Source organism: Homarus americanus, unplaced genomic scaffold, assembly GCF_018991925.1.
Source record: "Homarus americanus isolate GMGI-L3 unplaced genomic scaffold, GMGI_Hamer_2.0 scaffold9293, whole genome shotgun sequence".
Classification (NCBI taxonomy): Eukaryota; Metazoa; Arthropoda; class Malacostraca; order Decapoda; family Nephropidae; genus Homarus; species Homarus americanus.
This window is the reverse complement of record NW_024753552.1, coordinates 52,511-124,599: the sequence shown is the minus strand read 5'-3', so window position 1 is coordinate 124,599 and position 72,089 is coordinate 52,511. Positions and strand designations below refer to the sequence as shown.

The 72,089-nt window shown below is 44.0% G+C and overlaps 1 protein-coding gene across 1 annotated transcript; it reads left to right on the top strand.

Moving 5' to 3' along the window:
• The first annotated feature begins 14,132 nt into the window (after positions 1 to 14,132).
• Positions 14,133 to 67,567, top strand: LOC121855370 (lactosylceramide 4-alpha-galactosyltransferase-like). The gene is made up of 7 exons (XM_042350262.1): positions 14,133 to 14,162; positions 29,865 to 29,961; positions 40,470 to 40,565; positions 46,674 to 46,870; positions 47,693 to 47,916; positions 61,871 to 62,077; positions 66,135 to 67,567. Exons 4-7 carry the CDS (start codon positions 46,714 to 46,716, stop codon positions 66,285 to 66,287), a joined length of 741 nt encoding a protein of 246 aa, XP_042206196.1. The 5' UTR covers positions 14,133 to 14,162; positions 29,865 to 29,961; positions 40,470 to 40,565; positions 46,674 to 46,713; the 3' UTR covers positions 66,288 to 67,567.
• The last annotated feature ends 4,522 nt before the right edge of the window (positions 67,568 to 72,089 follow it).

Sequence of the window (72,089 nt, the reverse complement as noted above, 5' to 3'; positions counted from 1 at the left end):
CACATTGCATGTATATTGTGACGGTTCAGTTACGTCAAGTGGCAGGGCAGGGTGCGGGATCCTTATAAGACAGTACACAGAACAAGGAAATGATGACATCAAAATTGGACTTCGGTTGAGCATTTTATTTCATCAACACAAGCTGAGTTATATGCAATGTTAGTAGGATTGGAAAATGTTGTAAAGAGGTATAAAGATGCATATTTTTTTGTTGATAGTAGGGCAGCTTTGGATTCTTTGAACAGTGGGAGTCCAGTCTTTGGACACATTATTGGTTCATGTAGAAAATTAGTCAATACAATAAGGAAAAATGGCCATAATGTTCAATTTGTATTGGTCCCTTCACATGTGGGGATTGGTCTTAATGAAGCAGAAGATATAATAGCAAAAAGAGCCACGGAAAAGGCCGAGAACGACATAATATGTACTAAAACCTTGAAACAATTAAGGAGCAAATTACGGAAAATACAATCAATAGAAGATAATTTCAAAAGGAATGAAATATACGAGAAAAGTGAAACAATGAAACATTACCATCATGTTCTCATGAACACAAAATTTACATATGGGAAAGATAGGAGTAGGTGGAAAGATTCAGTGTATATGAGGTTAAGATTAGGATATAAATATTATTGGGAACTTGGAGCTGAGAGAAGTGAACAGGATAAAGAATGTAGAGTTTGTAGAACACCCAGATCCCATACCCTGCCACATTATATACTGGAATGCCCATTGCTTAATGTATATAGAAATGCCCATATAAATAATGTCCCCAAGCAAATAGAGTGGATGTTTGGAAATGGGAAAATAGATGAAATATTAAAGAAATATAGAAATTTTGCATCTAGAATATAACTATGTACTATAACTGATTATATGAAATATTAGGGATTTATGTGAGTCCTGAGAGGGACATTCCTGGACTGGGGTGGGGATGACTTATGTCACTTCATCCCTTTGAGATGTATTAATGTTTTTTGTATCTCAATAAACGTATCAATCAATCAATGCAATCACCCGATGACAACAATAACACTACTACAACTAATTTGCTGTCATTCCAAGCGTTACGATGTGGAGTAATCGACTCCCAGGTAAGGGGGTCGATTTGGCACTTTTTCAGGTTTGTCTCAAGATTATAATTATTCCTTTTCAGTTGCCCGCCGGCGTTATGTTTACCATTCGTTAGGTGACTGTAAAGTAGTTGCTTTGGCAGTCTCCTGTCGTCCATGCGGGTAACATGGCCAGTCCACGATGCTCCTACAGTTGGTGTCAGTCAGCAAGAATACTGGCATTTGTTCTCTTGTCTTCCCAGCGAACTCGGATGATGGAACGTAGACTACGTTGGTGAAAGTGTTCAAGTGCTTGAGGTGCCTCCTGTATGTGACCCATGTCTCGATGCTATATAGCAGGGTGGGGCGGACCACTGCTTGATATACGTGTAACTTTGTAGATAATTTCAGCTCCCTACAGCCGAAGACAAGGTTTCTGAGTCTGCCAAAGGCTTGAGATGCACATCTGATCCGATGCTGAATCTCTTCATCGATGTCCGCAGTAGTGGACAGGTGGGAGCCGAGATACCGAAAGTAGTACTGTTAAGCTGGCTGGATGGTGCAGGTGTGTCTGAACCAGTTGCAGGTTGAAAGTGAATATGAGACTTGCGTAAATTAACCTCAAAGCCGTAGTATGCATACACATCTGTGTAGGTGTACAGGATCTCCTGTAGGTCGCGCTCAGTGTGAGCAACAAGGGTGAGATCGTCTGCATACCGAAGTTCAGTAATGGAAGCTGCCGACACCTTTGTTCTTGCCTGGAGTCATCTTATGTTGAAAAGACTCTTCATCCGGTGCTCGATGTCCACCCCGCCAGCTAAATTAGCACTGGCACGAGTAAGGAAGGCAGCCAAGAAAATGGAAAAAGAGAGTTGGTGCCAGTACACATTCTTATTTAACCCCTGTTTGGATGGGGAAGAACTCAGACTGGGTGCCATTGTGCAGGACACTGCCTTTTGTACCATCGTGGAGTTGCCTCACAATGGCGATGAATTTTTGGGGCAGCCAAAGCGGATTGAGGGTCCACCAGAGGGCTTCCCTGTTGACCGAGTCAAAGTCCTTGGTTAGGTCGATGAAACCCATGTACAGGTCACGACTCGGTTCTTTGCACTTTTCTTGTATTTGGCGGGCAGCAAAGATCATATCAGTGGTGCCACGTGATAGTCTAAAGCCACATTGAGATTCTGGGAGGAAGTTTTCAGCCTCAGGAAGAAGTCTGTTTAGGAGGACTTAGGCAATAATCTCTCTCGCTACGGACAGCAGCGAGATCCTGCGGTAGTTGCCACACCCTGACCGGTCTCCCTTGTTCTTATAAATATTGACGATGGAGGCGTCTTTAAGAATTTGGGGATTTCCTCCATTTTTCCCATATATTCTCCAGGAGAGAGTGGAGACGGTTGGTAAGCAGAGATCCTCCTGCTGGGATTCCATCAGGCCCTGACGCTTTGTTATTTTTTATCTGTTTGATGGCAGTATAGCTACCTCATCCAGGGATGAAGGATAGGTGACATGGGTCAGCTCTGGATGCTGCAGAGTCCTTGAGTCCAGATGCTAAGTGTTACAACCCCTTTTAGAGACTTGCTGCCTTCGCCTTTTTGGATCGACGTGAAGTGAGAGCTTGGCTGACAAGCCAAGGGTCGGTGTCGCAGTGGTCTGAGCCACGCATGGTACGGGTGATGAGGACATCTGGGCGATCTCTTTCTCTGACAATGATGTAGTCAAAGAGATGCCAGTGTTTGGATCGTGGGTGTTGTCACGAACCCTTGAACTTGTCGGCCTGCCTAAACAAGGTATTGGTAATAGTGAGTTTGTGTGCAGCACACTTGATGAGGAGGAGTAGGCCGTTGGGATTACACTTGCCTAGTCCATTTCTCCCTATGGTTCCCTGCCATGACGTGAGTTATTCAGTGGGACTCGGAGCGTCATGAAGTGCTTGCTGATCCCAATAGGCATTTCAGTTAGCCTGTGTATGATGCTTTGGGGGATGGCAAAGCCAACTCCATAAATGCTGTTTCTCTCCTCAGCACGATTACCCTTCCAGAAGAAGGTTGACCCTCGCTTGTGGAGCAGGGACTCTCTAATGGCTGCTTTGTCGATGTTATACGTAGCCAGCTCTTTGGCCACAAGGGCGGTTCTTCTTTCAGGACGCACATTTGTGCCAGCATCCAGAAGGGTGCTGACATTCCATGCAATGACCATAAGAGGTTGTATAGTTGTTTTTGTTTGGTTCTGTGATTTTGATTGTGTTTTCGACCGCATAAGGATGACTTTACACACACAGGCATATAGATACACACAAGTTGTCAAATCCTCCAGTTTCCGTCTCCACCTCCTCCGCCGACTCAAGTCCCTCGGAGTTCCTGCACCCGAGCTCCTCAGTGTTTACACAACATTCATACTTCCCAAGCTCACCTATGCCTCCCCCACCTGGTCTTCCTCCCTAAATGCCACACAACGTAAACACCTAGAAAAAGTGCAAAAGAGGGCATGCAAGATTATTCTCTCCTTCCTACTCCACATATCAAGAAGCGCTCAACACACTGACCCTTTCGACTCTCACTGACCATCACCACGACCTCATCTGCAAATTTAGTAAGAAGCTTCTACACCATCCTCGACATCGGCTCCTACTACCACCTGAGATCCCTAGTCCGAGAATTGCTGTTCGACACCACAACCGCATCCAGCCCATACGTGCACGAACTGATCGCTATAAGAACAGCCCAGTCCCAACCATTGTAAAAATTATCAATAACTTGTAATAAACCAGTGTATTCACTCCCAGTAAACACTACTCCTTGCACTGTCACTATGTTGAAATGAACTGTAGTTTGAGCTTTTCCCCATCTAGTTATTACATGTCTTATTTGTGTCACTTATGTTACTTGTATATTATTTGTAATTCGAAACCCATTCCCCAAATATGTAACTGTATATTTTCAGCCTTCTGGCTGCCAAGCTCTTTCAATAAACCGTTAATTATTATTAAGCACACATATGTAAACACAGACAGATATACACACACACACACACACTGAATAACCCAGATGTGCGCTACACATCTGCTAAGAGCCAACACACCTGTATCTCATTAACCTTACCTAACCTTACGCAGCCAGTAACCTGTACAGATGTTCCTCACCTCTAATGAGCGAAATAGTTATTATTTTTAAGTTATCAATCACACAAGTGTTTTAGGTGCCAGTAATTTCAGGTAACTTTGATTAAAGGAATTTCATCTCAGTTGATTTTAAGTAATGTTAGTTTTTCCCGTTTTCGGTAAGTGACTATAAATTTGAAACAGGTGTCAGGTTTTAGGAGTTTTTTAAAGTATTTGACTTAAGGTTTGGAATAGCTGTATGGGGATTAACTTTTTTGTCACACCAGTTAAACCAGTATGTCATTTTTAAGTGTTAAAACAGGTTTATCGAGCCAGAGTGTAAATTGTTTGAAAAAGTTTATAAATATATATTCGAGTCACTAGGTCCACACACACTCAATGACCACAACCGCTACAGGTCCCTTCGCAACCGAGTCATCCATGAAATACGCACTGCAAAGAAGTCTCACTACCCAACCAAATTGCAACACCTGAAGCAGACCAACATCAGTCAGTGGTATGGTAAGCTTAAAGAACTCTGTGGACTAAACAATAAGACACACCCCCTCCCCTTCCTTAGCCATCTCACTAATGTTGACGCAGCTGAGCAAACAAATAACCATTTCGCTACTATATGCCAGACGCTGCCCCGGCTTGACACAACCACTCTCCCTGCTTACCTACCAGCCCCCCTTCCCACTGACTTAGTAGAAGAATTTGAAGTAGCAAAACGTCTGGACAAACTGAAGTTAAAACGCTCCACCGCCCCCATTGAGGAGGGGCTCGCAACACGTGTTTCGGTATGAGCAGCGTACCTCGATTCTTGAAGGCTCAGGACGTCAACATATTCAGCACTCCCCAGAATATCCTCTCCTAGTCATCATTATACATATAATTTGTGCTCCCTCAGTTCTTATTATACGTATAATATACACTCCCTTTGAATTAATTACTCTTCCCAACCTACTATTATACACCTAACCTAACCTAACCTAACCTAACCTAACTTAACCGAACCTAACCTAACCTAACCCCTTATGCTCTCCTCCTCCCATACCTCCAGGAATTATGATAGTGTGAAGGGGTGGAACAACGTATTTTCAAACATTCCAGAAAAGACCACACTACATTCCTATATGTCATCTCATAAAACAAAACATTTACTGTCTAAATACTGAAATGTTGATCAATCACCCTTACCCTATTGAGAAGCTCAATATGGCATATATCGATAAGTTTGTCACAGTCATCCCTGGTAACGCTTAACTATTTTACCTTTATGATATAATCTTGGATCATATCTTTTTGTAACTCACCTTTGGCTCACTGGTACCTGCTTATACATATAACTACTCCGGGATTTGAGGAGTATCACGCATCGGCAGGTGATGGTGGTGCTGTAGACCAACATCACCCTGGCGTTCAGTCCTCTACGGAAGTCATAGCAGCTACGTGAGCCAATAACTGCTGAAGTAAGTGTTGAACTTTTTCCACCTGTTTTAACGTCTTGATGTGACGTTTCTCATAATTTACGCTAGGGATTTGTATTAGGTTTCGTTCACAATTTCTGTTCTGGTCCACTTGTTGCCAATGTTTTTCCATACAGAAAGTTGTGTCTCTCATAATGTTTAATTGTGATGGACTTAGTTGTTAAGAACTTAAGTTGTTGAAGGCTGACGATACAGTATACACGGGGCTCACATCCTAGGACCTGTCAACGGCCAAGAAATATCTTAATTCATCATCTAAGTCTTCTTCATCGTCATTGTTGGGTCTTACACCGTGCGTCCACCTCACCTCAGTGGTAGTCTTGAAAGTCTCTGTGAGCCTGGGACCCAACACCCATGTGATTATTAGTTCGGGTTAATATTCTCACTCTCATGTTTAAGTATGTTCCTTGAAACCCAATTTTTTTTATTTCATCCAACATTTTTTTTCTTCTAGTTCTTGATGTTTTGCTGCATGTGAAAGATTATTGTTGTTATACCGCACTTACTGCAGGCCATTATCGGTCAACAGGCCATTATCGGTCAACAGGCCATTATCGGTCAACCCGTGAAACATGGTCACCTGTCTGTTATCATGGTCAGGGGTGTGAGTTTGTCTGGGAAATGCAGACCATGATGTTACTTTTGTGGGTGGAAAGTTGAGCCGTAGATGTCACACTGTCCCATAGTAATGTGGTTAGTATCCTTCACACTTTAGTCGGGTTTAATGCTAAGGTAATCTACTTTATGTGTCACTTTCATAAATCCTTTCCCACTGGGGTACTGCAGGCGAGTCAGAGCAACAGTGGCTCTCCCTCAACCTACTTGTGTTCTGCTTCTGCTATGGTTCTTCCTTTCCATAACGAAGCCAAATATATACGTTAAAGCTATCAGTGCATACAACACAGCGTCACACATCAGCTGCACGTTCGTCGTCGTAAACTACTGGACACAATGCCTTTCACTTGTAAACTTGTTGGTGTCCCTCCTTCTTCTTTAGCTTGATTTTTCCACTTCCTTCTCAGCTTTCCACTCTCCCTCTTATTATCCATCTTTGTTTTATATATTTACTTTACCAATCTATTACATTCCACTCAGTCTTTCCATACTGAACAAACTGGTCGTTTGTGTATCCAACACTTCCTTCACTTCCACAACACCTTTTTATATTCATATTTTGTTTTTTTGTTTTTGTATCAAGTTCAATCCACATATTGATGTCATGAACATAATTTTCGCCTTTTTGAACTTATTCTCTCCCTTCTATCTGGAGTGCTTATGTAAACGCTTTGGATTAAGGACGTTCAGGTGCCGGGCAAGTTGAAGGGAATGATTGAAACCCGCCTTTTGACGCATTCAATATTTATTGATGTGATCAAAACCTACAGAGGAGAAGGCGTTCATAATATTACATGGTGAACCATCTGATACATAATTAGTTAGTCTCACACAATTTTATTTTAATTACAATTTATTAAACATACTGACATAACACAAAGTTCATAACTCTATTAATCTTAGCTCCGCTTCACTCAGCATTTTCTTATTACTCCAGATAAGGCAGAAACGAGTAGGCGTAATTAGTCAACAAGATTTCAGTACTGAGGGGTATGTCATCACTTAGGCTGTACTTACAAGTGCTGGTCAAAGCAGATAGGTATGGTGTTCCAAGAGACAATAGTACTGCATAAATTGTCCCAGCACAAATTCTCGGACAGAATTGTGAGTCGGTGTTCACCAGTGAGAGCAGAGGGCTGGTCTTCACAGCATCACTAGAGAAGGCGATCTGTCTCATGGTATGGCTGGGCGGGCAGCACCGCCATCAGTCGAAGACAGTCCACTCAACAGCACTCAGCAGAACCAGGACTTTTCTGTAAACACTTCTACCTCTGGTGAGGTCACAGGTCGAAAGACTTTATGGTAGCACACGTCAGCACTGTAGCTGAAGCTAGAGGCGATAACACATGTACAGATAATAAAAAAAGTAATTAGACCTCACGGTCCAGTGGAAACTAAAATGAGCATAGCATTGGACGACTTGGTGTATCGGATAGGTTGGTATCTAATATACTATAGGACTAGCCGTGTGTCTGTCTGTCTGTTTGTCTCTCTGTTCTGGGCAGCCGAAACGGCACAATCGTTTTTCATCAAACTTACTGGAAAAATCGCAAAAAAATCGTAGAGTGGAACAAACCTGGCCCCATGTCGATAGTTTCTTTAGGAAGGCATTAATTAACCATTTTATTTACGATGGAAAACGATGCAAGTCTACGGACTTGGCTCACCCTAATTAACCATGCAAGTTTATGGACTTCACGCACCCTCATTCGATGAACGCTAGCCAATCACGAGCGTTCAAACTTTCACTGAGCACGAAGGTGCCCGCAATCACTTGTCTTTTACTAAAGGACATCCTTCCTCATACACTCTACTGTTCTGTTGTGATAAAACTTTAGATATCCCCCATCATGGAATAGCTGTACTCTTGTGTCAAAACCGAGGCGGTATAACCTGATATTTTTCGTCCTATGCCACGGACTATAAAACCCGTATGAGGATGACTCTCAGCGCACTGTTGAACAGAATGAGAGGACACATGTTCCCTTAACTAAATATTTTCCCTTAGGCAAATTTGTATATAATTGCATCATTAATTCCGAGGTTTACTGAATATGGAGACGGGAGGCAGAATACTCTGCATTTCTTAACTCATAAGATACATTGCCGTTGCTAGCAGAAAGCTAGTGTTGTAGGAACTACCTGAAATGGATATTGTCCTTGGGTTACACTGGATTCATGCTTTTTTTTCAATAACACAAAACTTGTTGCATTATTATCAGAGTGAATTAGTAAAAATATGCAACATGGCATTTCCTGAGGTGGGTTGCTACATCACTGTTGTTAAGAAACGCTCCTCATATCAACTCCAGGAAGTCAAGATATGACAATTAGCGATGCAGGCTCTATTTTGGGTAATATTTCACTTATTGCCACAATTCTAGGACACTTTTCTTCAATGGCATTCCTGGCGCAAATTACGTTTAAGTGAGATATCTAAAATTTTATTATGTACTAGCAGAATCACCGCCCTCCGGGTGGTTCATCCTCTAGGCAACGGTAGGACGCCAGCCTCCGGGAACCTCCACAATGTCTCACTGTTCAGACCCCAAAACTTCTTCTTCCATCAATAGTTCATTAACGGTGTATGTAAGTTCCACCATGTTTTTCACTACAACGATACAGCAAAGTATATTTTTTTAGCACTAAACTGTTATTATTTTATTGTCTAATCATCACTTCATATAACACCACCCATCATCACTACACATAACACCATCCATCATCACTATATAAAACACCACCCATCATCACTACATATAACAATATCCATCATCACTACATATAACATCATCCATCATCACTACATATAACACCACCCATCATCACTACATATAAAAATATCCATCATCACTACATATAACATCATCCATCATCACTACATATAACACCATCCATCATCACTACAGATCGGTAAAGTAGTTTCCGAGATTCTCTTGCAGACACACACGGTAGGACGCCACCCTCCGGGAGGCTCCACATTGTCTCACTGAAGTGCATTAAGGTAGACCACATTTTTGGTTTTGCCATTAGCAGCAAGTATGTACAGATTTTTGCCAGTTCCCACTCTGGAGCATAGAACTGTCCATGAGAGAAGCAAGGAAACGCTTGCTCTCACTACATATAACAACATCCATCATCACTACATATAACATCATCCATCATCACTACATATAACACCATCCATCATCACTACATATAACACCATCCATCATCACTACATATAACAACATCCATCATCACTACATATAACATCATCCATCATCACTACATATAACACCATCCATCATCACTACATATAACACCAATCATCACAACATATAACATCATCCATCTTCACTACATATAACACCATCCATCATCACTACATATAACACCATCCATCATCACTACATATAACACCATCCATCATCACTACATATAACATCATCCATCATCACTACATATAACACCATCCATCATCACTACATATAACATCACCCATCATCACTACATATAACAACATCCATCATCACTACATATAACAACATCCATCATCACTACATATAACATCATCCATCATCACTACATATAACACCATCCATCATCACTACATATAACACCAATCATCACAACATATAACATCATCCATCTTCACTACATATAACACCATCCATCATCACTACATATAACACCATCCATCATCACTACATATAACACCATCCATCATCACTACATATAACATCACCCATCATCACTACATATAACAACATCCATCATCACTACATATAACATCATCATCCATCATCACTACATATAACACCATCCATCATCACTACATATAACACCATCCATCATCACTACAGATCGGTAAAGTAATGTCCGAGATTCTCGTACGGACACACAGACACACTTCTTTGTATATATATATATATATATATATATATATATATATATATATATATATATATATATATATATATATATATATATATATATATATATATATATATATATATATATATATAATCAACGACCTCACCAGCCAGGACTCGAACCCTGGACCTAATGCATGGGACCAGGGAACGCTACCGACCATACCACAAGAGCACTAAAAGCAGTTCTAGACTATGTGATATTTCACACAAAGCCTGTTCATCGAGCTGATGGCACCATGAACCTCTCATTGGGAACTGCCCGTGCTGCTTATGTGGCTGTCAGTAGCATTTTACCGAATCTAGATGTATGATAGTTATTTTGTGGGTCCCTTATTTTTGACCTGACCTGACCTGTCACGTCACCCCCCTTCTCTTAAGCTCCTCTACATGTGTGTTGGTGTGGGGATTAGTGGATGACATCATTATGACCTGACCTCATGTTTTTAAGGTCACCCTGTATATTTAAGCCTCTCTCTGTCCATGTAATCCAGTTGCCTCTGAAGATGTCTTGAATAAAGACGAAAACTAAGGTGCTCAGGTTGTTTCCCCTTTCCTGTGTGATTTTATCAAGATATACAGTGTGATTTTATCAAGATTTATCTTATCCACGTTTTCATTGTGGATTTACATGAAATATATATATATATATATATATATATATATATATATATATATATATATATATATATATATATATATATATATATATATATATATATATATATATATATAAATAAATCACCAACCTCACCAGCCAAGACTCGAACCCTCGACCTACTGTGTGGGACCACATAAGCGGCACGGGCAGTTCCCAGTGGGAGGTTCACGGCGCCGATGAACAGGCTTTGTGTGAAATATAACATAGTTTAGAACTGCTTTTAGTGTCCTTGTGGCATGGTCGGTAACATTCCCTGGTCCCACACAGTAGGTCGAGGGTTCGAGTCCTGGCAGGTGAGGTTGTTGATTATATGGTGTATTTATGATTATATATATATATATATATATATATATATATATATATATATATATATATATATATATATATATATATATATATATATATATATATATATATATATATATATATATATATATATATATATCCCTCAGAAATATCCTAGGCTGTCCCATGAGCACTAAAGTACTTAATATGAGGAAAGAACTAGGTATACCCAGTGTCAAATATAGAATAATTGAAGTCAACCTGATGATAACCCTGAGATTCATACGTGGTAATCCTGATAACATTGTTTCCTTAAAATTGCTAGAATGTATGAACCATGGGACTGATGAATCTAAATGGATCCAAACTACAGTTACACATATGGAGATGTTTGAACTAGACAACCTGTACAAAGTTGAGACACAACATTTCTTCCTTCCCCCCTGGCGGACAGTTCCCTTCGATATCGCAATACCGACATCTCCACCTAAAGATTAATATACAAAGCATTAATCTCCAACACACTGCCAAACTGAGAGCTCTTGAACACATACACACTCTACAGACTGATGATAATATCACACAGACCATCTAGACTGATGGATCTCTTAACACCGCCTGTGGGAGGGCTGGAAGTGCTATTGTTGTGACTCAACCTGACGGTAATATAATTGAGAAAGGAGTTAGAATTAACAACTGGGCATCCAGTCTACAAACTGAATTAGTTGTCATACTCACAGCTATTAAATTTATTGAAACCACTGTCACTGACAGTCTCATCATCACTGACTCTCTATCCTCACTACTTGCCCTTGACACCCTCAACTCAAGTTGTCACGCGCTTGTCTGTGAAGCCAGACACAAATATGCGTACCTTGTTGACCGGAGTGTCAGGGTTATACTGTTGTGGATCCCCTCTCACATAGGCTTTAAAGAACATGACAGACTTGATGCCCTCGCCAAACTCGAGTCTAACAAAGACACCGTTGAATACAATCTGGGTCTGTCCAAAAGAACCCTTCAAACTGTTATTAGGAAAGAACTTGTTGCTGAATTTGACGTAATCGGACAAGTGCAAACACCATGATGAGATGTATCAAGTGAAACATGTATATGGAGCAAGTAACAAGATCACTAGATTACAAGATGTTTTAACCGCTGGACTAAGGTTAGGGTATAAGTACCTTTGGCAGTGTGTTCCTCAAGAAGATGTAAACAAGACTTACTGTAAAGTGTATGACCAGACATATGACCGCACACTCTAACACTACGGCCATGACTGTAGGAAGATACTATTGAACCTTTAAGGGACAGGTCCAAGCACACTGTGGGTGAAATGGCACAACACTTCATCTCTAATGGCAAGATAGCCGACATATTAAGATTGTATCCACTTTTGTGCACTTAGTAGCTATATCAGTTCCCATGTATAGACCCAAACACACAATGTGCTTGAATACCTCTCACGCAGATGTGAATAACAAAGTGTGAGGCAAGACATACTGCCTCACACTCCTGTACTCAAGCAGTTGCGTATAAGCTACCCTTTATGTATAGAGCTAAACAAAGATGAAATACGTTGTAACATTTAATGCTATATGAGCCTGACCATTGGCGTTAGTTATACAAACCCTTTGTGACCTGTACTCTGTAATCCTTTTGCGCTATCGCGGATAAGATGAGTATGGGGTGCATGATAAACTAGCCGCAGTAAGTGGGAAAATAATAAAGAATAAAATTTCTTGTGGATGACGTCAATTTTCATTCCTAACAATGATTGGCCGAATTTTCCTGCCTGAAATATCAGGCGATATGCGGAGGGGGGGGTGAAGTTCAACTGTCACCACGCCGCAATCCGGTGTCCCCTTACCACATTGGTTAGTGGAATTTCTCGAGTGATATGGTGAGGCTTATCTGAATACGTCAGGAAGGACAACAGTTAGCTACGTTTTCGCAGGCGTGTGATTCACTCACGCGGCCTGTAGGGAGAGTAGGCTAACGCTGTCAGTCCTGTGCGATCGTGAGGTGTAAAAATGTCCAGTAATTGGAAGGTAACATGTGTCACGTTGGTATAATGGCTGTATTACAGCGTTTCGAGGAGTGGGTCAGTTACCACTCAGTCGGGCCGTCATCCCCGTTACCGGTCTGCGGTTATCATTGATTACATTATCAGTTTTCTGAATATTTGTCTCCCAATTTCAATTTGTACCAAATTATTTCACCACTTCCATTCACTCTCTTGGTGTTGTCTATCTATCCACTTCTTTACAAAATAATTGATAGTATTCTTTTGAGTCTTTCTCATATGTTCATCTGCTCGTCTTTCACACTGTTTCACAAAATTCAATACTTACATAAATTATATTCCCCGTTTTCTGATGGGAAGGATTAGGGTAAGTTAGGTTAGGTTACCGTTAATCATCAGTTCATATAAGGATGGGCATCAAATTTTGAGATCATCTATTCCTTCCAACGTTATTGCCCTTCTTAAACACAAAAGTTCATATTTCCGTCTGATTTCTAACGTACTGTGTACAGGTATAGTGCGTTTTTTCTCAGCTGAGAAAAAACGCACTATAGTAGTCACAGCTTTAGCCTATATAATAAACTTTGCATTTTACTTTTCATCTTAATAAGAACAGAAAGTTACCGGGGGCGGATCCAAGAATATCAAAAGGGGATCCAAGAGGTTTTGGGTAGGGGAACACGGAGAGCAAAACGAGCCCATCTAGAGGAGGGGGGGAATCTAGCCAATATCAAAGGCATATTGAGGCCATACTGAAGCCATGTGCAATTGATATTATGAAATATTCTGAGGTCAATAGTAATTATTTTTTACTCTACAAAAGCGCCTAAGTACAATACTGTATTAAAGAAAAAATATTGGAATATCCTGATGAAAAGGGGGGGGGGGCGAACCCCCAAGGACCACCCTCCTGGATCCGCCCGTGAGTTACAACACAACTGAATGAAGCTGAGTGATAATCAGCGGTTACACAGTCAGTCTGGCGCAGGGCAGTGTACCGTCAACAACCACTCGCTCAGGTAAAGACAGAGTGTGAGGGAGTTTCTGTACTGTAGAGTGGAGGGTTGTTGTTGTAGGGGGTTGTTGTAGTACGGGGTTGTTGTAGTACGGGGTTGTTGTAGTGTGAGGGAGTTATAGTAGGGGGTTGTTGTAGTAAAGGGTTGTTGTAGTAGAAGGTTGTTGTTGTAGGGGGTTGTTGTAGTACGGGGTTGTTGTAGTGTGAGGGAGTTATAGTTGGGGATTGTTGTAGTAAAGGGTTGTTGAAGTAGAGGGTTGTTGTAGTAGGGAAGCAAAACACCGATGACGTGGCAAGAAAATTTGGAAACAAAATGCGTGTGGGAAAAGTGTCTCTCGCGGTAAGATCTCTCACTCAGGAATCTTCCGGTGGGGTGATGCCAATAAACAGAGAGACATTAAAACTATTGAAAGAGAAACATCCCCCTGCAAGCGAAGATGAAGGCATCAGGTTCGAGGGTGCCTATATCCCACCAAATGTTGTCCTGTTCGAGAAAATAACAGGAGAGATGGTGTGGAAAAAAGCACTGAAGACTCGAGGAGGAGCCGGCCCTTCAGGTCTGGATGCAAACGGTTGGAGAGTCATCCTCAGCACAAACAAGTTTGGCCCTGTAGCAAGCGATCTCTGCACTGCCATTGCCGCCCTTGCAAGAAAGCTTGCATCCTCCTGCTGCCATCACCTCCAGGCCCTGACGGCCTGCCGCCTTATTCCTCTGGAAAAGAAACCAGGATGTAGACCTATAGGGGTGGGGAAAGTGCTGAGGCGGATCATCGGAAAGTGCATAATGGAGGTGGTAAAGGACGATGTCAGGGCAGCAGCAGGGAACCTAGAAGTGTGTGCTGGCCACCAGGCTGGTGGGGAGGCGGCCATTCACGCCATGAGATTGATATTTGAGCAGCGTGATTGTGAGGCAGTTCTCCTGGTGGATGCTTCAAACGCATTCAACATACTTAACCGCAAGGCTGCACTGCACAACATCAAGATCAAGTGTCCTAGCTTTGCGATGTATGTTGAAAATTCGTATAGGAATCCATCAGACCTCTACATAGTAAACAACAAGGCTCTACGAGGTGATACCATCCTACAGTCGACCGAGGGAACAACACAGGGGGACCCCGTTGCAATGGCAATGTATGCAATTGGCCTATCAGTGCTCCAACAAGAAATAAAATTTGAAACAACTGGGGTCAAACAAGTGGCATATGCTGATGACCTTACAGGAGCAGGAAAAGTGGAGGACATCAAAAAGTGGTGGGACCTGGTAACATCGCGAGGTCCACAAATAGGGTACCCCCCAAACGCCAGCAAATCCTTCCTCATCGTGAAGCCAGAACATTATGAACGGGCATTGGAGGTTTTTGGCGGAAGTGAGGTCAAAATAACTAAGGACGGCCAAAGACATCTAGGCGCAGTAATTGGCACTACGGACTTCAAGACCGAGTACGTAGCGGGAAAGGTGAATGAGTGGGTTAGCGAAATCCAAGCTCTATCGGAGATTGCTAACACAGAGCCACATGCGGCCTTTGCAGCATTCACCCATGGAGTCAAGCATCGTTGGAACTACCTGATGCGTACCATCCCTGAGATCGGACCCCTCCTGCACCCTTTGGAAGAAGCAATCAGTGTCAAGTTCATTCCCATACTAGTGAAACACCCTGACTTAACCCTAGCAGAAAGAACACTTCTTGCACTTGCACCAAGACTGGGAGGGATGGGACTAACTAATCCAGAGGAGATTGCTGACTCTGAACATCAAAATTCACTTAAGCTCACGGCAGCCCTCACTGACCACATAATAGCCCAGAATGCAACAGGGGAAGTGGACACCAGCGAAGTAAATAAGATCCGTAGGTCCATTACAACAGATCGGCAGCACTGCCAAAATGACATGTTGCAGCAACTATTGCTGCAGGTTCCAGAAAATTTGACAAAAAAAGTAGCTATAGCGCAGGAGGTGGGCGCCTCGAACTGGTTAACTACGTTACCGATAAGGGCAAATGGTTTCAGCCTTAACAAACAAGAATTTACAGATGCCATTGCTCTAAGGTACGGTTGGCCAGTAGATGGTTTGCCCTCCCAATGCGTGTGTGGCTCTTCCTATGATGGCGATCACGCCATGGTCTGCAAGAAGGGGGGCTTCATATGCATGAGGCATGACGAGGTAAGGGATCTCACAGCAAATATGTTGAAGGAAATCTGCCGGGACGTCATGGTAGAACCGACCCTCCTTCCACTGGATGGCGAGATCTTTCAACACAGGACTTCAAACACATCTAACGAAGCCCGTGTGGACGTCAGTGCTCGAGGATTCTGGACGCGGGGACAGCGAGCTTTCTTCGACATCAGGATTTTTGATCCCATGGCCGCTTGTCACCGTAACCTAGCTCTCGATGCTGCACATAGGAGGAACGAGAACGACAAGAGAAGGGCATATGGGAAGAGAATTCAAAATGTTGATCAAGGCAGCTTCACTCCTCTAGTGTTCACAACCTCTGGTGGGATGGGCCCAAGTGCAAGATGTTTCTACACCAGACTCGCGGAGTTGATCTCCGAACAGAAGCAGCAGCCCAGAAGTTATGTTACAGCCTGGATGAGATGTCGACTGTCCTTCTCTCTCCTTTGGTCGGCTTTGCTCTGCCTCAGGGGAACGAGAGCTTCTGCCCCTACTCCGACAACTGCTGCAGATATTGACTATGAGGCTACAGTCACTGAATGCCGCATAGATCTGCGGCTCAACTAATTTAACACAGATAGGATAGCTTCTTATGTATTAGGATATTTAATATTAAGGTAAATAAATGGTGGCGAAGGTGTGGTTATTGGGGGAGGCTGGAGGCCACGTTAGAAAAGTTATAGTAGGGGTTGTTGTAGTAGGGAGTTGTTGTTGGAAGGGGGTTGTTGTAGTAGAGGGTTGTTGTAGTGTGAGGGAGTTATAGTAGGGTTGTTGTAGTAGGGTTGTTGTAGTAGAGGGTTGTTGTGGTAGAGTGTTGTTGTAGTGTGAGGGAGTTATAGTAGGGGGTTGTAGTAAAGGGTTGTTGTTGTAGAGGGTTGTTGTAGTAGAGAGTTGTTGTAGTAGAGGGTTGTTGTAGTGTGAAGGAGTTATAGTGGAGGGTTGTTGTTGTAGGGGGTTGTTGTAGTAGAGGGTTGTTGTAGTGTGAATTAGTTATAGTAGAGGGTTGTTGTTGTAGGGGTTTTTTATAGTAGAGGGTTGTTGTAGTAGAGGGTTGTTGTAGTAGGAGGTTGTTGTAGTAGAGGGCTGTTGTAGTAGAGGGTTGTTGTAGTAAGGGGTTGTTGTAGTAGAGGGTTGTTGTAGTTGTAATGGGCTCCTGTCTCATGAACAGAGCATATTATATAAATGGGTCAATACATATGATATTATATTCAGATTCACCACCCTGTAACCTTCCACTGGCTATGAGGTGACAAGTTCCATGCACGTGATAAAGTGTGCCCACGGGAAGCTGCGTCATACTATGCTGAGTAAAGGCATAAGTAGCCGGCTCTCTGGCCACCTGAAGAGAGCAGTAGTTTGATATCCTTGACTAGAGGAAGACGTTATTTGAGAGCCGCAGTGGATGGCTCCGTCATACCGTTCTCCCTCGATGGGTCACTACTCATGTGTCGCTCACAGAAAGTTATATCGTAAGGACGTGACCAAACGTTTTTAATACATAAACGCCGTCCCTTTCTCATTCACTCCTATACAGTGGAACTTACAGTCGATCTACACTCAGGAATTATAGATACAATCCTTTTATAATAAAACAAGGAACTACCATTTGGGTTTTGTTACTTAAACCCAAATAATAAATATATGTGAACGGCCTGGTTAATTGCACAAGTAGACGATTCATATAGTAGAGGGTTGTTGTAGTAGGGGGTTGTTGTAGTAGGAGGTTGTTGTAGTAGAGGGCTGTTGTATTAGAGGGTTGTTGTAGTAAGGGGTTGTTGTAGTAGAGGGTTGTTGTAGTGTGAGGGAGTTAAAGTGGAGGGTTGTTGTTGTAGGGGGTTGTTGTAGTAGAGGGTTGTTGTTGTAGGGGGATGTTGTAGTAGAGGGTTGTTGTAGTGTGAGGGTGTTATAGTGGAGGGTTGTTGTTGTAGGGTTGTTGTAGTAGAGGGTTGTTGTAGTAGAGGGTTGTTGTTGTAGGGGGATGTTGTAGTAGAGGGTTGTTGTAGTGTGAGGGTGTTATAGTGGAGGGTTGTTGTTGTAGGGTTGTTGTAGTAGAGGGTTGTTGTAGTAGAGGGTTGTTGTTAGTGTGAGGGAGTTACAGTGGAGGGTTGTTGTTGTAGAGGGTTGTTGTAGTAGAGGGTTGTTGTAGTGTGAGGGAGTTATAGTGGAGGGTTGTTGGTGTGAGGGAAATAGTGGAGGTTGTTGTTGTAGGGGTTGTTGTAGTGTGAGGGAGCAGCAGTGGAGGGTTGTTGTAGTAGAGGTTGTTGTAGTGTGAGGGAGCTATAGTGGAGGGTTGTTGTAGGGGGTTGTTGTTGTGGGAGGGTTGTTGTTGTGGGAGGGTTGTTGGTGTGAGGGAGCAGTGGAGGGTTGTTGTTGTAGTTGTGTAGTGTGAGGGATTATAGTGGAGGGTTGTTGCTGTAGGGGCTGTAGTAGAGGGTTACAGTGGAGGGAGTTATGGAGGGGTTGTTGCTGTAGAGGGTTGTGTGTAGAGGGTTGTTGTAGTTGTGAGGGAGTTAGGAGTGGAGGGTTGTTGTTGGAGGGGGTTACAGTAGAGGGTTGTTTAGTGTGAGGGCAGGGTTGTTGTGCAGAGGGGTTGTAGTGTGAGGCATATAGTGAGGGCTGTTGTAGGGGCTGTGTAGTAGAGGGTTAGTGTAGTGTGAGGGAGTTATAGTGGACGGTTGTTGTTGTAGGGTTGTTGTAGTAGAGGGTTGTTGTAGAGGGTTGTTGTGATAGAGGGTTTTGTAGTGTGAGGGAGTATAGGAGGTTGTTGTTGTAGGTGGTTGTTGTAGTAGAGGGTTGTTGTAGTGTGAGGGCTATAGGAGGGTTGTTGCGTAGGGGTTGTCGTAGTAGAGGGTTGTTGTGGGTAGAGGGTTGTTGTGGTAGAGGGTTGTTGTAGTGTGAGGGAGTTATAGGAGGTTGTTGCTAGGGGGGTAGAGGTTGTTGTAGAGGAGTTAAGTGAGGGCTGTTGTAGTAGAGGGTTGTTGTAGTGTGAGGGACTTATAATGGAGGGTTGTTGTGGTAGAGGGTTGTTGTAGTAGAGGGTTCTTGTTGTAAGGGGTTGTTTTAGTGTGAGGAGTTATAGTGGGAGGTTGTTGTGGTAGTGGGTTGTTGTAGTGAGGGAGTTATAGTGGACAGGTAGAGGGTTTTTGTAGTGTGAGGAGCATAGTGGAGGGCTGTTGTGGTTGGAGTTGTGCAGAGTTAGAGTTGTTGTTGTAGTGTGAGGGAATAGTGGAGGGTTGTTGTTGTAGAGGGTTGTTGTAGTTTTGAGGGAGCTATAGTGGAGGGTTGTTGTGGTAGAGGGTTGTTTTAGTGTGATGGAGTTAGTAGAGGGTTGTTGTGGTAGAGGGTTGTTTTAGTGTGAGGGAGCAGGGAGGGTTGTTGTAGTAGAGCGTTGTAGTGTGAGGGTTATAGTGAGGGTTGTTGTGGTAGAGGGTTGTTTTAGTGTGAGGGAGTTATAGTGGAGGGTTGTTGTGGTAGAGGGTTGTTTTAGTGTGAGAGAGTTATAGTTGACTAAGTGGAGGGTTGTTGTGGTAGTGGGTTGTTGTAGTGTGAGGAGTTATAGAGAGGGTTGCTGCAGAGAGTTGTTGTAGTGTGAGGAAGAAGTAGGGTTGTTGTAGTAGAGGGTTGTTGTAGTGTGAGGGAGTTATAGTGGAGGTTTTTGTTGTAGGGGTTGTTGTGGTAGAGGGTTGTTGTAGTGTGAGGGAGTTATAGTGGAGGGTTTTGTTGTAGGGGTTGTTGTGGTAGAGGGTTGTTGTAGTGTGAGGGGACTTATAGTGGAGGGTTGTTCTTGTAGGGGGTTGTTGTGGTAGAGGGTTGTTGTAGTGTGAGGGAGTTATAGTATAGGGTTCTTGTAGTAGAGGGTTGTTTTAGTGTGAGGGAGTTATAGTGGAGGATTGTTGTTGTAGAGGGTTGTTGTAGTGTGAGGGAGTTATAGTGGAGATTTGTTGTTGTAGGGGGTTGTTGTAGTGTGAGGGAGTTATAGTGGTGGGGGTTGTAGTAGAGGGTTGTTGTAGTGTGAGGGAGTTTATAGTGGAGGTTGTTGTTGTTGTTGTGAGAGGATTGTTGTAGTGTGAGGGAGTTATAGTGGAGGGTTGTTGTTGCAGGGGCTTGTTGTAGTGGGGGAGTTATGTGAAGGGTTGTTGTAGTAGGGGTTGTTGTAGAAGGGTTGTTGATAGTGAGGAGTTATAGGAGGGTTGTTGTTGTAGGGGTTTGTTGTATTAGGGGGTTGTTGTGGTAGGGGTTGTTGTAGTAGAGGGTTGTTGTGTGCAGGAGTTATAGTGAGAGTTGTTGTTGTATGGGTTGTTGTAGTAGAGGGTTGATGTAGTAGAAGGTTGTTGTAGTAGAGGTTGTTTTAGTAGGGGTTGTTGTAGTAGAGGGTTGTTGTGAGAGGTAGAGGGTTGTCGTAGTGTGAGGAGCAATAGTGGAAGGCTTTGTGAGTTGAGCAATAGGTGGAAGGTTGGGTTAGCTGTAGAGGGGTTGTTGTGGTAGAGTGGTTGTTTCTTAGTGTGGTGGAGCAGAAAGAGTGGTTGTTGTAGAGGTTTTGTAGTAGAGAGTTGTCTTAGTGAGAGGGAGTTATAGTGGAGGGTTGCTGTGCAGAGGGTCAGCTTTTTTGTAGTAGGAGGTTGTTGTAGTAGAGGGTTGTTGTAGCAGAGAGTTGTTGTAGTAAGGGGTTGTTGTAGTAGAGGGTTGTTGTAGGATTGTAGTAGTAGTGGTTTTTGGTAGTAGAGGATTGTTGTAGTAGGGTTGTTGTAGTAGAGGGTTGTTGTAGTGGAGGGTTGTTGTAGTAGAGGGGTTGTAGTGTGAGGGAGTTATAGGAGGGTTGTTGTAGTAGAGGTTGTTGTAGTGAAAGAAAGTTATAATGGAGGGTTATTGTTACAGAGGGTTGTTGTGGTAGAGGGTTGCTGTAGTGTGAGGGAGTTATCGTGGAGGGTTGTGGTAGTAGAGGGTTGTTGTAGTGTGAAAGAGTTATAATGGAGGGTTATTGTTGTAGGGGCTAAGGGGGGTTGCTTGCAGTAGAGGGTTGTTGTAGTAGCAGGTGAGAGCTTTGTTGTAGTAGGGGGTTGTTGTAGTAGAGGTTGCAAGTCGTGGTAGGGGGTTGTTGTAGCAGGGGGTTGTTGTAGCAGAGCTGTTGCAGTAGGGGGTTGCTGTGGTAGGTTGTTGTTGGGTGAGGGTTACAGAAAGGGGCTAAGCTATAGTAGGGGTTGTTGCAGCAGAGGCTGTTGGTGGTAGCTTGCTTGTGAAAGCTGGAGGCTAAGCTTGTAGTAGGGAGGTCAAGGTAGTATGGGGCTAAGCTGTAGTGGGGGGGCTAAGCAGTAGGAAAGTCGCTAGAAAAGGCTAAGGAATGGAGGGTTGTTGTGCAGAGGGTCAAGGTAGTAGAAGATTGTTGTAGTAGAGGGTTGTTGTAATAGGGGGTTGTTGTAGTGATGGGTTGTTGTAGAGGAGTGTTGTTTTTGTGGAGGGTTGTTGTAGTGGAGGGTTGTTTTAGTGGAGGGTTGATGTTGTGGAGGGTTGTTGTAGTGGATCGTTGTTGTAGTGGAGGGTTGTTTTAGTGGAGGGTTGTTGTAGTGGAGGGTTGACGTGCTGGGGTTTGGTGTAGTGCAGGGTTGTTGTAGTGGAGGGTTTTTGTAGTGGAGGGTTGTTGTAGTAGGGGGTTGTTGTAGTGGAGGGTTGTTGTGGTGGAGGGATGTTGTAGTGGAGGGTTGCTGTGCTGGGGGTTGTTGTAGTGGAGGGTTGTAATGATAATAATAATAATAATAATAATAATTAACGGTTTATTGAAAGAGCTTGGCAGCCAGAAGGCTGAAAATATACAGTTACATATTTGGGGAATGGGTTTCGAATTACAAATAATATACAAGTAACATAAGTGATACAAATAAGATATATAATAACTAGATGGGGAAAAGCTCAAACTACAGTGCATTTCAACATAGTGACAGTGCAAGAAGTAGTATTTACTGGGAGTGAATACACTGGTTTATTACAAGTTATTGATAATTTTTACAATGTTTGGGACTAGCGATCACTTCGTGCACGTATGGGCTGGATGCGGTTGTGGTGTCGAATAGCAATTCTCGGGCTAGGTATCTCAGGTGGTAGTAGGAGCCGGTGTCGAGGATGGTGTAGAAGCTTCTTACTAAATTTGCAGATGAGGTGGTGATGGTCAGTGAGAGACGAAAGGGTCAGTGTGTTGAGCGCTTCTTGATATGTGGAGTAGGAAGGGGAGAGAATAATCTTGCATGCCCTCTTTTGCACTTTTTTCTATGTGTTTACGTTGTGTGGCATTTAGGGAGGAAGACCAGGTAGGGGAGGCATAGGTGAGCTTGGGAAGTATGAATGTTGTGTAAACACTGAGGAGCTCGGGTGCAGGAACTCCGAGGGACTTGAGTCGGCGGAGGAGGTGGAGACGGAAACTGGAGGATTTGACAACTTCACTGACGTGTGGTTTCCAATTTAGTTTGTTGTCTATGGTGACGCCGAGGAGCTTCGTGGAATCTACAACCTGGAGTGTGTTCGGACCTAAAGTAATGGAAGGAGGTGGGACAATGTCGGAGGAGAGGTTGATGTGCATAACCATGTTCTTGGTATGGTTGATGGTGACATGGTTGTTGGTGGCCCAGTTTTGGAGACTGTTCAATAAATCCTGAAGGGCGGTATAGTCGGGAGCAGAATTGTTGACGCTGATCCCAATGGTGGAGTCGTCGACATATTTCCAGCGAGCAGGGGTTTCTCTTAGGGCATCATTGATGAGCATAAGGAAGCAGAGTGGTCCCATCTTGGTGCCTTGGGGGACGCCACAGGTGAGTGACTGAAAGGTGGAGACAGCCCCTCGGAAGCGTACAGCTTGGCGTCGGTCACTGAGGAAGTCTGTAAGCCATGGTATAAGACTTCTCCGAAGCCCGAGGTCAATAGCTTTGTTGATGATTATATTGTGGTCGACTAGGTCGAATGCTTTAGTGAAATCAATGAAGGCGACAGCTACAGACGTTTTTCGTTTCTCGAGATGGCGGTATATGTAATCGAGAAAGCTGACAAGACAGTGAGTGGTGGAGGAAGTTTTCATATTGCCAAATTGGTGAGGGTCTACGACTCCTGCAATATTAGCATAAGCCCAGTCGAACACAAAACTTTCACAGATTAGGCTGGGTATTGGGGTGATTGCAATAGGTCGTAGCTGATTTAAGTATTGTGGGCTGGTTGACATGGGCACTGGTGATACATAAGAGGTCTTCCAGTCAGCTGGGCATCTGGCTTGACTGAGAGAACCATTGATGATGGAGCATAGGGGTTTAGCAAGCTCCGGGGAGAACTCCTTGAAGAGTTTCATTGGTAAGTCAATGGGGGTGGTAGAGCGTTTTAATTTTAGTTTGTCCAGGCGTTTTGCTACTTTAAATTCTTCTACTAAGTTAGTGGGAAGGGGGGCTGGTAGGTAAGCAGGGAGAGTGGTTGTGTCAAGCCGGGGGAGCGTCTGAAATATAGTAGCGAAATGGTTATTTGATTGCTCAGCTGCGTCAACATTAGTGAGATGGCTAAGGAAGGGGAGGGGGTGTGTCTTATTGTTTAGTCCACAGAGTTTTTTAAGCTTACCATACCATTGACTGATGTTGGTCTGCTTCAGGTGTTGTAATTTGGTTGGGTAGTGGGACTTCTTTGCAGTGCGTATTTCGCGGATGACTCGGTTGCGAAGAGACCTGTAGCGGATGTGGTCATTGAGATGAAAGGCTCTGTCTCTCTGTTGCATAAGTCTTTTGATCCGAGGTGTGATCCAGGGCAAGTCAGCTGGGTGAAATCTGACGGACTTCTCGGGGAAGAAGTGGTGGTGAGCTTCCGTGGTGGTGTTGGTATAATTTATCCATTTGGTTTCCACGTCATCCACGCTAAGTACTTCAGTCCAGGGATGGTGAACTATCCACTGCCCGAAGAGGCGCACTGCAGAGTCAGTAATCGGCCTGTAGGTCTTGAGGTAGGGTCTCTGTACTTGAGTGGGAGTGGCAGCTGGGGACCAGAGCACTGATAAGTGTGTGCTACACCCGATAGGAGGCATTGGTTGAGGTGGTTGGTACTGTTCCGCTAAGTCAGTTAAGGGTATTTTGACCGTGTGTGGGGAAGTTCACAACTTGTGATAGTGATAGCTGGTCCTGGATATCAGTGGTGTCAATTTCATTATAATCCCCACATAATACTAACTTGGTACATGGGTACCTAACTCTGAGGTGGTCTGAGGTGGTAATGAGATGATTGATAAGAGTGTCTCTGGTGGGTGAGCGAGGCGGATGGTATGCCACACAGATTATGATGGAAGCAGTGTGGTGCGGGTGGGCCTGTGGCACAACACATACCCATGATGCTTCCACATCTGCTGGGACTTGAACATCCAGGCGTGATGGGCGTAGGTCATCTTGACAGAAGAGGGCAACGCCCCCTCCGCTTCTATGTGAACGAAGGTGATGAAAGAGTTGATATCCCTCAATATGACAAGTTTCAGGCACAATTTGCCAAGCCTCACATATGGCAACGACGCTCGCGGCGGCTGACCTGACTGTAGTTGCCAGCTCGTCGAACTTGTTAGCTAGGGAAGTGACGTTGGATAGCAGTAAAGACGGGAGATCATACCATATCCGTGGAACTTCAGTGTGGTGGTACGGTCTGTCAGGGGTGGGTTTCTCCGGTTTCCTAGTGGAGGTTACGGTCCTAATGGGCTTATGTGTATGACGGCCCTGTCTACGGCTACGCGCGTGGTTGTTGTAGTGGATGTTTGTTGTGGTGGAGGGTTGTTGTAGTGGAGGGTTGTAGTGAAGGGTTGTTGTAGTGGAGGGTTGCTGTTCTGGGGGTTGTTGTAGTGGAGGGTTGTTGTGGTGGAGGGTTGTTGTAGTGGAGGGTTGTAGTGAAGGGTTGTTGTAGTGGAGGGTTGCTGTTCTGGGGGTTGTTGTAGTGGATGTTTGTTGTGGTGGAGGGTTGTTGTAGTGGAGGGTTGTAGTGAAGGGTTGTTGTAGTGGAGGGTTGGTGTTCTGGGGGTTGTTGTAGTGGAGGGTTGTTGTGGTGGAGGGTTGTTGTAGTGGAAGGTTGCTGTTCTGGGGGTTGTTGTAGTGGAGTGTTGTTTTAGTGAAGGGTTGTTGTAGTGGAGTGTTGTTTTAGTGAAGGGTTGTTGTAGTTGTTGTAGCAGACGGTTGTTGTAGTGGAGGGTCGTTGTAGTGAGGGGTTAATGTAGTGGACGGTTTTTGTGGTGGTATGTTGTTGTAGTAGAGGATTGTTGTAGTGGAGTGTTGTTGTAGTGGAGGAATGTTGTAGCCCGGATATACACACACTTTTTCCATGTAAACATACACTGTGCACTATTTTGTGAGTCACAGAAATAACACGAATCTGACTAAAAGTAAGAGATTGGTTATATGGCAATCACCTCCCCAGACTTTATCTCCACTATCTTACAGAATATTGAGCACCTATCCTCATTAATGAATAATGTTATCAGGAGAGTTTGGACTAGCATATTACACTCCATGCGACCACGTTACTGAAAGTACCAGGTAGGTTTGGTTAGGTTAGGTTAGGTTAGGTTAGGTTATAACAAGAATTCGTTTCCATAGGAGGATGGAGCACTCCAATGGGCGAATGCTTTCACCCCAGAACTTTGCACCACCAAGTGGTCGTTGTGTATAAAACACATTAAGCTCATTGCGCCTTACATGATACCAAGAACATCAGACCATAAGACTGGAGGAAACTGCAGGGGCCCTATTGGTCCAAACTAGACAGTCCCGCTGACACTCAACCCCTATCCCTCATATATCTATCCAACTTATATTTGAAGCTATCCAGTGTATTTCACTTAGTGATGATGTTTGGTAACTTGTTCCACACATCCACTACTCTATTTCCAAACCAGTGTTTACCTATCTCGCGGCAAATTCTAAATTTCTCTAATTTATAAACATTATTCGAGTTCGTTCCTGATTGGATAATTTGAGTACCTTTGTTATATCACCTTTGTTTAACGATGACTTACATTTATACACCTCGATCATATCGCCTCCCACTCTACGTCTCTCAAGGGAGTGCAAATTCAGATGCTTTAATCTGTCTCTATACTCAAGATTCCTAATGCTCGAGATAAATCTTGTCACCCTCTTCTGTATGCTTTCTAGGGATTTGATATCGATTCTGTAGTACGGTAACCAAAACTGAACTGCATAATCCAAGTGAGGTCTCACAAGTGCAAGATATAGTTTAGGATAACCTCGCTAGTCATGTAGCTAACACTCCTTTGTATGAACCCAAGTACTTTGTTAACCTTGTTTCGAGCAAATACGCATTGTTGTTGTCGTTAAAGATTCCTACTTATCATTATCCCTAAATCTTTCTCATCGTTGGATTTCTCTATAACAACGTTGGTCATCTGATATCTAGTTTCTCTGTTTACATCTCCTAGGCTAAGTATTTTACACCCTATTTTATTGTCGTCAGCAAATTTACTTACGTTGCTGTCTATGCTTATATCTATATCGTTTATGTATATTATAAATAATAATGGTCCAAGTTCTGAGCTTTGGGGTACTCCACTAGTGACGTCCCCTCAATCGGATGCAGTGCCGTTAGTGCTTAGTCACTGTTTCCTGTCCTGTAACCATGCCTTAATCCATTTTAGAATATCTCCTCCAATGCCAGGAGCCTCCACTTTTCGTATTAGTCTTTCGTGGGGGGACTCTGTCGAAGGCTTTGCTAAAGTCGAGGTATACCACATCATATAATTATTATTTATCCATTTGGGGTCATTGTTATTTGATCTGAGTTTTTCGTATAGTATATTAGGCCTTTGTGCATTAAATCATTATTTTAATTGTTATGAAATTCGTCAACCTCAGATCTCGTGGTCCGGTCACCCAAGGCTCTGTTTTACATGGACAGTACCTGATATTTCTCGGTGGCACACTACCTTAAAGCATGGAATGTAATGCGTTGGACCTTTAGGTGACGATGATCCAACAGTAACGTCAGAGGAACGTTTATTGTGTCTGTCTATGGTTGTTCAAGGGCAAGAGATGAAATTAATATGAATGGATGCCCCAAACCTTTCCTCACCAGAAGACTAATTAAAGGGAGTAAAAAATGTTGGGAATGACCTATGGGGTGTATAGGTTGCTCATACCTCACTCTGGTAAAGAACCAACTCATCACCTGTGGAGAATTCCCGTGTTTAGCGACGATCCACTTCCAACCTCCTCATTTGAGTCTACAAAATGGGAAATTTATACTCATCCCATTCCATCTTATAATTCACATTTCTCATCCTTTCTCCCTGTCCTATATATGACTTTTATTATTCTCTCTCCCTCTCCCACAGGTTATCGTGGTCATTGTGTTTCCTCCAGTACCATCATCTATGACGAGAAAGAGATGTCTTCTCCTTACCCTGTCTGCTGTAATTATGTTGGGGACTATAATCAGATTTGCTTATATGCCCAGAAGCCATTCATTGGCCGTTGTCAAAAGTAAGCCAACATCTGCTAAAAATTAAAGCTCACCTGAAGATTCGCCCCCTCCTAGCTTATTTTATCTGGATATTAAACATCCTAACCTAACCTAACCTAACCTAACCTAACCTAACCTAACCCCCAAGTAGAATTAGTGGTTAATATTTGAGTGGAATGAAATATTCTGTGTACAGTACCTGGAAAACGTGTCATTATGCTTGGATGTGTAATGGCATATTTGTGAAGTCTTAGATTGTTCGATATAATATTGTTTACAATTTGGTGTCGAGACTACAGTGAGTGTCTAGGGAAATGAAACTAACATTGGTAAAGCTTTATCTTAACAGGTAATTGAAAAGAGTATATGAATTTGTATGTGTGTGTGTGTGTGTGTGTGTGTGTGTGTGTGACTCATATCATTGTATCATAGCTGGATGATCGTCATACACGATTCCGAGAGTGACAGTAAAGTCGTAGTAGTAGTAGTAGTGTGTGTGTGTGTGTGTGTGTGTGTGTGTGTGTGTGTGTGTGTGTGTGTGTGTGTGTGTTTTATCATTTACTTATATATAATTCAGATAAACATAACTGTATTCCCCTTACCTGTGTGAGGCTTTAATATCAAGTCATTATTAATTATTTTTTTCAAGATTGTGATGGACTCGGGCAAGTACATAAGACATCATATCTTCTGAAAGGATAGATTAATGGCCCAGAGACCTGTCAACAACCTTTTTTTTTAGTTCACCGTAGACGAGAAGAGATGAACATAAATATACAGTTGTGTTGTGCATTTGTCTAATATTGAACTAACTGTTGGTTGTAGATTAATGGAAAGATGTAAAAAGTAAAGAAATTCTTTAGTCGAGGTGTACGAGGAGTGATGGTGAGGTCTTTTTCTATATGGAAATAGCACAGAGTAAGGGTGACATAACCTGTGTTGTGATTCTTGTTGGAAAGGTGGAAGATAATGTATTAAGTTTGCCAAGAAATAGTTGTAGAAAAGCGAAAATGCCGTGACGTGGTGTGGAGAACATGAGGGATTGGTTTAGAGCTGATGAGCGCCCACCACCTCACACAAGGGAGCAATTGTCCGTTTGGGGGCAGACATGGCTTGTCACTCATGTTGCTTACTAATATTATCAAAGGAATGTGTACTATACAAGCGAATGGTTAATACGTCATTAATATTTAGTAAACAACGAATAAGAGTAAGAACCGAACATTGAAGTACTCCAGCATTAATAAACCAAAATATAAATCGTTCAAACTCCTTTATGGATCGGGTAACGGGAAGAAATCTGGGAAAGTGAACAGTTTGGGTGACCAAACTAAATAAATCTGGAGAGGAGTAAAGATTGAAGTAAGTCTGCGATGTGAGCGACTTGAGAGGTAATAGGTGTTAGAGAAGAATTGGTTTACTTCAGGTGTTTGAATAGTTAGTATTCCTTGCTAAAATCCATAACTTTTGTCGATAAACAAGAGATATGGGATGATAGTTGGAAGAAAAGGGTGAATAGGTGAAAAATTTGTTAATTCCCAAGTTAAATGGACAGTATCAGAGGCGAAACTGAGGTGAAAATTTCTTATAAAAGACGTGAACAACTTGTGAACATTGACGGGACGGTAAAGATGATTGACATGTGAAATATTGGCAACATTAGTAAATGGATCTGTGATTATGTCCCAGGAGGTAAATTAAGAGAACAATTTCCTTAATAAACATCTCAATAAACATAGAGTGCGTGGCTGGGCTGGCAGGAAGGAGGGAACACTGATAGAACAAAAATGTATCAGAAAAACCTATAGAGAAGGGCTGGATAAGTTGTCTGTCTGTTTATCTGTCTGTTTATCTGTCTGTCTGTCTGTCTGTCTGTCTGTCTGTCATATCACAGTGAACACAGGTTCTACTAACTTTTCTCAAGATGAAAACAATGAAATACTTTACGGTCTATATTGTCATCTGGTCAAATGAGGTGAAAAATTACTTTCACTGAGCCACTCATTACAGAATCCTAGGTGATCTTATGAGGGAGAGAGGATATCTACATCGGTTTATCCCTCACAGGAAACGAAAGTAAGTGGCAGAGCGTTGTGTGTCCACTCTCTTCTAATACGCTGCCGCTATATCAAACTGACGCTCTCTTCCTGCAGCAGCTGTTCAGGTAAGGTGTGACGTGTGTGTGTGTGCTACTGCAGCTATTGATGTAAGTGTGTGTCCTGCTGCAGCTATTGATGTAAGTGTGTACTGCTGCAGCTATTGATGTAAGTGTGTGTGCTGATGTAGCTATTGATGTAAGTGTGTGCTGCTGCAGCTTTTGATGAAAGTGTGTGCAGCTGCAGCTATTGATGTAAGTGTGTACTGCTACAAATCTAATAATAATAAATAATAATAATAGTTAACGGTTTATTGAAAAAGTTCTGCAACCTGAAGGCTGAAAATATACAGAAGACATAAATGACTTATTAAATACATTGGTGGTTTAACAAAAGCCTTCATTAGAGAAAGGTGAAGGAACATACAGTGAACATTCAGATTAATGTAGGTGTTGAACAGCAAACACGTAGTGTAGTAACTCTCTCCCAGATGGTGTTAGGAGGGACCGCATGTGGTGTAGTAGTTCCCTCAGATGGTGTTATGAGGGACCTGACGTGGTGTAGTAATTCCTTCACAGATGGTGTTATCAGGGACCACGTGGTGTAGTAATTCCCTCACAGATGGTGGTATGAGGGACCTCACGTGGTGTAGTAATTACCTCACAGATGATGTTATGAGGGGCCTCATGTGGTGTAGTAATTCCCTCGCAGATGGTGTTATGAGGGGCCTCACGTGGTGTAGTAATTCCCTCACAGATGGTGTTATGAGGGGCCTCACGTGGTGTAGTAATTCCCTCACAGATGGTGTTATGAGGGGCATTACGTGGTGTACGAATTCCCTCACAGATGATGTTATGAGGGACTTGACGTGGTGTAGTAATTCCCTCACAGATGGTGTTATGAGGGACCTCACGTGGTGTAGTAATTCCCTCACAGATGGTGTTATGAAGGGCCTGACGTGGTGTAGTAATTCCCTCAAAGATGGTGTTATGAGGGACTTGACGTGGTGAAGTAATTCCCTCACATATGGTGTTATGAGGGACCTAGCGTGGTGTAGTAATTCCCTCACAGATGATGTAATATGAGTGAGGTGTGGTCCCAGGCCTTCCTATCGTAGATGGATTAGCACATCTCTGGTTATTGTTGGGTCTCACGGGCCGTTATCACTGAGTACCTGGGACCTCACTGTGTGAAGGTTAACTTGGGTACGACTGTCACTGTTGAGTTGTTCTCACTGACTTAAACTCTGTTCACCACTGTTCACCTCTGTTTAAAACTGGTTCCATTCCTTTCCTAAATGAAGTTGTAACTTCTGGCGAGAACTTGTTGATATTCCGGTGGGGAGGAGGGTTCAGGGAGGGAGTTAGTATGGGCCAACATAACAGTTGACCTGGCTGCTCCGACAGGAGCGCCAGGTACGTCTTGACCCTTCGGTGGTCAAGGATGTAAGTGTGTGTGCTACTGTTATTGATGTAAGTGTCTGTGCTACTGCAGCTCTTGATATGAGTGTGTGTGCTGCTGCAGCTACTGATGTAAGTATGTACTGCTGTAGATCTTGATATAAGTGTGTGCTGTTGCAGCTCTTGCTGTAGGTGTGTGCTGCTGCAGCTTTTGATGTAAGTATGTACTGCTGTAGATCTTGATATAAGTGTGTGCTGCTGCAGTTCTTGATATAAGTGTGTGCTGCTACAGCTATTGATATAAGTGTGTGCTGCTACAGCTATTGATATAAGTGTGTACTGCTGCAGCTCTTGATATAAGTGGGTGTGCTGCTGCAGCTATTGATGTAAGTGTGTGTGTGCTGCTGCAGCTCTTGATGTAAATGTGTGCTGCTACAGCTATTGATGTAAGTGTGTGTGCTGCTGCAGCTATTGATGTAAGTGTGTGTGCTGCTGCAGCTATTGATATAAGTGTTTGTGCTGCTGCAGCTATTGATGTAAGTGTGTACTGCTGCAGCTAGTGATATAAGAGTGTGTGCTGCTACAGCGATTGATGTAAGTGTGTACTGCTGCAGCTCCTGATATAAGTGTGTGTACTACTGCAGCTATTGATGTAAGTGTGTGTGCTGCTGCAGCTATTGATGTAAGGGTGTGTGCTGCAGCAGCTATTGATGAAAGTGTGTACTACTGCAGCTATTGATGTAAGTGTGTACTCCTGCAGCTATTGATGTAAGTGTGTACTGCTGTAGATCTTGATATAAAGGTGTTTGGTGCTAGAGCTATTGATGTAAGTGTGTACTGCTGCAGCTATTGATGTAAGTGTGTACTCGTGCAGATCTTGATATAAGTGTGTGTGCTGCTCCAGCTATGGATGTAAGTGTGTACTGCTGCAGCTCTTGATATAAGTGTGTGTGCTGCTGCAGCTATGGATGTAAGTGTGTACTGCTGCAGCTCTTGATATAAGTGTGTGTGCTGCTGCAGCTATGGATGTAAGTGTGTACTGCTGCAGCTCTTGATATAAGCGTGTGTGCTGATGCAGATCTTGATATATGTGTGTGCTGCTGCAGCTCTTGATATATGTGTGTGCTGCAGCTATTGATGTAAGTGTGTGCTGCTGCAGCTATTGATGTAAGTGTGTGTGTTGCTGTGGCTATTGATGTAAGTGTGTGTGGTGCTGCAGCTTTTGATGTAAGTGTGTACTACTGCAGCTATTGATGTAAGTGTGTACTGCTGCAGATCTTGATATAAGTGTGCGTGTTGCTGCAGCTCTTGATATAAGTGTGTGTGTGCTGCTGCACCTATTGATGTAGGTGTGTGTTGCTGCAGCTCTTGATATAAGTGTGTGTGTGGTGCTGCAGCTATTGATGTAAGTGTGTGTGCTGCTGCAGCTATTGATGTAAATGTGTGTGGTGCTGCAGCTATTGATGTAAGTATATACTGCTACGCTATTAATGTAAGTGTGTACTGCTGCAGCTCTTGATATAAGTGTGTGTGTGGTGCTGCTGCTATTGATGCAAGTGTGTGTGCTGCTGCAGCTATTGATGTAAATGTGTGTGCTGGTGCAGCTACTGATGTAAGTATGTACTGCTGTAGATCCTGATATAAGTGTGTGTGCTGCTGCAGCTATTGATGTAAGTATGTACTGCTGCACATCTTGATATAAGTGTGTGCTGCTGCTGCAGCTATTGATTTAAGTGTGTGCTGCTGCAGCTAATGATGTTAGTGGGTGTGCTGCTGCAGCTCTTGATATAAGTGTGTGTGCTGCTGCAGCTATTGATGTAAGTATGTACTGCTACAAGTCTTGATATAAGTGTGAGTGCTCCTGTTATTGATGTAAGTGTATGTGCTACTGCAGCTCTTCATATAAGTGTGTGTGCTGCTGCAGCTATTGATGTAAGTATGGGTGCTGCTGCAACTCCTGATATAAGTGTGTGTGTGCTGCTGCAGGTATTGACGTAAGTGTGTGTGGTGCTGCAGCTATTGATGTAAGTGTGTGTGCTGCTGCAGCTCTTGATATAAGTGTGTGTGCTGCTGCAGCTATTGATATAAGTGTGTGTGCTGCTGCAGCTATTGATATAAGTGTGTGTGCTGCTATAGCTTTTGATGTAAGTGTGTGCTGCTGAAGCTATTGATGTAAGTGTGTACTACTGCAGCTATTGATGTAAGTGTGTACTCCTGCAGCTATTTGTAGTGATGGTTTGTCAGACCACAGCTTACATCGCGAGGAAAGCCAGACTTGACCCGACATTAGGGAGGTCAAAAGTATAGGGTATCTCTTGCGGCTGACCAGGGTTACAAATCAACTAGCTCCCCTCCCATGTGACATGTCACCACAACAGACATGTAAGAAGGCACCAGCCGACTCTCTTCCAATATACAATAACCTACTCTCTGAACAAAGGCCGGACCTGACCTCACATTAGCCAGGTCAAATGTAACCCTCGGAGCCCAACTCAAGGGGCCACAAATCAACCAGGGCCTCTCATGTCACACGGCCCCACCTGATGACTTCTCCAGAAAGTACGTCTTACATCTCAGAAACTCCAGTCTGACCCGACATTAGGGAGGTCAAGTGTAGGGGAACTCTCACGGTTGCTCTCCCAATATACACGGCCCCACCTGATGACTTTCCCAGATAGTTTCTGAAAAGTCCAGACCTGACCTCACATTGGCCAGGTCAAATGTAAGGAGACCCTTCGCCGCCCCCCCCCCACCCCGACCAGCTGAACCTGACGGCTCGCATCCCAATATATAGGACGTCCTAGTCCTCCCTCAGGGAATTTGGCAGAGTCAGAGAGAGAGACACACAGGGATCGGAGGAGGAGGTCCACCACAGCCGAGTCCCGCTCACGGGAGGAGAGTCTTGCAGGACTTCCCTCCCCGACTTCCCTCCGGTGTCCCAGCTAAGCAGTCGCCCTCCCGACACCAGTGTCCCAGCTAAGCAGTCGCCCTCCCGACACCAGGGTCCCAGCTAAGCAGTCGCCCTCCCGACACCAGTGTTCCAGCTAAGCAGTCTCCCTGCTAGGCCTCCCCTAGGTCACGTGAGTGTTTGTCAGAGCTTTCCACGGGATGAGTTACTTATGTGGGAAGTGTATTCATTTCATGTTCGTGCCCGAGAATCAGTGTCTAGTAACGTAATAATGTCCTAGTAACTTTCAATAGAAGGTGTTATTAATGTGTCCATGTCATGTTCGTAATTAATAAAGAGTTGTAACGAAGCAGTGTTTGACAAGTTGCCTTTAAGAACGTAATAAATGTGTATTGACGTATAAGATACGATAAGTGTACGATAAGTGTAAATAACTATCACGGCCACGCTACCAAAATCTTCCTCTCTTTATACTCTTATACTATCAATATTCTACCTATATGTAATCTTCTTCTTGTGAGTTTTGTCTCATTACATATTGATGTAAGTGTGTACTGCTGTAGATCTTGATATAAAGGTGTTTGGTGCTAGAGCTATTGATGTAAGTGTGTACTCGTGCAGATCTTGATATAAGTGTGTGTGCTGCTCCAGCTATTGATGTAAGTGTGTATTGCTGCAGCTCTTGATATAAGTGTGTGTGCTGCTGCAGCTATGGTTGTAAGTGTGTACTGCTGCAGCTCTTGATATAAGCGTGTGTGCTGATGCAGATCTTGATATAAGTGTGTGCTGCTGCAGCTCTTGATATATGTGTGTGCTGCAGCTATTGATGTAAGTGTGTGCTGCAGCAGCTATTGATGTATGTGTGTGTGTTGCTGTAGCTATTGATGTAAGTGTGTGTGGTGCTGCAGCTATTGATGTAAGTGTGTACTGCTGCAGATCTTGATATAAGTGTGCGTGTTGCTGCAGCTCTTGATATAAGTGTGTGTGCTGCTGCACCTATTGATGTAGGTGTGTGTTGCTGCAGCTCTTGATATAAGTGTGTGTGTGGTGCTGCAGCTATTGATGCAGGTGTGTGTGCTGCTGCAGCTATTGATGTAAATGTGTGTGGTGCTGCAGCTATTGATGTAAGTATATACTGCTACAGCTATTAATGTAAGTGTGTACTGTTGCAGCTCTTGATATAAGTGTGTGTGTGGTGCTGCTGCTATTGATGCAAGTGTGTGTGCTGCTGCAGCTATTGATGTAAATGTGTGTGCTGCTGCAGCTACTGATGTAAGTATGTACTGCTGTAGATCCTGATATAAGTGTGTGTGCTGCTGCAGCTATTGATATAAGTATGTACTGCTGCACATCTTGATATAAGTGTGTGCTGCTGCTGCAGCTATTGATTTAAGTGTGTGCTGCTGCAGCTAATGATGTTAGTGGGTGTGCTGCTGCAGCTCTTGATATACAGTAAGTGTGTGTGATGCTGCAGCTAATGATGTAAGTGTGTACTGCTGCAGCTCTTGACATAAGTGTGTGTGCGTCTGCTATTGATGTAAGTGTATGTGCTGCTGCAGCTCTTGATATAAGTGTGTGTGCCGCTGCAGCTATTGATGTAAGTATGTACTGATTCAAGTCTTGATATAAGTGTGAGTGCTCCTGTTATTGATGTAAGTGTATGTGCTACTGCAGCTCTTCATATAAGTATGGGTGCTGCTGCAGCTCTTGATATAAGTGTGTGTGTGCTGCTGCAGGTATTGACGTAAGTGTGTGTGGTGCTGCAGCTATTGATGTAAGTGTGTGTGCTGCTGCAGCTCTTGATATAAGTGTGTGTGCTGCTGCAGCTATTGATATAAGTGTGTGTGCTGCTGCAGCTATTCATGTAAGTGTGTGTGTGCTGCTGTAGCTTTTGATGTAAGTGTGTACTGCTGAAGCTATTGATGTAAGTGTGTACTGCTGCAGATCTTGATATAAGTGTGTGTGCTGTTGCAGCTCTTGATGTATGTGTGTGCGGCTGCAGCTATTGATGTAAGTATGTACTGCTGTAGATCTTGATATAAGTGGGTGGTGCTGCAGCTCTTGATGTAAGTGTGTGTGCTACTGCCGCTCTTGATATATGTGTGTGCTGCTGCAGCTATTGATGTAAGTGTGTGTGGTGCTGCAGCTCTTGATATAAGCGTTTGCTGCTGCACCTATATATGTAACTGTGTGCTGCTGCAGCTATTGATGTATTGTAAGTGTGTGTGCTGCTGCAGCTTTTGATGAAAGTGAGTGCTGCTGCAGCTATTGATATAAGTGTGTGTTGCTGCAACTCTTGATATAGGTCTGTGCTGCTGCATCTATTGATGTAAGTGTGTGCTGCCTCAGCTATTGATGTAAGTCTATGTGCTGCTGCACCTTTTGATGTAATTGTGTGCTGCTGCAGATCTTGATATAAGTCTGTGCTGCTGCAGCTATTGATGTAAGTGTGTACTGCTGCAGCTCTTGATATAAGTGTGTGTGCTGCTGCAGCTCTTTATATAAGTGTGTGGTGCTGCAGCTATTGATGTAAGTGTGTGTGCTGCTGCAGCTATTGATGTAAGTGTGTACAGCAGCAGCTCTTGATATAAGTGTGTTTGCTGCTGCAGCTCTTGATATAAGTGTGTATTGCTGCTGCAGCTACAGATGTAAGTGTGTGTGCTACTGCTGCTATTGATGTAAGTGTGTGTGCTGCTGCAGCTATTGAAGTAAGTGTGTGTGCTGCTGCAGCTATTGATGTAAGTGTGTTCTGCTGCAGCTCTTGATATAAGTGCGTTTACTGCTGCAGCTATTGATGTAAGTGTGTGTGTTGCTGCAGCTCTTGATATAAGTGTGTGCTGCTGCAGCTATTGATGTAAGTGTGTGTGTGCTGCAGCTATTGATGTAAGTGTATTCTGCTTCAGGTCTTGATATAAGTGTGTGTGCTGCTGCAGCTCTTGAAATAAGTGTGTACTGCTGCAGCTATTGATATAAGTATGTACTGCTTCAGATCTTGATGTAAGTGTGTGTACTGCTGCAGCTCTTGATATATGTGTGTGTGCTGCTGCAACTATTGGTGTAAGTGTGTACTGCTACAGCTCTTGATATAAGTGTGTGTACTCCTGCAGCTGTTGATGTAAGGGTGTGTGCTGCTGCAGCTCTTGATATAAGTGTGTGCTGCTGTTGTATAATATGGACACGAAGTAGTACCTTAAGCTGTGCATTATTATATTACTGTATTAATTATGTATAGTAAAGTATTACAGAACATGCATTAATTCTATGTAATATTTCCATATGTTATGCACCATGTTATGTATATGAATTATCATATTTACATTTTATGTATTCAGCTTGTGAATGCTGGCATCTGTACATACCAGCGCGCAGTGATACATAGAGTGGATACCACCAGTCCTTTAAGTGTGAAAGTGCTCTGTCTCAGTAGTCCATCTGTATATATCTCCCGTACGAGAATAAGAACCTATTTTTAAGATAACAAATGTTTGTGTATACCCTCAGTAGTGTAGAACATTTTGGGGGTACCAGAGACAAACATAGAGCTGCAGCAATTAATGTAAGTGTGTGTGCTGCTGCATCTTTTGATATAAGTGTGTGTGATGCTCAGCTATTGATGTAAGTGTGTACTGCTGCAGCTCTTGATATAAGTGTGAGTGCTGCTGCAGCTATTGATGTAAGTGTTTGTGCTGCTGCAGCTTTTGATGTAAGTGTGTGTGCTGCTGCAGCTATTGATGTAAGTGTGTACTGCTGCAGCTCTTGATATAAGTGTGTGTGTTGTTGCAGCTATTGATGTAAGTGTGTACTGCTGCAGCTCTTGATATAAATGTGTGTGCTGCTGTAGGTATTGATGTAAGTGTGTACTGCTGCAGCTTTTGATATAAGTGTGTGTGCTGGTGCAGCTCTTGATATAAGTGTGTGTGCTGCTGCAGCTCTTGATATAAGTGTGTGTGCTGCTGCAGCAGCTGCATGTAAGTGTGTACTGCTACAGCTCTTGATATAAGTTTGTGTACTGCTGCAGCTGTTGATGTAAGTGTGTGTGCTGCTGCAGCTCTTGATATAAGTGTGTGCTGCTGCAGCTATTAATGTAAGTGTATGTGCTGCTGCAGCTTTTGATATAAGTGTGTGCTTCTACAGCTATTGATGTAAGTGTGTGCTGCTGCAGCTATTGATGTAAGTGTGTTCTGCTGCAGCTATTGTTGTAAGTGTGTGTGCTGCTGCAGCTGTTGATATAAGTGTGTGCTGCTGCGTACGTGTGTGCTGCTGCAGCTATTGATGTACTGTGATATATGTGTGCTGCTGCAGTGGTGTGTAGCAGTTATTAATGTGTGTTGCTGCTGCAGCTGATGGTGTGTTCTGCTGCAGCTATTGATGTGTGTGTTGCTGCAGCTAAGTCCGTACTGCTGCAGCTCTTGATATAAGATGTGTGTACTGCTGCAGTTGATATAAGTGATGTGTACTGCTGCAGACGTATTGATGTGTGTGCTGTGAGCTGCTGTAGCTATTGATGTAAGTGTGTACTGCTGCAGCTCTTGATATATGTGTGTGTGCTGCTGCAGCTATTGGTGTAAGTGTGTACTGCTGCAGTTATTAATGTAAGTGTGTGTGCTGCTGCAGCTATTGATGTAAGTGTGTTCTGCTGCAGCTATTGATGTAAGTGTGTGTATTGCTGCAGCTGTTGATGTAAGTCTGTACTGCTGCAGCTCTTGATATATGTGTGTACTGCTGCAGCTTTTGATGTAAGTGTGTACTGCTGCTGCTATTGATGTAAGTGTGTGTGCTGCTGCAGCTATTGATGTAAGTGTGTGTGCTGCTGCAGCTATTGATGTAAGTGTGTGCTGCTGCAGCTATTGATATAAGTGTGTTTGCTGTTGCAGCTATTGATGTAAGTGCGTACTGCTGCAGCTCTTGACATAAGTGTGTACTGCTGCAGCTATTGATGTAAGTCTGTACTGCTGCAGCTCTTGATATAAGTGTGTGCTGCTGTAGCTATTGATGTAAGTGTGTACTGCTGCAGCTCTTGATATAAGTGTGTGTGCTGCTGCAGCTAATGATGTATGTCTGTGCTGCTGCAGCTAATGATGTATGTCTGTACTGCTGCAGCTGTTGATATAAGTATGTACTGCCACAGATCTTGATATAAGTGTGTGCTGCTGCAGCTATTGATGTCAGTGTGTACTGCTGCAACTCTTGATATAAGTGTGTGTGCTTCTGCAGCTATTGATGTAAGTGTGTGCTGCTGCTGCTATTGATGTAAGTGTGTGTGCTGCTGCAGCTATTGATGTAAGTGTGTGTGCTGCTGCAGCTATTGATGTAAGTGTGTGCTGCTGCAGCTATTGATGTAAGTGTGTGTGCTGCTGCAGCTATTGATGTAAGTGTGTGTGCTGCTGCTGTTATTGATGTAAGTGTTTGCTGCTGCTGCTATTGATGTAAGTGTGTGTGCTGCTGCATCTATTGATGTAACACATTTTTTTCAGTCATTACTGGAGAGCGTGTAGTGAACGGCGTTATTGTTGAAGAGTGACCAATACGTACAGTATATATATTAGGTGTGCACTGTACACAAAAATAGGAAAATTTCTTGTATAATAGGAAGTTAGTGAATACACTGTATTTAAGGAGCTGTAAGTTGGAGATGGATGGGGTGGCGTAAGAGAGCAGGGAAGGCACTAACATGAAGAGAACAATTTCCTGGCACGACGGGAACGGGGATGACATAGAAGTGAAGACAATGTTGCTCATAAAACAATACCTTTAGATTATAATTTTTCTTTACTGTATCATAATAAATAACGACTGTGGTCAACAACTCAACACATGGGAGAGGCGTTGCTTCTGAGAGCGGACTTAGCTCTCATACAGGGGAAGAGTTTGTATGTTGTTATGTTGACCAAAAGAGATGTTTTATGTTTATTATAACGCGTAAGATATTGAAATTGTTGGCCGTAATAATGAGGGAACTCCTGAAGAAACTGAGAACAGTGAGTTACGTACAACTTCAACCATTAACTAGAGGCTTCACTGTGCTGAGTTTCAGGGAAGTAACACAAGTAGCACAGTTATGTTTTAGGGGTATAACAGAAGTGCCACTGTGTTGTGTTTTATGGAAATATCAATGTGTTGTATTTCAGAGACGTAGCACAAATAATACTGTGTAATGATTCAGGGAAGTAACACATGGAACATTGTGTTCTCTTTCATGGAAATAACAAAATTAATACTGTGTTACATTTCAGATGAATAACACAAGTAACACTGTGTTGTGTTTCAGGGACCTAACACCAGGAGTGAGCGACCGTAATGTGTTCCTGGTTGATGTTTCCTGCAACTACCGACCACTGTATCGTTCCCTGTGCTCCGTGGAGAGGTGAGAGAGAGAGAGAGAGAGAGAGAGAGAGAGAGAGAGAGAGAGAGAGAGAGAGAGTACCATCTTGTAACGTACTTGGTTTGTGGAGATTAAATGCCTAGTAATCAACGTAGCACTTTCTACTGGGAACCGGAGCCTCCTGAAGAACAATTATGTCCAGCATGATTGTTAATGACGTTTATATTCACCTTTACAAACATATCTGGCATTTACGTCACCCGCTGTCACTCTACGTTTCATATACTGTATATACAGAAAGAACAAATAATGAAATTTATCTTAAAAAAAGTGTGAAGAACGATCTGTAAGCCTAAACCTAAAGTAGGAATTAACATAACATCCAAACTTAATGACTGAGTGATAGTACAGGTAACTAACTCTATTAGTCGGGGTCATTTCCACTCACACACTGAGGTGAGGGAGTTATGAACTTAACAAAATTTATAGGTGCTTATTATACTGTCCGATTCTGGGGTCACTAATTCTAAGGGGATAACTTAACTGTACTCCTAATTTTAAGGTCGCTGCCACCAGGCCCCCCTGGACAAAATGTAGCTCGTTTGGTAGCGGGTAGAGTAGGCTAGGCATTGGGTTGGGTTTTTCATAGACCAAATCGAGAGTGGGAAGAAGGGTGAAACATCGGGCATGACTTAACTAATTTATTCCTTATAAAACATATTGCATCCAGTCACAATACAAAAAGAGTTGGCCTTCATCAGAAGAACAACTATTATTTTCTTTACACTTCACATCAATATACGTCTTACATAAAATAATTACTACTATCATCTTCATTCTTCATAGCAACCAATGATCTCCTTACCTCGGTCATTCTTTCTTACCATAACACCCAACACATCAGACTGCACCACATGTTATTGCACCACATCTCCTATACACTCCACACGTACCAGTATGGAACTCCTTGGTATGCTTAGGTACACATACCAGGTACCTCGTGCACACTCTACTCTTGCTGAGTAGATGGGATACTTCCCAAGTAATCATACCAGTACTGGTTCCACGCCTGGTATTATTAGGTCGCTCCACGTAGTGACCGCGAAATTTCTCAAACATACAATTATTTTCTCTTATCCTGGGTGGTGATATGTAGGGTATCCACAGATTCACAGTGGAGGTGCATCATGGCCATAAGCAGACACACCACACATGGCGAGTCCCTTATAGTGTGGTAATGGCCGACGCTGGACGCGTGCGTACCTGTCTTGGTGAGAGAGCTGGTACCACTAAGGAAGAGGCCCCGCGTCTCTCACTGAACTAGGCCTACAGTTTCCAATCTTTAATTATTCGGGTCCTCACATGAACACTTTCCTATCTATTGTGACCTTATGCCTTATAATTTTATATCTTAATCCTAAATTACATATTACTGTAAGGATCTGGTTTGCCAGTTCCTGGGGAAATTAATTGGGCTATATCATTAACTCAAAACTGTAGCCCGGGGCAGAATGGGAGCCAACCCGAACAAAGCCTAGCGTCGTATTTTCGTGGCGTGGGTATATCCACTTTACTTCAATCTGTATTTAGGGATCCTCCCCTCACACTTTGCAATCGTTGAACACATTCACAAGATTCTCTGATCATCTCACTGTTCGTGGTTATTCGTCACATGAGATAACGAGGTGTATTAAGCTCACACCGAGGCATACAAGATATTTTCTTTGAAGTATAGTTTCTGGATCACTTCCAACACCTCACATAGGCCTGATACATTTATCCTTTTTTTAGATCATTGTTCTCTTATATTTTCATCTGATACCTGCGGTAGCTATGTTCACTAATCGTTCACAGACGTAAATAGTATGACCTTCAAACACGATCTACACTTATCACTAGTCCGTATCAATTGGACCTTTCCAATCATCCTATAGTTACCTTGAGTTCTCCTTAATGCTATAAGTACATACACTTAATATTATATGACTGTACCTTGGTATAATTCATATAAAACAACATACATTAAGTGAGTTATCCTTTACCAACGTTTCCCGTTTTCTGTGACTATACAAGCGCGGTGGATTTGACTGTTATGTAGCGTAAAATGAATAGAAGAGATATTAAGGATTACAATGATGTGCGCAGTACATTATACGTGCTGCTATTTGCTTTGGTGTGCTCTTCTGTGGTGTATAAATTAATTTTCCCTTTTTTTGTTTTGTAGCTATCACCTCTAAAATCATCTCTACGTCGTTCCTAATATCTTTATATTTCTTTAACTTAGTACCATAATATATGTTATTTTTTGTCCAGGCTACATTTTTTTCTTCAGTTTTTTTACCATGACTTAACTTATTTTATGAGACTGTAAGAAGACTGAAGGAAATGCCGGTGAGTTTAGGCGGAGGTCGACTCAGTGCAAACCTTGACTGCTAAGGACCAAGTTGAACTATTTAAGTCGCTTGTCAATCTATCGTTTGTGGTAATACGGGAGGTCGGCCGGTATAGAAACACGTATAAGAGTAGAAATGAGTTGTCCATAAGGGCTGATCTCGTCTCACCATATAGCTTGTGTATTACTCTGGTGTCACCACGACTAACCCAGAGAGGATCAATTGACGGTCATTTTACAAAGGTTTCATTATTATACCTGTAGGTTATGTATCTAAGCTACTGTGCCGAGTAGCAACCTTGTATATAAGCTACTGTGCCGAGTAGCAACCTTGTATATAAGCTACTGTGCCGCGTAGCAACCTTGTATATAAGCTACTGTGCCGAGTAGCATTTATATATGTAATTACGTGGCAACACTGCACGTGTTATGTGGCAAAATTGCCCCGAGGCTGCCGTATGGCAAGGCAGCCTCAGTCTGCCTCCGTGGGTCGTGCATGGCACATGCTAGTCACTACTTGTATTTCTCCTATCCGTTAATAAATGGACTTCAGTGTTACCCGGTGTTTACCTACCCATCACTGCCTTCTTCAGGGAACACTTGGAACCTTCATGGCGCACACCCACACCTTTTGCAGCAATACGGAGTGTGGACCCGAAGGTACGGTACTTTTCGACAATGGACGCCCTCTGTGGTTACTAGCAGATCCCACTGAAGAAGGAGGATCAGCCACTGACCACTTTCATCACGCCTTACGGACGCTTCCGCTACTGCCGTGGCCCTATGGGATTCGCTGCTACGGGGGACGCCTTCTGTCTCTGTGGTGACATGGCACTTCAAGGCGTGACCAACTGAGTGAAGGTAGTGGATGACATCCTCCTCTACGATGAGGACTACCTGACGCATCTTCGCCGCATCGACGAGGTACTGACCAGGTGTAGGACGCACGGCATCACTCTGAATGCCGAGAAGTTCGTCTTGGCCGCACCTGCCGTGTCTTTCTGCGGCTATCGACTCTCAAGGGATGGCATTGCTGCGGACCCGGAGAAAGTTTGCGCCATAGCGGACTTTGCCAAACCTGCCAACCTTACGGATCTCAGGTCTTTCATGGACCTGGTGAACCAGCTGGCAGAATTTTCTCCTGACGTCTCCGCCACTGCCGGGCCTCTCCGCCCCCTGATGAGCCCCAAGAGGACTTTCACGTGGACCCCTGACCACGACCTCGCCTTTCATAAGGTGAAGGAGGCCCTGTCAAGTCCACCTATCCTCGCTACTTTCGACACAGCGCTCCCCACCGTCCTCCAGACAGACGTGTCGCGCCTGTACGGGGTTGGTTACGCCCTTCTCCAGGATCACGGTGGAGTAAAGTACCGGCTCGTACAGTGTGGCTCTCGCTTCCTCACCGATGCTGAGTCTCGCTACGCTACCATCGAGCTGGAGCTGCTGGCAGTGGTATGGGCCTTATCGAAGTGCAAGTTCTACTTGATTGGCCTACAGCACTTCGACCTCATCACAGACCACAGGCCCTTGGTCCCCTTTCTTAACCACTATTCGCTGGACGCTATCGAGAATCCCCGCCTCTAGCACCTGAAGAAGAAGATTTTGGCCTTCGTCTTCACCGCAGCTTGGCCTGCAGGTAAGGAGTTGTGCATCCCGGATGCCCTCTCCCGCTCCCCAGTCAGTCGCCCGACACCTGAAGAAGAGATGCTCAGCACCGAGGCCGGTTTCTCCGTCAGCAACATCGACACTTTGCAGGCCGTACAGTCCCTCGCCAGCACCCAGGCCTCAGTGTCGCCACCTGACAGCGATCTGGCCCTTGAGGAACTACGGACCGCGGCACGCGACGACCTCTCCTACACTCAGCTCTTGGAGAGTGTGAGGACTGGGTTCCCCCGCGACCGTTTTGACCTCCACAACTCCCTACGCACGTATTGGATGATACGTGAGGACCTCTACGCAGATGGGGAACTCGTCCTGTACGGTGCCCGTGTGGTCGTCCCTGCAGCTCTCCGTCGTCGCGTTCTGGCCCGCTTACACGACAGCCATCGTGGAGCAGAGGCCACCAAGCGCCGCGCAAGGCAGGCTGTGTACTGGACCGGCATTGACGCGGATATCGTCAATACGGTCCGTGTCTATGAGCCGTGCCAGATCATGCAGCCCAGTCAACAGGAGGAGCCCCTCTTGTGCGACGACAAACCCACCAGGCCCTTCGAGTCCGTGTCAGCTGATTTCTTCAGCACAGCTGGGAAACATTTCCTAGTTGTCGCCGACCGACTCTCTGGCTGGCCTGTGGTGGTAATCTGTGGCTCGTACACGACGTCCGCGGTCACCAATCGCCACTTCCGGCACCTCTTTCGTGACCTGGGCTTCCCCGTACGTCTGCGGACGGACGGTGGGCCACAGTTTACCAGCCGGGACTTCACAGGATGCCTGGAGCGTTGGGGAGTCCGCCACATCGTGTCAACACCCCACTACCCACAGTCAAACGGCCGCGCTGAGGCTGCGGTCAAGACAGTCAAGCACCTCATCCTCAAGGTGGCCCCTACAGGCAACATAGACTGTGAGGCGTTTGACAAAGGACTCCTGGAGTTACGTAATACTCCCACCCACACAGGACGCTCCCCTGCCCAGGTCCTGTATGGTCACCCTCTCCGCTCTTGCGTTCCTGCACACGCCAAGGCCTTTGTGAAGGAGTGGTAGACCAGAGCCGAGAGCTGTGACCGCCGCGCCGCTTCACGTGCCAAGGACGCCAAGGCTCGGTATGACGACCGTGCCCGCCCTCTTCAGCCGCTGGAGATTGGTGCCCTTGTCCGCGTCCAGGACCCAACGACGACACGTTGGGACAAGGTGGGCATATTGATGGGCGTCGGCCGGTCGCGGGACACAAGGTCAGGATGCCAAGCGGCCGCTTCTGGTGGAGGAACCGCCGCTTCCTCCGGCCAGTCCCACCCCCAGCTGCTGGTCCCCTGACCGAGGACGAGTCTCCTACACCTCCCGAGAATCCGCCCCACAGTGCACCTCGACGCTCGGAGCGACTTAGGACTAAGAAGTCCGCTCAAGACAAAGACTATGAGCGTGAGGGGGGGAGGGAGATGTAGATTATGTATCTAAGCTACTGTGCCGAGTAGCAACCTTGTATATAAGTTACTGTGCCGAGTAGCATTTATATATGTAATTACGTGGCAACACTGCACGTGATATGTGGCAACATTGCCCTGAGGCTGCCATATGGCAAGGCAGCCTCAGTCTGACTCAGTGGGTCGTGCAAGTCACACTCTAGTCACTACTTGTATATCTCCTATCCGTTAATAAATGGACTTCAGTGTTACCCGGTGTTTCCCTACCCATCACTGCCTTCTTCAGGGAACACTTGGAACCTTCAATACCTTATCTTATTTATTTTCATGTTCTATTAGTTTTAAGGAACACAGTAAAGATAACACAAGCAAATTGTCCTGCAGTTGTCCTGAAATAGATTTACCCGTAGATAATTATTCACTAAGAGAGTCATCATAAACGTTCACATAAATTTATCATGTATATAGACAATGCAATCATAGATAGGAATTACATATACAAACAGTAGTAAACAGTCAATTGATTCAGTTTAGGATAATAACCTAACTTATCATCATTTGCTTATTACCAATAGGATCCTTTCCTTGAGCTGGGCAACTATAGTACAATACTTAGTAACAATAGAGCTACAAATTACAGATTACTAAAAATGAAAACTACCAACTTGTTCACATCATCAGCTGGGCACGTCAAAACCCAAGTCTTGTGGTGTGGTTCATTATGACGACGATGATCGTTGACGATGGGGACGGCTTAATTCGTCACCTCCTGCATCACTACCCCAACCTGAACCTCGCGGGAGCTGATCTCACCGACGTGTTTCAGAGAACGCCTCTGGAGAAATTCTTTAACGGGAAAACGTGGACGAAAGATGAAAGTGAGTTTAAAGATATGGCTTTTACTGTAGTCTTTCTGTAATAACATTATCAATAAAGATAAAAAACTACTTTACTTTCTAGCAGAATAACATCCATAAAAGTGCTTAATATACGGTGGGTACATACTATACTGTATATACAACAACTGAAAGTAAATAATAATCATAAAAACGACATGCATGTGTTCTGTGATGATAGAGTAGAATCATTGTATTTTGTCTTGGTATTCAGAAAGCCAGTGATATAGTTGGGTTAAAAAGAGGTGTGGTCTGAAGTAAGAAGTAAATACATTAAGTAAAAGAGACGAGGCGAAGTAATCATTGTTTAGTTGGATGATTGGACAACGGGTTAGAAGTGACCCTTCTCAAACCAGGAGAAATTAACGGGAAAACTATCAGATCACTGTTTTTTTTTTAACAAGTCAAATCTTTACAGGTTAGCTAGAGTTGTTTATTTTTCAAATTGGAGACGATGTGATCACAAAGTTAATCTGTACAGAAGTTTCTGACAGATGATGACTCTGTGAGTTCAGTGTTATTATAACTTAAATGAGAGCAACTGACAAATGAAGGAGTGAGCCCAAAGACTTTTTCGGGAAGTTTGTCTAATGGATTGATTGAAATTTTGTTTCAAAAAGTAAATCTACAGTAATGCAGATCTCTCTCTCTCTCTCTCTCTCTCTCTCTCTCTCTCTCTCTCTCTCTCTCTCACACACACACAGATGATATTATAAGGTGGTTATTCCTCAAAATAAGAGAAAATATGTTGAGATAAAAAGAATACATCTCCAGATCTGACTCAGAGATGATGTGATCTTACAGAATGGCTTAAGGTTCACGTGAGCGACATGATGAGGGTGGCACTGGTATGGCACTGGGGAGGCATCTACACTGACACCGACGTCATCTGCCTGAAGGACATGAGTCATTTCAGCAACACGGTCGCTTTCCAAGCGCCTGGAATCCTTGCCAATGGCTTCTTCAAATTCCAGTCTCAACATAAAGTTCTAAAATCATACATGAAAGTGATGATAAAGAATTATAAGGTAAGAACTTAATTGGTACGACGAATAGGATCAAGACAACTCAGATCTGTTCATGAATAACTCAGTCTACTTTTGGGACAACAGGATCACTTTATTATTTCTGTTTAATGGACACCTTTTTATTTATTATTATTATTATTATTGTTATTATTATTATTATTATTATTATTATTATTATTATTATTATTATTATTATTATTATTATTATTATTATTATTATTATTATTATTATTATTATTATTATTATTATTATTATTATTATTATTATTATTATTATTATTATTATTATTATTATTATTATTATTATTATTATTATTATTATTATTATTATTATTATTATTATTATTATTATTATTATTATTATTATTATTATTAGTTGTATTAGTAGTAGTATTAGTAGTAGTAGGAGGCGGCGTGGGTGTGGTGGACTGTCCTTCCTGATCTAAAGTGTTATTGAAGGGGACATATTCGGAGTGTGGGAGCGGGAATTTCACAGTGTGTCGGTGAATATCGGATGTCGCCCTAAGCATTGTCACCGAAGGTTCTTCTCATCCCTTACGGCATTAAACGTAAATAGTCCGTGTGTTCACCGGCGATCACCGACAGAGTTGTGAGTGCTTGGCGGGACAGCTGGTGCAGGTACCAGGTGCCAGTGCCAGTGTCGATAGGCTCAGGCTCTCAACTGGCTTAGCCATGTTAATATTGTTATTATTATCCACTCTGTATCTGTGTTTTTCTGGCTAAATAAACTATTTCAATTTCAATTTACTTTGGCGGGGGTGGTATCGAGACTCTCGCCCCTATGGGCCAAGTGTTCTACGCTTGCAGTCGCCTCCCACAAGTAACGATCACTTCATGTAGTGACAGCCGACTAAGTGAGGAGTATATATAACTACTCTTACATCAGTGTGACCATAGAAATAGTGGTTATTTCTGCCAAGGATATGTAAACAAGTGTTAGGTGTGACAATTCTTGCTCCCAGTGTATCACTCTGATGTGTGGATTGTCGCCCTCAGAGGGCGGCCTACACACCCACGCGCGCACGCATGCCCCTACAACCCGGACACAGAAGTCCGGGTAGTAGGCCTGCCTCCTCATTCCCCTGGATAAGAATGCAAGATGTAGGCCTATAGGGGTGGGGGAAGTGCTTAGGTGGATCATCATCAAATGCATAATGGAGGTGGTAAAGGATGATGTCAGGGCAGCAGCAGGGAACCTGCAAGTTTGTGCTGGCTACCAGGCTGGGAGGGAAGATGCTACTCGCGCCATGAGAACGATATTTGAGCAGCGTGATTGTGAGGCCGTTCTCCTGGTGGACGTTTCAAACGCATTCAACATACTTAACCGCAAGGCCGCACTGCACAACATCAAGATCAAGTGTCCAAACCTTGCAGTGTATGTTGAAAACTCCTATAGGAATCCACCAGACCTCTATATACTAAACCACAAGTCTCTAAGAGGGGATACTATCATACAGTCAACCGAGGAAGCAACACAGGGGGACCCTGTTTCAATGGGAATGTATGCAATAGGCCTATCCGTGCTCCAACACACAATAAAATTTGAAACAACTGAGGTCAAGCAAGTGGCGTATGCTGACGACCTTACAGGAGCAGGAAAAGTGGAGGACATCAAAAGTGGCGGGACCTGGTAACATCACGAGGCCCACAAATAGGGTACCACCTAAACGCCAGCAAGTCTTTCCTCATTGTGAAGCCAGAACATTATGAACGGGCAATAGAGGTGTTCGGTGGAAGTGAGGTCAAAATAACAAAGGATGGCCAAAGACACCCAGGAGCAGTAATCGGCACGACGGACTTCAAGACCGAGTACGTAACGGGAAAGGTGAATGTGTGGGTTAGGGAAATCCAGCTCTGTCCGATATTGCTAACATAGAGCCACATGCGGCTTTTGCGGCATTCACCCATGGAGTCAAGCATCGCTGGAACTACCTGATGGGCACTATCCCTGATAACAGACCCCTCCTCCACCCTCTGGAAGAAGCTATCAGCGTCAATTTCATTCCCAAATTAGTGAAACACCTTCACTTAACCCCAGCAGAAAGATCACTCCTTGCACTACCACCGAGACTGGGAGGAATGGGATTGACCAATCCAGAGAAGATTGCTGCCACCGAACATCAAAACTCAGCTAAGCTCACGGCAGCCCTCACTGACCACATAATAGCTCAAAATGCAACAGGGGAGGTGGATACCAGTGAAGTAAACAAGATTCGAAGGTCCATTACGACAGAACGGCAGCACGGCCAAAGTGATAAGTTGCAGCAACTGACGCTGCAAGTACCAGAGAATTTGAAAAAAAAAGTAGCTATAGTGCAGGCGGTGGGCGCCTCGAACTGGTTAACTACGTTACCGATAAGGGCAAATGGTTTCAGTCTCAATAAACAAGAATTTACAGATGCCATTGCTCTAAGGTATGGTAGGTTAGTAGAAGGTTTGGCCTTCCATTGCGTGCGTGGCTCTTCCTATGATGTAGATCACGCCATGGTGTACAAGAAAGGGGGCTTCATATGCATGAGACATGACGAAGTAAGGGATCTCACAGCAAATATGTTGAAGGAAATCTGTCGTGATGTCAGGGTAGAACCGAACCTCCTTCCATTGGACGGTGAGAATTTCCAACATAGGACTTCAAACACATCCAACGAAGCCTGTGTTGACGTCAGTGCTCGAGGATTCTGGACGCGGGGACAGCGAGCCTTCTTCGACATCAGGATATTTGATCCCATGGCCGCATGTCACCGTACCTTAGCTCTCGATGCTGCACACAGGAGGAACGAGAACGACAAGATAAGGGCATATGGGGAGAGAATTCAGAACGTTGATCAAGGCAGCTTCACTCCTCTGGTGTTTGCAACCTCTGGTGGGATGGGACCAAGTGCAAGATGCTTCTACGCCAGACTCGCGGAGGTGCTATCCGAACCGAAGCAGCAGCCCAGATGTTGTGGATAAGATGTCGACTGTCGTTCTCTCTCCTTAGGTCTGCTTTGCTCTGCCTCAGGGGTACGAGAGTATCGGCCCCAAAACCGACAACAGTTGCAGATATTGACTATGAGGCAACAGTCACTGAATGCCGCATAGATCTGCGGCTCAACTAAGTCAACACAGCTAGGATAGCTACTTATGTATTAGGATATTTAATTTTAAGGTAATAAAATGGCGGCGAAGGTGTGGCTATTGGGAGAGGAAGGAGACCCCCCGAAAAAAAAATAGTCGTAATAGAAGTAGAATTTCAGACAACAGTTAACATAGCATAACCATTTGTCAACCTATTGACTAGTGAGAAGCTTGACACATACTTGCAGGTTAGGCGCCACTTTTAAGACCTATACTATTAGTTTTTATTGAAGCTCCTTAATATAGGTCTTGTGATGGTGTTGTTCCCTGCTTAATACTGTTACCTAACATGACGTCTCTTCACCTTCTCAAGTCAGGAACCAGAGAAACGGGAGAGCTGAGAGAAAGAAGAAGGGTCGAGAAGGGATAGGAAGGGTGAGAAAGGGTGAGGAAGGGAAGGGAAGGTTTAGAACAGGTAGGGAAAGGAGAGACAGAATGGGGAAGGGAGGAGAAGGGAGGGGAAGGCTGAGGACGGATGGGAAAAGGAGGTGAAGGGTGAGGAAGGATGGGGAAGGGTGGTGAAGGCTGAGGACGGGCAATGTAAGACATTATTTTGTACAATCAATATGTGTGTTACTGTGATTATTATTCTATAGTGAAACCTCTATTTAACGGACTATATGGGGTGAAGATTCCGTTATATCGGGGCCCGTTAGATGTGAAGCCTCCATGTAACGAAGTATATAAAGATGAATGTCCGTTATATCGGGGCCCGTTAGATGTGAAGCCTCCATGTAACGAAGTATATGTAATGAGACAAATCTCACATGAAGAAGATTACATATAGGTAGAATATTGATAGTATAAGAGTATAAAAGAGAGGAAGATTTTGGTAGCGTGGCCGTGATAGATATTTACACTCATCGGATCTTATACGTCAATACACATCTATTACGCCTTAAGGGCGACTTCTCAAACACCGCTTCGTTACAACTCTTTATTAATTACGAACATGACATGGACACATTAATGACACCTTCTATTGAAGTTACTAGGACAATATATTTACGTTACTAGGACATCATATTACGTTACTAGACACTCTGATTCTCGGACACGAACATGAAATGAATACACTTCCCACGTAAGTAACTCATCCCATGGAAAGCTCTGACAAAAACTCACGTGACCTAGGGGAGGCCTAGCAGGTGGTCCTGGGTGTCTCTATGGGAGACTGCTTAGCTGGGCGCCGGAGGGAAGTCTCGGTCCTGACCGGAGGCGACTGCCTCCGGTCCTCTCTGCCTCCTCTCGAGCGGGCCTGGTGGTGTAGTAGCTGGCCCTTCCTCCTTACAAGACACACTCTCTCTCTCTGTCTCTCTCTCGCTCTCTGTCTGCAGAGGGAGGACTAGCACGTCCTATATATTGGGAGGCGAGCCGTCAGGTTGAGCTGATTGGGGGGGCGGCGAAGGATCTCCTTACATTTGCCCTCGCTAATGTAGGGTCAGGTCTGGACTTTTTCAGAGACTATAAGTTGTATCTTCTGGAGAAGTCATCAGGTGGGGCCGTGTGTATATTGGGAGAGAGCCGGCCGGTGCCCCCTTACATGTGTGACATGGGAGGGGAGCCTGGCTGATATATAACCCTTGGTCAACCGTGAGAGTTACCCTACACTTGACCTCCCTAATGTCGGGTCAAGAGGACTGTTTCTGAGATGTAAGCTGTGGTCTGACAACCCATCACTACACCTCCCGCCAAGACCAAAGCTTTCATGCTCAGAGCACTGATGACACATTTTAAGTAGACAGTAACATCATGTGCAGTATCTAATATAGTCCCTGAGGCGATAATGCATCCTTACATTTTACAAATTATAACACTAGAGATGTATGTTTTTCTACTGGCATAGTTTGATCTGACAAAGCTTACTATACCTCCCGCCAAGATTAAAGCTTCTATGACAGGAGAAAAAAAAATACATACACCGTAAGTGAACATAGAGTGATCTAAAGATCCTTCATATCTAGCATAGAGTCCGAGGCAAACTTGCATATCACCTTCTACAAACAAAAACAGGTGTTACATTGCCTAACCAGGCCGTGTCAAAATAATAATTCGTCCCACTCAGTAGTATGTCTACAACATTGCATTTGGTAATACAAAACATTGATCAAATGAACTCATAGAAAAAGTGACTAATCTAAAAAAAACATTCTTTGTAGTACATGTTAACAAAAATCAGAGAATGAAATACTTCAAAATACATAAAAAAAATGCTCCTACTTCACGTGTTAGGGTGTTATATCTTTATATTACACATCAACAACATCAACAACATCAGTACATTTGTTTGGTCCAGCATGGCTCAAGTCCTCCATCCAGCTGGTATCTGAAAATAAGGAATGCCGGCAGCACAACAGCGGTAGTCGGTTGGTCCTTTTGATTATCCACCTTTTCATAGTCGACTTTCTTCTGATGTCAGCACAGCGTGTCTTCTGTCTTCACATAGCACGTTTTTCTTTCTTCAATACCGCACTTTGTAGGTCGTGTCACCACATCTGACTTCTGCTCACTTCCTCCTGGTTTCTATAATATTCCAGATGATTTTTCTGTTCATCTGCGTTTCTTTATACATCTTCATTTTCATATTCCAGACGATTTTTCTGTTCATCTGCGTTTCTTTATACATCTTCGTTTTCTGTCATATTCCAGATGAATTTTTCTGCTCCATCTGTATTTCTTCTCTGCAACATCATCATTTTCAACATATTCCAGACGATTTTCTGTTCATCTGCCGTCGGCCCCCTCCGGCCGGGATGAAAGCCAGTCCACTGCTTGGGCTGTCGTCTCCTTAGATGACTGTAAGGCAGGTTCTGCGGACCAGGGCTCGCCCTCCGTACGTGAGTGTCGGCGAGACCAAAGACCGTCCTGTCTTACACCTTCCACAGTGGTGAATCTCTCCCTGGCTGGGCTCACCAGGGTTCGTTGTGTGGCGCTACATTCCACACTCCTTAACTTCCTAGAGTAGAAAAATATAAAATCTTCTTAATCCTAGACCAGGGAGGACTTGAAAGAAGTGGGGTGGTGTGTGGCGGGTGTGGTGCTGCATTCCTCACTCTACTGCTTCTCTTCTTATATGTGCTGTGGTCGGATTCCGGCTAGCCATGGGGCGGTACTGTGTGTGACAGTTGACAGAAACAATCCGAAAGGGATGATGGATTAGTTGGAAGTGTATCCGTAAAGAAAAACAAATATTTACTTTATACGTTACGTCAATGTTTGGCAACTATAGTTTCCGTCACGACAATATTCTCATTAGGCTGGGTTGGGGAGTTAAGCTCTGCTCACTACATTGAATATTATTTATCACTACGCGTCAGAGTACACTACAAATCATACTAACATAAAAACACACTGAGTGAAGCTCTGTAATTATCGCAATATTAAGTAACACTAACCACAGATTTCGAAACATAACTCACGGGACAAAACATATGGGGATTGGTGGTCACACTGGACGGTGCGAGGCGGGTGGAGGCGAGGCGAGGCGAGGCGTGGCGGGTGAGGTGGGGGGGGGAGCCGGGGCGTGGTTGATCGGGCCAGGCCGGGGCTTTGCGGGGCACGGAACGGCGGGGCGGGGCACGCTACGACGCTACGACACAGGAATTACTTATTACACAATTGTAGACAATACTTAGACTGAAACAAATGAAGGGTGAGACGAGCCAGGTGTTATGGCTAACCGAGGGAAGGCGTGAGTTTACGTTAAGTTCGCTACTACCATTATAATAACTAAGCGAGGAGGGCGTGGATTAACGTATATAGTTCGCTGCCACCATTGTAATGAGACAAATCTCACATGAAGAAGATTACATATAGGTAGAATATTGATAGTATAAGAGTATAAAAGAGAGGAAGATTTTGGTAGCGTGGCCGTGATAGATATTTACACTTATCGGATCTTATACGTCAATGCACATCTATTACGTCTTAAGGGCGACTTCTCAAACACCGCTTCGTTACAACTCTTTATTAATTACGAAAATGACATGGACACATTAATAACACCTTCTATTGAAGTTACTAGGACATTATATTTACGTTACTAGGACATCATATTACGTTACTAGACACTCTGATTCTCGGACACGAACATGAAATGAATACACTTCCCACGTAAGTAACTCATCCCATGGAAAGCTCTGACAAAAACTCACGTGACCTAGGGGAGGCCTAGCAGGTGGTCCTGGGTGTCTCTATGGGAGACTGCTTAGCTGGGCGCCGGAGGGAAGTCTCGGTCCTGACCGGAGGCGACTGCCTCCGGTCCTCTCTGCCTCCTCTCGAGCGGGCCTGGTGGTGTAGTAGCTGGCCCTTCCTCCTTACAAGACACACTCTCTCTCTCTGTCTCTCTCTCGCTCTCTGTCTGCAGAGGGAGGACTAGCACGTCCTATATATTGGGAGGCGAGCCGTCAGGTTGAGCTGATCGGGGGGGCGGCGAAGGATCTCCTGACATTTGCCCTCGCTAATGTAGGGTCAGGTCTGGACTTTTTCAGAGACTATAAGTTGTATCTTCTGGAGAAGTCATCAGGTGGGGCCGTGTGTATATTGGGAGAGAGCCGGCCGGTGCCCCCTTACATGTGTGACATGGGAGGGGAGCCTGGCTGATATATATGTCCGTTATATCGCGGGCCCGTTAGATGTGAAGCCTCCATCAAACGGATTATAGGGAGTGGGAAATTCGTTCTATAGAGGTTTCACTGTATTACTGTATTATGGTCATAGTGTTGTATTTTGCTCTTGTATTATTTATGATAATTTGTAATCTCACTATTTCTAGAATTTTTCCTGCATCGGCGTTCATTTATTGTATCATTATATCGTTGCTTTATGTACTTTCGTATTTTCTCTCTTTATTATCTTTATCTTACTTAGTTCTTTAAATTCATAATGAGCATTACTTTTTTTTTTTTTATTTTGTCTCTTACAGCGGCTACTTTATTGTGCACCCCACACTCATCCTGTGAGCGGTAGCGCAAAAGGATTACAGAGTAGAGTTTACAACGGGTCATAATAATTAACCCCCGTTGTCAGGATATTATGGCACTGAATGTTACACAGTATTTCAATTACATTATTTGTTTGGTTCTATACATAAAGGGTAACTTATTCACAAATGCGTGAGAACAGGCGTGTGAGGCAGTATGTCTGGCCGCACACTTTGTTATTCACATTTACGTGAGAAGTATTCAAGCACATTGTGTATTTGGTTCTGTACATGAGAACTGATATAGTTACTAAGTGCAAAAAAAAGGGATACAATCTTAATATGTCGGCTATCTTGCCATTAGAGATGAAGTGTTGTGCCATTTCACACACAGTGTGCTTGGACCTGTCCCTAAAAGATTCTATCTTCACACAGTAGAAGGACGTAGTGTTCAAGTGTGTGGCCATATGTCTGGCTACACACTTTACATTTAGTCTTGTTTACATCTGCTTGAGGAACATACAGCCAGAGGTACTTATATCCTAACCTTAATCTAGCGGTTACAACTTCTTGTAATCTAGTGATCTTGTTGCTTGCTCCATATACATGTTTCAGTTGATACATCTCATCATGGTAAACTATGGATCGACTAGTGCCTGTTTGCACTGGTCTACTTGCGTCAAACTCATTAATAAGTTCTTTCCTAATTACAGTTTTAAGGGTTCTTTTTGACAGACCCAAATTGTATTCAACGGTGTCTTTGTTAGACGCGAGTTTGGCGAGGGCATCAACTCGGTCATGTTTTATGAGGCCTATGTGAGATAGGATCCACAACAGTTTGACCTTGACACCCCGGTCAACAAGGCACGCATATTTGTGTCTGACTTCAGAGACAAGAGCGTGACAACCTGAGTCGAGGGTGTCAAGGCCAAGTAGTGAGGATAGAGAGTCAGTGATGATGAGACTGTCAGTGACAGTGGTTTCAATGAATTTTATAGCTGTGAGTATGGCAACTATTTCAGTTTGTAGAGTGGATGCCCAGTTGTTAATTCTAACCCCTTTCTCAATTATATTACCGTCAGGTTGAGTCACAACAATAGCACTTCCAGCCCTCCCACAGGCGGTGTTAAGAGATCCACCAGTGTAGATGGTCTGTGTGATATTATCATCAGTCTGTAGAGTGTGTATGAGTTCAAGAGCTCTCAGTTTGGCAGTGTGTTGGAGATAAATACTTTGTATATTAATCTTTAGGTGGATATGTCGGTATTGTGATATCGAAGGAAACTGTCCGCCAGGGTGGAAGGAAGAAATGTTGTGTCTCAACTTTGTACAGGTTGTCTAGTTCAAACATCTTCATATGTGTAACTGTAGTTTGGATCCATTTAGACTCAGTAGTCCCATGGTTCATACATTCTAGCAATTTTAAGGAAACAATGTTATCAGGATCACCACGCAGAAGCCTCAGGGCTATCATGAGGTTCACTTCAATTATTCTGTCTTTAACACTGGATATACCTAGTTCTTTCCTCATATTAAGTACTTTAGTGCTCATGGGACATCCTAGGATAATTCTGAGGGCTTTATTTTGCATTTTCTCGAGCTTGTCAACGCCTTTCCCGTCACGAAGGACCAGGGCTGGTGCGTGGTAATCTATCAGAGATCTTATGTCACTGTGTGTGTGTGTGAATGTGTGTGTGAGTGTGTGTGTGTGTTTGAGAGAGGTTCGACGTTAATGCATATCTGTATTATCAATGCATTACTACAGTATAGCCTTGTACCTCACATCGAAAACAATATTTTCCTACTGTATTTATACAGGGGCCGGTGATACGATCGCCGGGTACTCTCAGTTCACCCAGCTGTGAATGGGTACCTAAGTTTACAACCTAGAAAAGTGAAGGCGGTGGAGTGCAGTACCGGCCATGCTACCTCCTTGTGTACCGAAGGCTTAGTATACAGTGTGTTGTATCATCACTGTATATAACGGGTAGTCATATCTTTGTGTTTCATTTTTGCTGCAGTCTCAATCAATTAATCAGAGGACCGTCCTTATATCTGAGGGTTGGTGACCACAGTCCTTCACCTAATCGTTCTCAGGCTGTTTTTATCAATCCTCTAAGGTTTTGTATCTCTCTGGGGACCCAGTTGTTTACTTCATTCACCCACCCCAGTCTCTGTCTCCTCCTGGCCCTCCTACCCTCAACTTTGCTCTTTAATATTTCTTTTATTATTCCCTCATTCCTAATTATATGACCAAAGTATCTCATTTTTCTTTTTCTGTACATTTCAAGTATTTCTCTTGAGTTTTTTTTTTGTCAGTGTAGCTTATTTTTCGCATTCACCTATAACACTACATTTCTAAGGCCTCTAACCTCTTTCTGGTGTTTGCTGAAAGTGTCCACGCTTCCGACCTATGCGTTAGTCTATGTCATGTTGGTTGTAGCATTTGTGAGTACGTTAACCCCCACTATTATAATTTTCATAGATCTTCCTTTTTCACACCTCAGTGACCCTGAAATTTTGCTGTTCCTTAATCAGTAGCAATGTTCCCACAATGATGATGCTAGTGTCATTCCCTTAGATGTGCTAGATAGTATGTGTTACATCCCCTTTACCCATGGTGTCGACACAATACTCCCTCATATCGATCCTGATGCCTTTCTACAAAACTCACTGGGTTACACCAACCCCAACTGTAACTATTACTTTCCTAACTCCCCCGAGTTTAGTTCTAGTCTCCTACTACCTCATTTCTTCTCCTTGATTAGCCATAACATCAGCAGTATTCCCCTTCATCTAGATACCTTTTAATGTCAGTGTTTATCTTCTATTGCCAACAAATTTGATGTACTTGGGTTCTGTGAAACCAAACTCACTAACGATATTGACCATTTGTATAACATTCCTAATTATAATAGACACTGCGTCAACACGTCACGACACAGTGGTGGTATCGCACTATATGTTGATATCAAGTATAACACTTCTGTAAGAGATGATTTAGAGGTACAAGAGGAGTACATGGAGAGTGTTTTCATTGAATTACGTAACGACACACGAAATATCCTAGTAGGAATAATCGACAGAAGACCCCACACTAATGTAACGAATTTTCTTGATAAATTTTCCGAGCTTATCTCTATCATAAGCTCAGAGAGGAAATTTTGCTACATTACATGAGATTTCAACCTTGATCTTTTAAAATGAGAAACCGACACCCCAGTATTAGACCTTCTTGCTACCTGTCATTGTAAACTCTTCTTCAACACTATAACCAAACCCACTAGAGTAACTGCCACCTCTACCACTGTGATAGATCATATCGGGACTAACAACACTCCTAACAATCTTGCAAGTGGAATTATTTATAACAATATCTCAGATCACTTCTCAGTTTTTGCCTTGTATAAAACAGCCACAAGACCTGAAAGGCCTAGTAGAGTCTCAATACAATACAGAGACTACTGCACCGACAACATGCTCCTTTTTGAAAACAACCTAATGAATGCTAACTGGGATCTTGTCTATGCCTCCGACAACCCTAACGTGAACAGCTGCAACTTCTCTTGCATCTTCAATGCTTGCTTTGATAAATGCTTCCCGCTCAAGACTAAGTCAGTGAAAACTGAATCCATTTCCAAACCCTATATCACAAGCGAAATTAAGATAATGATAAAAGAAAAACACAAACTCCAAAGGAAATTTGCAAAAAAGACCCATAACTTTCGGTGATGCTTACCAAAGTATCAGAAATAGAGTAACTCAAGCAGTTAGAAATGCCAGACGTAACTATTATACAAACAAGCTCCAGTCAGCATCAGGTGACTGTAAGAAAACCTGGTATGTCATAAATTCTATTCAGAACAGGAACACTCAGCCTTCGGCCCCCCACTCAGCTTTTATGATAAATGATTCAGTTATAACGGAACACTCCCTCATTGCCAATCACTTCAATGAATATTTTAATATGTTGGCAAAAATCTTGCAGAGAGCATCCCTGATCACCATGAGGAATTTAGAGCCTACCTGCAAAACAGACAGCTAAATGAGCCGTTCTTATCCCCTGTCACAGCAGATGAATTACTGGTCATCATAAAAATGTCCAAAGATGCAGCAGCAGGCCAAGACAATATACCAATGAGCATCATTAAGAAAGTGGCCCACTTATTACTACCTGTTCTCCTACACATTTGTAACTCCTCCTTCACTAGTGGTGTCTTTCCGGATAAATTGAAAATTGCAAAAGTTCACCCAGCATATAAAAAATCTGGTAACAAAGGTCTCTTCAAGAATTACCGCCCCATATCAGTCCTCCCAGCCTTGAGTAAGATACAGGAAAAGCTAGCATGTAATAGACTAAATTCCTTTTGCAATGCCAATGACATCTTTACAGACTCCCAGTTTGGAATTAGAGCTAGAAGGTCGACTGAGAGTGCGCTGCTATTCTTTACTAATGACATCTTAAATTCCTTTGATGACAGTCAGTTCACAGTCAGTATATTCTTGGACCTCTCTAACGCCTTCGATACTGTCGACCATATCATCCTCCTTTCAAAGCTTGAACATTACGGCGTTAGGGGCCTGTCCCACAATTGGTTTACCTCGTATCTGTCCAAGAGGATGCAGTATGTCTGCTATAATAATCACCAATCTGACTCCTCGCCAATCTTGTATGGCGTCCTCCAAGGTTCCATTCTCGGTCCAGTACTGTTTTTGTTGTACATAAACGACATAATCCACACCCGCACACTCATAAAATACAACTTGTTTTATGAACACTGAATTGACTAAAGTCAGGACCTGGGTAATACGGAATAAACTGACCTTAAACCTTGAGAAAACCCACTACACGATCTTTCACAGAAGGAAAAACTTACCCCCAGACTTGGACCCCCTGTACCTTGGTAATATAGTCCTCAAACGCGAACAAAATACTAAATTCCTCGGAGAAACTTAACTGGAGAAATCACATACAAACCATTCACAGTAAAGTCAATAAACAGTGCAGTATAATGTATCACACTCGACAGTCACTCACTCTCACAGCAGTGAAAGAAATCTATCATGATCTTGTTTACCAACACTTGATACACTGTCACACACTATGGGGGGGCCTCTGGCTCTTCAAAAACACAATCTCTGGTTACTGCATAAAAGAGAGTTGTACGGACAATGACCTACTTGAAAAAAAAACAGATCACACAAACGAAAAATTTGCTATATTAAAAATATTATAATTCGAAGATATTAACACTTACTGCTGTGCCCTCTTTGTTTACAAATCGATCAATCACTTGCTTGACAATAATTATTTCCAGTTCCGGAATAATCAGAGATACAACTTAAGGCATCCAGAGCTACTAAGACCACCTCTCATGTGCTCCTCTCAGTCCCAAACCTCCATAAAATATTGCGGTGTGAAGGTGTGGAACAACTTACCCCCACCCATCCCAACATAGACTACGCTCCCTTCCTTTAAATCATCTCTTAAAAAAATATTTATTGTCTAAGTATTAATATTTCTTGTAATACCTACTATATTTCAGTACCTGCTTTTATTGAACCATCAAAACCGTTTTATCGGAAATTATCATGTAAATGGATAAGTAATTACCATTGCAATAAACATAAGTGCCAACTAGACATAATACTTCCGTGAGATAAATGTACAGTATATATCAGGTGCCTACAAGAGAGCTCAGGTTCTCAACTGGCTCAGCCATGTTAATATTGTTATTATTTTCCACTCTGTATCTGTGTTTTTCTGGCTAAATAAACTGTTTCAATTCAATTCAATTCAATTCAATTCCATGTACATAATTTCAGCAGCCTTTTTAACAAATTAAAGTTAAAGTCGGTTTCCATTAAGTTTAATCCTGCACTAATGTCTTGCAGCCGGGCGTTTGGGGAAGTATGGGTCCAAAATCCTTGTCCGAGGTCCTGAAGGCGGAGTGTAAGGTCAAGGATTTAAGAAAACTACATCCTAAGCTTCCCTTGACATGCGGTGACGTATCACTTCTCCCACCAAAGCAGTTTTATCCTATAATTTGGCAGAACTACAAGAAATATATGGAGCCCGGGAAGGGGAAGAACTTCACTGAGGTGAGTGTGCATGTGTGTGTGTGTGTGTGTGTGTGATATATAATGCGTTTAGTGTGGCAGCATTATGTTAATGTTAAGGTGCAGGCACTGCTTGCTTCCTCTTGCTTTCAACTACCGCCTCTGGCTAGCCCTCGTTGTGAACAGGGAAGCAATCTTACGTAAGTCTTCCCCTGCCACTACACAGCCTCTTCACCATTAAGACTCCTGCTGTGCCTCCTCGCGGTAACACACGGTAACTGGGTGCCTCGCGGCCCCAGACTAGAGCAGCAGAGGATCTCGGAGTAGCAGTGGGCCCCAGAGGGATGGCGCATAGGTCTACCGGCATGTGGACACGCCCTGGTGCCTACCAACCACTGCCTCGCTGCCTTGCAGATAAACCTTGGTAGGTATAAGGTTACGTGAGTAAACCCCGAACGAAAAATCTGCCGTGGAGCCCCGCATCAGACAGACATGCTTACAGAGCTCCAGCAAGACCCCAGCGGCTGAATAGGCGGAAGAGGTGACCAACATGGGAACCCAACGAATAGACAGGCGGATGAAGACAATGCAAGATGAACAGGCTACTAAAGCGGTCCATTGTAACTCTCCCTCTCCCCAGTCGTTACAACTACCTGCACCATTGGATCTGAAAAAGGGAGAGCCAAGATGTGTGGTTGCAGCCTGCGCTCCTGCCTCACCACATAAATCAAATCATGCACAGCCATCATCTAGTTCATCATACCTCTCATCATCAACAAAACCCTTATATCCTCAAAAGTCCTATTGCGACAGACGAGTGGCGACGGGTACAGGCAGAGATGACTGCCGTGAGTCTCTAGTGACAACTCTGCACATGGGCGTCACAGATAAGGTGGTCGTTTATGCACTCCGGTCCTGTTTGTGCGACTGAGCAGCCTCTCTGCTCACCCCACATGGGAAAGGGACTAGAAAAGGTGCCCTAAACATAGTTTGCCTAAAAAAACAACCTGACTGGGCAACCGCTCCCAGTAAGATCATCTTTACGCGGTTGAAAACAAAATTATAATCACAGATCAGAGAAAAAATACTATACAACCTCTTATGGTCGCTGCATGGAATGCCAGGACCCCTCTAAGCACTGGCACAAATGAGCGTCCTCGAAGAAGAACTGCCCTTGTGGTAAAAGAGCTGGCTAGGTATAATATCGACAAAGCAGCCAATAGTGAGTCCCGGCTCGCAGACAAGGGTCGACTCACAGAACGGGAGTCCTGCCATACCTTCTTCTGGAAGTGTAAACCTGTTGCGGAGAGAAACCGCATTTACGAGTATGGATTTGGCTTTGCCATTCGCCAGTACATCCTACCTAGGTAAACTAAATTGCCTGCTGGGATCAACGAGCGCTTCATGACGCTCTGAATCCCACTAAATCTCTCACGTCATCCCTCATCAGAGCATACGCCCCAACACTGGATGCAGAGGATGACTCCAAGAAGGACTTTTATGCCGACTTTAGCCGATTGCTAACCCCTCCAATGTTGGCAGAGATGCTGACATATGGCAGTGAACTATAAGGAGAACACAACCTTACTATCACCAACACCTTGTTTAAGCAGACCGACAAGTTCAAAGGTTCTTGCTTGGCAACACTCTTGATCCTAACATTGGCATCTCATGATTACATCATTGTAAGAGAAAGAGATTGCCAATATTTCCTCATCACCCGAGCTATGCGTTGCTCAGACCACTGTGATACAGATCATCGGCTCGTTAGAGCCAAACTCTCTCTTCACGTCGTCCCAAAATGGCGAAGGCAACAAGACTCCAGAAAATGCTCGGCCAGATCAAAAGAATACACCAGGAATGGTTTAATGAAAATGAGCCAGAAATCAACGTACTCGTGGATAATAAACATGCTGCTCTAACTGACTGGTAGAACAACCTTCAGTATCGGACCAAAGCTGATACCTTGCACAAGGAGAAAGTGGCAGCCCAGCGCCAACTTCGCAAACTTATGAACGAATGGTGCAAAAATATAGCGTGTGAAACGCAAAAATTTGTAGAAGCATGAATTATTCAATTCTTCATAAACAATATATGGCCTAACTACTCATGGAGTGGTCCCCTCTTATCCCATGGTAGCTCCCTATTTAAAGACGAAGACGGCATCCTTCAGTGCTGGAAAGAGCACTACCATTCGCTGCTCAACCAAAACACTGATTTGATTGTCCTGTCCACCCAGCAGGTCCCTCAGCACCCAGAGCTGACCCACCTCATCCCTGGATGAGGTAGCTACTGCCATCAAACGGATGAAAAACGACAAAGCCAGAGGGCCTGATGGAATCCCAGCCGAGGTAAATAAGCAGCAGGACCTCTGCTTATCAGCCGTGTCCACTCTTTCCTGGAGAATATATGGGAAAAGGAGGAAATCCCCAAGAATTAGAGAGACCGGTCAAACTGTGGCAACTACCGCAGGACCTCACTGCTGTCCATAGCTGGCAAGATTATTGGCCAATTCCTCCAAAACAGACTTGTTCCTGAGGCGGAAAAATTCCTCTCAGAATCTCATGGCCTTCATTAACCTTACTAATCCTTTGACTCAGTCAAGAAGGAAAGCCCTCAGTCGTTTTGGTTGCCCACCAAAATTCATTGCCATTGTGAGGTAACTGCACGATGACATGAACAGCAGTGTCCCACACAATGGCACCAAGTCGGGGTTCTTCCACATCCAAACAGGGGTTAAACAAGGATGTGTACTTTTACCAACTCTCTTTTCCATTTTCTTGGCTGCCTTCGTTACTCGTGCCAGTGCCAATTTAGCCAGCGGGGTGGACACCCAGTACCGGATGAAGGGACTTTTCAACAAAAGACGACTCAGGGCAAGAATAAAAGTGTTGGACGCTCACACTGAACGTGACCTACAGGAGATTCTGAACACCTACACAGATTCCTATGCACATTTCGGCTTTGGGGGTGAATGCACATGAAACTCAGATTCTCTTTCAGCCTGCCCCTGGTTCAGCTACACCTCCACCATCCACCCAGCTTGACGATACTACCCTCTCTAATGTTACTCACTTTCAGTATCTCGGCTCCCACCTGTCCACCACCGCAGATGTTGATGAAGTGATTAAACATCGGATCAGATGTGCATCTCAAGCCTTTGGCAGACTCCGTCCCCATGTCTTCAGCTGTAGGGAAATAAAATTATGTAAAGAGCAGCATGTACATCGAGCAGTGGTCCTACCCGCCTTGCTGCATGGCAGCGAGACATGGGTCATATAGAGGAGGCACCTCAAGGCACTTGAAATTTTCACCAACGTAGTCTATGTTCCATCCTCCGAGTTCGCTGGGAAGACAAGAAAACGAATGCCGGTATTCTCGCTGATACCAATTGTGGGAACCTCGAGGCTACCATTATCCATGAACAACTACGCTGGACTGGCCATGTTTCACACATAGACGACAGTAGACTGCCAGAACAGCCTCTTTACAGCCACCTAACGAATAGTAAACGTAACGCTGGCGTGCAACTGAAAAGGTATAAGGATAATCTTATGACAAACCTGGAAAAGTGCTAAATCGACCCCCTTACCTGGGAGACGATTACTGCACGCCGTAACGGTTGGAAGAGCACCACACGAGAAGGTGTCAAACCTTCGAGTTTGCTCAACTGAAAACCGAGTCACACAAGCTCACTAGATGTTGTCCTCCACATGTGCAACATCTGTGGACGGCTCTGCCGGTCCCGTATCGGCCTCTCGAGTCACCTCAGAACTCACCAATCAAGGTGACATCCTATATAACTCATATCATTGTATCATAGCTGGAGTTGAGCCTTCCTTAGATCTTTTATAACTTTCATAAAAACATACCGCTTATTACCATTTGTTGTTGATTAAACTTAAAAATTAACCTCTGGGATATTTACATTAAATATTTGTTTTATCTTCTGATTTCACTATTAATATAAGTTTGGTCATATAAGAAAGGGTAAATAAAGATGCCTCACAAATGTACTTCTCACCAATTTTGTGTTTTGCTGCTCCTTTCTGTGCGTGTGTCCTCAAGTAATGTACAGTGTTTGGTGTACTATTTACAGGATTTTAAGGAGAATTTCTCCCTACACGTGTGGAACAAGCTCAGTGTCGATGAAGTGGTGCGGAAAGGAAGCAACAGTATCTACGAGACGGCTGCCAAGACTCACTGTCCCATCACCTACCAATATGCCACCCGGCGCTCACTCACCTTCTAGTCCACCTGAATGATGTTCAGTATTCCCCTCTTATCTGTCTTGCTGTTGCATCTTTATTCACCTGAACCATATCCTTCCTTCTCTGACCTGACTATGTGTGACTCAAACCATAAACATCCTTCCCTGACCTGACTGTGTGCGAGTCAAACTGACTTAGGGTCCAAGAACCTTTGGATGCTGTGGGAAGAATTTGACATTGATCCCGTGGAAGGAAAGAAATATCTTTCCAAAACCCGAGCGCTGATCGGGATATATTTGTGTTTGCAGACGTGCCACATTTTATTAAATTAATTAGGAATAATTTTCACGATTCAGGATTTTACCTAAAGGATGGAAGCTTTATGTCTGATTCCTCTAATCGGGAAATGAGGTCAGCAAGTAAGACAGTATGGTTTAGCATACAAACTAAGTGAAATGCATTTAAATGTATGGGCCCGCAACGACAGCGGGTTAAATATGCAGTCCAATTGTTGTCAAAAACATGTTCTAGCTCACTGAAATATCTTGGAGAAAGAGGACTACTAGAGAGTAGAAATTGGGAAGAAACTGCTGACTTCATAATCTGGTGGACGAATGGTTTGACATTATTAATTCTTCTCATAAATTTTGTGAACATCAATCACTTAATGCATTTGGAATTAATTTATGTGACCAATTAAATGTTCTGCACAGAATGATTGAAGTAGTGACAACAATGAGGGTAAAAAACTCACTGTTGATAGGCCTTTACAAGTTTCAGAAAGGAGTAATATTATCATATCGGTCACTTATAGGGTTGTACAAAATGCCCCAGAAGTTTTTTATCTTTAATTCATTCGAACTAGAAAATTAAATCAAGATTGTCTGGAGCATTTGTTTGGGTGCATAAGACAGATACATGGAACCTACGACCAGCCAAATGCTGTGAATTTTAAGTTCAGGCCCAAGTAGTTACTCCTGGGAAAAGACGTTTAACTAATTTCTGACAAGCTATCACAACTAATGATAATTTTGACTGCTTGTCAAGAAATATTGGTCTTAGACAAAAAAATGATAAAGGTACACCTTTCAATGACAGATAGCTGGCAGTAGAACCTTATATAACTAATCACTGTTTCAAAGTCTTGGATATTGGTAATGAAGTAGAAAAAGAGTTAAGTGATGAGTTTGATGAAATCCTAGGAGAGTGTATAAACCCTGACAAAAATGACGGTAAAGCAATACATTGCAACAGTTAGAGAAGGAACATCAACAGCACCTAGCTCAGTTGAGGGATGCACTAGATAGGGTAAAGACACAGTATCAAATACAGCACGATGAGACAATGTAGGAGATGAGGAGACACAATGGTAGAGAGGGAACTAGTCTCGGGGCCGGGTTGACCATGTCTAAGTTCGACGGTAGGCCAGGAGTAGAGGTAGGGAAGTGGTTAAGAGAGGCTGACCGAACCCTCAAGCTGCTACACGGAGACGAAGTCAGTCGAATCCAATTCATAATAAGGCATCTTGCAGGGTCTGCGGCAGATCGCGTATACAATGCACGCAGAGACTGGGAAACCGTAGATGAATTAACTTGTTATTTGAAGCAGCAATACGGCGGGCAGACGGCCACGTACGACGCCATTCAGGTGATGAATCGGAAACAACGGAGCAACGAAACGCTTCTTGAATATTATGATGCTATGCTCGATTTAAACGATGAGTTGAACCACCATGGACATAAATATGATAAGGCCCTGTTGGGAGATGCGATCACTCGGGGGCTCAAGGAGGAACAAAGCCGTATGTGGTTATTGGAGGAGATCCAGAAGTATCCTCACCATAGTCTAGACGAGTGGATCACGGGGCTGAGAGAGGCGGAACAAAAACGAGCGGCTTTGAAGGAGGTACCGCTGACTAAGGGAAGAGAGAACGAACCGCAGGCTGGAGGCTCGATTCTCCCGATGTGCTATGCGTGTGGACAAAAGGGCCACCTCAGTTTCAATTGCACGAACAGGTCCGGACCAGGAGAGTGTGTCCCAAGGGGATACGTGGCCAATGGCCAGTATCGAATTAGAAATAACAATCGGAACTGGCGGTCGGGAAATGGTCAAGGCCATCTAGTCCCCGCCAACCGTTCCTGGCCTCACCAATAGATTCCACCGGCGATGTTATGAACCAAGAGAGAGCGGACCCGTGGTCAAGCGTGGTCCGCATGACAAATTTAATCACGACAGAAGGTACCTTAAGGCTGAAAGCAGAGTGTCCTAAGGTTTCGGTGCTGTTAGCAGGTCCTGAAATGTGGGGTTTAGCAGATACTGGGGCAGAAGTGTCGTTAATTGATGAACTCTTCTACCGTCGGGAGCTGGAGCCTGCAGGCGTGGTGTTACAGCCCACTCGAATAAGGGTAAAAGGGCGTCAGGGTTTCCAGTGCCGTGTGTGGGGTGTATTCGGGTCACTATGGTCGTATGTGGGGTGGAAGTCACTGATGTGGGGATGTTGGTTTGTCCAGGGATTGAGACCCAGGGTAAGGGGCAATCGCATGTTGGGTTGTTGGGGATGAATGTGCTGGGGGAGGTTGCGGAGATCTGGCCGCACATGTATCACTTGTGCAGGGAAGCCAGGAGCACCGCTCAGTGGGAAAATTGCTTGCATGAGGTTAGGCAGTTATGTGCAATAGAGGCCATCAGCCTGGGGTATTGTATGACAGAGAGGAAGAAAAGCCCAACCATTCCTCCCCGGAGTACTCGGTTGCTGTCAGTATGTGTTCCCTCATTAAGCCAGGTAGCTAACAAAGAAGTAGTGATTGAACCTCTAACAATGGAGGATGGAGGTTGGATGCCTGAGGGTGTGATAGTGTTGCCGACAGCTGTAAGAGTGGTGAGAGGCATGACCCAGGAGTTGGTGGCAAATCTGTCTGATCGTCGTAAGAACTTGAGGGGCAATTGGCGGATTGGGAAAGTGGCTTCTGGGACGGAAGTTGAGGCAGACATCAGTGAGGAGGTGTATGTGAGGACAGTTCAACCGGATGCCCGTACGGAGGTCAAAGTGCACACGGAGGAAATGAATGAGGAACAAGAGCGTGCAGTTAGGGGTTTAATAGAAGAGTTTAGTGATATTTCTGAAGGGGTGGGCCAGCCCATAGGAAAGGCTATTGGGGTTCAGTGACTACAGACAGGCCAGTTAGGGTGCCATACCGGAGGATCCCTCCAAACCAGGTACCAGAGGTGAAGCAGCACATTAGCCAGCTGTTAGATCAGGGAGTAATTCAGCATAGTGAGAGTCCGTACTCTGCCGCCATTGTAGTAGTGAGGAAAAAGGACGGGACGCTGAGGTTGTGCATTGACTATCGTGACTTAAATAAGGTCACGGTACGCGATGCGTTTCCTCTGCCTAGGATAAATGAAACTCTAGAATCTCTGATGGGGGCCCAGTTTTTCTCAACGTTTGATCTGGCGGCGGGATATCACCAGATAGAAGTAAAACCTTCAGACCGTCCAAAGACTGCCTTCAGCACAAGCTTCGGACACTTTGAGTACAGGCGACTGCCTATGGGATTGTCAAATAGTCTGGGAACCTTTCAGAGATACATGGAGCGGATTTTAGGGGACAAGATTTTCTCCTCGTTGCTTGTATACCTTGATGATGTGATGGTGTTTTCAAGTACAATAGATCAGCATATAGTCCGATTGAGGGAATTATTTTGCAGGATGAGGGAGAATAACTTAAGATTTAAACCTAAAAAGTGTGAAATAATGGCTTCAAAAGTAAGTTATTTAGGATATCAGGTGTCAGCTGAAGGCATCACAGCTGATCCTGAGAAGATTAGGGTAGTAAGAGATTGGCCAGTCCCTCAGACGGTGAAAGATGTGCGGTCTTCTGTAGGGTTCACATCATTTTATAGGAAATTTGTTAAAGGGTTTGCCCAAATAGCTGCTCCACTTCATGCGTTGATGCATGGGAAATCTAAGGATCGGGTAGATAGTGAGTGGGGAGAGGAACAGCAGCAGGCTTTTGAGAAACTGAAAGACAGGGTGACGCAGACACCGGTGTTGGCTTGCCCAGATTTCACTCAGGAGTTTATATTAGAGAGAGATGCAAGTTTTAGTGGGCTAGGTGCGGTGCTGTCCCAACGGAAGGATGGCAGGTTGCATCCGGTGTGCTATGCAAGTCGGGGCCTGAGGAAATCAGAACGTAACATGAACAACTATAGTTCTCATAAGTTAGAGATGTTAGCACTCAAATGGGCAGTAGTGGATAAATTCAGGGATTATTTGGCAGGGAAACATTTCACAGTCTATACAGATAACAACCCACTCAGTCACCGAGAGAAGGCTAAGCTAGGTGCCGTGGAAAGTAGGTGGAATGCGGATCTCGAGCAGTTTAACTTTACTATAGAGTACAAGCCGGGGAAGAACAACATTGTGGCGGATACTCTATCTAGAATCCCGACGGAACAGGAGGAAGATAGCGAAGAAGAGTATACAGCTATGCATGTAGTAGAGGAAAGGAAGGAACTGTGGACGATGGATGGGCCGCGTAAGGAGCAAGAAGGCATGAACTATAAGACAAACTGCGAAGATGGTTGGCGGGAGAGCTCGGAGGACGAGGTACAGGTAGAGCTCCAAAATGATGACTCGCAAGATGTACTGAGCGAGGAATCCCTGTTCGTGAGAAGAGGTTGTCTGGCATAGAAGACCCAAGGAAAGAATCTATGGAGGGAGGTGCCAGTGTTATCTCCAACTCTGCAGGAGGCTTTGACTACATTCGCCACGACGAGTTTGGGGCATCAGGGGCGGTGATCGCACTCTGTCGCTGGTGCAGGAGCGAGGTTTATGGCCAGGCATGGAGAAACAGTGCGAGACTACATAGCCAGCTGCGAGAGGTGTGTGGAGTAGCAAAGATGAAGTACAAAACCCCAGCTGCATTTCTAGAGACACTGGCCGCAGATTTCACCTTGCTGGACAAGCGGCAAGGATTGGAGAGTGTCCTGATAATGGTTGACATATACAGTCATTACACTTGGGCCTTTCCCACCAAAGACCAGAAAGCCTCGACGATTGCAAAGATCCTGGTGAATCGGATCTTCCTGGCAGTGGGTGCACCTGAGCGACTGTTGACCGATCAGGGAAGAAATTTTGGCAGTCCATTGGTCCGACAAACTTGTGCCACCTTTCGGGTGAAGAAAATAAGGACGTCAGCATATCACCCATAGGGAAATGGTATGGTGGAACGGTTCAATCGAACCCTGCACGGTCTGCTGGCCACCCTCGAGGAAGAGGAAAAGAATAGGTGGCCAGAGCATCTGCAGGCAGTGGTGTCACAATATAACGCGACTCCGCATGCCACGACAGGGTTTTCCCCATTCATGTTGTTTTACGGGAGAGAACCAAACCTGCCGTTTGACCTTAGGCCGGAAGTAGACCCAGAGCCGGTAGATGAGTGGGTGATGGTGATTAGAGACCGGCAACGAAATTGCAGGAAGCAGTCGAGATCAATGTTTGGAGACGTAAGGAAATAAATAGAAGGAAAAGAGAAGAGAAAGCCCATGAGAGTAGCTGGGAAGTGGGCCAGGAGGTTTTGCTGAGGAACAATGTAAAAATAGGCCGGTGTAAGCTGCAAAACCATTGGTTTGATACGAGATGGCATATTGTTGAGGTCCTAAATCCAAGGCCTGGGTTATATCGCATTGAGCCCAGTGGGGGAGAAGACCTGGAGGCGAGAGTGGAAACCCGGAGCAACTTAAAGGCTGCTCCAACCCTAAGGCATCCGGGAGACCCAGCGATGGATGAATCTGAAGATGAAGACAAGGAGCCCCCACCCCAGATGAGCAAGATGAAGAGAA

Coding starts and splice junctions, on each gene's coding strand:
- LOC121855370 (XM_042350262.1), top strand. CDS start 46,714: ATGACGACGATGATCGTTGACGATGGGGACGGCTTAATTCGTCACCTC. Junction 46,871..47,692: donor AACGTGGACGAAAGATGAAA/GTGAGTTTAAAG, acceptor GTGATCTTACAG/AATGGCTTAAGGTTCACGTG. Junction 62,078..66,134: donor AGGGGAAGAACTTCACTGAG/GTGAGTGTGCAT, acceptor TACTATTTACAG/GATTTTAAGGAGAATTTCTC.